The sequence below is a fragment of the Callithrix jacchus genome, chromosome 9, assembly GCF_049354715.1.
Source record: "Callithrix jacchus isolate 240 chromosome 9, calJac240_pri, whole genome shotgun sequence".
NCBI lineage: Eukaryota > Metazoa > Chordata > Mammalia > Primates > Cebidae > Callithrix > Callithrix jacchus.
Window position 1 is genome coordinate 129,486,142 of NC_133510.1, and position 72,089 is coordinate 129,558,230.

At 41.2% G+C, this 72,089-nt stretch overlaps 1 long non-coding RNA gene across 2 annotated transcripts; it reads left to right on the forward strand.

Annotated features, from left to right (window-relative positions):
* The first annotated feature begins 7,684 nt into the window (after nt 1–7,684).
* On the forward strand, nt 7,685–33,315 carry LOC128928649 (uncharacterized). 2 transcript variants are annotated; one of them, XR_013522413.1, is made up of 4 exons: nt 7,685–7,849; nt 19,113–19,235; nt 19,558–19,666; nt 33,075–33,315. It is a non-coding gene; the product is annotated as an uncharacterized LOC128928649 (long non-coding RNA). The 2 variants fall into 2 exon arrangements; XR_008474063.2 differs by lacking the exon at nt 33,075–33,315 and adding an exon at nt 20,283–21,520.
* The last annotated feature ends 38,774 nt before the right edge of the window (nt 33,316–72,089 follow it).

Here is a 72,089-nt window from a genome sequence, read left to right on the forward strand (position 1 = left end):
TGAGACAACCTCCATCCCAGAGACTTATCTGACCCCAAATGTCAATAGCACCAAAGTGGAGAAATCCTGCTCCAAGGAATTTCAAGGCCGGTGTATGTTGTGGTTCCTGGTTCATTTGCAAACGGTGATTTCAGTAAGCATTCATTCATGGCTTTGACGAGAACTTGCTGAAGACAACTGACTCATTGCTTTGGTAAGAGGGAGAGAGTAACCTTTTGGATCATTGCAGTTACGTACTGACCAAAATCAGTGTGTGGACTTCCAATTTGCATTTGTGGCTTTTTGCATTGTATAATACTTCCCCTGTCGGGCTGCATGTCCTGAAGAATCTTCTCCCTTTAGAGAGTCAAGACATTTCTACTGAGCTCCACCATGCATCCCATTCTTCAGGAAAGTGGTCGTCGGTGCCTGGTGTTGGTCTCAGTGGCTGGGTCAGCTCCCATCTAGCTAACACTGTGATAACATTTCTTTCAGCTACTCCAGCTAAAACACAGACCATTTTTCTAGCATAGAAGTCATGAACACAGACCCTAAGATCGAACATCAGACAGCAGCTCAATCACTGTTGAGTGTGAAATGCAGATGCAGAATGCTGTGTATCCTATGATACCAGTGAAAAATGGCTGCATTCATACATGCATTTCACAGCATCTATGTATTGGTCTATCTGCAAACAAATAGAGAGGGGAACCAGAATAATAAAATCAATGACAATGAGATTTTTTTAAAACCAAACACTTCACATGTATATTCCATTTCTTAATCCATGTTGAGAGAACTCAGTGTTGTATCGGACTGAGCACAGAAAGTCAACACCAAGACAAAAGTATGCCAAATTGCAGGGTTTATTGCCGGCGACCACGGAGGACTCAGGTCTCTCCAACCCGTGGCCCTGAAAGAAGAGTGACAAGACACTTTTATACCCACAAAACCACTTTGGGAGTGGGGGTGAGGAGCGGAGATGGGATGAAAGTCTTCAGACATTTCAGGGGGCTGTAAATCACCTCCTGGGCAGAGAGGAGGGTGATGGGCTCCGGACATTCCAAGGGCTAGGAGAGAGATTTACAGAAGTTAAGATAACCATTTGCTTACATATTGTCTGGGTAGGGGTTACTTGGCGCCAGAATGGAATTATTTGGGGGTGCTTACTCTGGCTATTACCGGTAATCAAAGGCCAGCAATTCTGGCAGTTACAGATAAGAGAAAGTATGCAGCTTTACCTTTTGGCATTTTAGCAGTTTTACAGAGACCAAGGTTAGCATTCATTGTGAGGAGAATGGAAACAATTTTGTCTCTTTATATCAAATGGCAGTGTACAGGTTCTGACTCTAGGCGAGCTATATCATAACAGATATTCACTTTGTTGTTACTCCCTCCATTATATGTGAACTTGCCTTTCCTGGGTATCTGTAAGTACTTTCTAAATGTGTTTATCCTGTGCACCTATTATGAAAAGAAAAAAAATGAAACTGAAAACTGAGACATTGATCACCATCTGTGGAGGTCTGTCCTGCAGACCCTGACTTAGCCGCAGATGAATGAAGGCACTCACACACACAGAATACAGTGTCGAGTGGGCTGGGGATGGTTGTCCGCTGCTTTCAGAGGCGATTGCAGCTAACCACAACTCCCTGTTCCTCCTCACATTTATTCAGTACAGAGTTAATAACAGAGGTTCTCAGTCAACATGCTTGTGGATTACTAACATGGTTAAAAGAGTGGTTTTACAAATGATAAAAGCTTTGGTTCCAGGACCTAGAGTAAACATTAATGGGTGATTCCCCTTTGATCTCTGCCCCTCCCAACACACACACACACATGCAGAGGGCAATCCAGCACAAAGTTTACATGAGGAAACGAATTAGAGTAGGGACAAAGGGATGTGGGGCAAACAGATTTAACTGGGGGAGTTTTCATTACGCTAATCTTTACCCTATGCTAATCTTTATCCTATGACCTAATGTTCTAACACAAGAATGGGCTACAGGCAGCCCATTAGGTCAGAGCATTAGGTCATAGGGTAAAGATGTATCTATAACTTTTCCCTAAGATTTTCCTTAATATTTTGCTAGCCATCCCAACTTAATCCCAACAGAAAACAAATCTCCAGATTCATTGAACTAGGCAGGATACATCTTTTGAAACAAAACCAAAAAGAATCCAAATACATACAACTTTCCTGAGACTACAGTGGCAGAAACATAATTTGAATGTGCCTCTCTGGCCCCAGAATCTGCTCTATTTCCAGTCCCCATCTCATTCTCTGAGGATCCTGGGTGCCATGTTTTGCCAGTGGCTTTCAGACCTCCTGGATGAATGCCTTGCTCTTGACATTGGCCCAGGGATTGGCATCTTCATTGGTGAAAAGCCTTGGACAGTCTATGACTTGAGTTTTATGATGTTCATGGTTATGGATTTCTATTGGAATTGTCTTTTTCCAGGTTTTATTTTCAATTCATTTGAGGAAGAAAGAAATTTCAATTCAATTTAACAAAGCACAGAGAGAAAGGGATGGAGCCCTTGCATCCTCAGACCCTAAGAGTGTCATTGAACAGGATGAGTAAGATTTGCCCTGGCCAGTACCTTCCTGGGAAGGTAGGTACTAACAGGAAGGCAGGTGAAGGCAGGAAATGGTACATCAATGCTTTATTTTAGCATGCTTGAGTCAGCTCCCTGGGTTTAATTAAATGTGATTTCTGTATGAAGCACATGCATGTATATAAACCCGAACAGAAATGTCTGCAGGGAAAACAACAGCTTCTACTTAATACTTACCAGGCACATTGCCAGCAGTAGCTGCCGCAAGCTCAGTCATTTTGTCCCTGGCTGTTTTCTTGTGCTGAAGCAGATGAGGCAGTTTAGGCAGCAGATGTTCCTGCCTGGGGCTGCTTAGAACTGGATGGAAACATCTGGTCCAGTTGCCACTTTGGCCATTGTCTGCCTCTGAGCAGAAGTTGAAAAACAGATATGCTGGAGAAGTGGAAGGAGAGGCGTGTAGCACCACAGCTAGGCAAATTGCATCTGGGTTCAGGAAAACCTGGTTCCAAATCCCAGCTTTGCCACTAGCAGACTGTGACCACTGGCCAGGTCTCCTGATGTCCCCCAGCCTCAATATTCGCATCTGCTGATAGGTACAACACTGCCCGTCTCAGAATGGTAGGGCCAAGCACCTGGTGTTCAGGAAACATCATCAGTGAAAGAAGAAAGAGCATCGTTGCCTTCGAGTTGGGCCTGTAGACTACACAACCTGCCTCACCCTGTGATGTGTGCAGTTTTAGATTCTCAGGTAGATACAGTTCCCAGGGGTTTTATTTGGCCCATCCAACATATTCACCATTTCTAAATTTACTTTCAAGATTTAAATGTAGAAAGTTTCCCTTCAACTATGTCAAGTCAGAAGACCTGGCTACTCTGGGCATGTTGACCCCTTTGCTACAGCTAGCTGAGAAGATGCTGCCTGCCTTAAACCCGGGATGTACTCCCTGGTCACAATGACAATGAGGCCAGCTATGACACTTACTGAACATTGACTGTGGACAACATCTCATAGGCAGAGACAAAGAGAATCACTGTTTTCCAGATGAGGCACAGAGAGGTTAAGTTACTTGCCTAAGGTCACCCAGGTAGTATCGATGGAGTTGTAAGTGAAATGCCGACATTTGGCTCCTGGTGTCCCTTCCACAATCCTCTAGGCAGCTTCTCCCCAGCTATACCTGATTCACTCATCAACCTGCCTGGCTCTCATTGGCATTAGAGTATTTGCTGCTGAGTCAGTAGTTCTTCCACTGCTATAATGTCATAAATTTCTCAAAAAACTGAAAATAGAATTACCATTTGATCCAGCAATTCCACAGCTAGGTATCTACCCAAAGGACAAGGAATCAATATATCAAAGTAATATCTGCATTCCCATATTTATAGCAGAACTATTCACAATAGCAAAGATATGGAACCAACCCAAGTGTTCATCAATGGATCAGTGGATAAAGGAAATGTGATATATTTACAAAACGGAACGTTATTCAGACATAAAAAGAATGCAACTATGTCATTTGTGGCAACACGGATAGAATTTGAGGTCATTCTCTTCAGTGAAATAAGCCAGGTGTAGAAAGACAAATACAACATGTTCCCACTTATATGTGGAAGCTAAAAAGAGGGAAACCATGGAGGTAGAGAGTGGAAAGATGAGTCACAGAGCCTGGAAAGGGTGAGTGGGAGGGGAGGGAGACAGATGAAGAGAAGCGGGTTAGAGGACACACATACAGTAAGATGGAAGGAATGAATTCAATGTTTGATCGCACACTAGGTGACTGTGCCTCACAAAAGTGTTTCGTGCTTGGGTAAGGATACTCCATATACTCTAACCTAACTTGATCGCTATGCTTTACGTACATGTAACAAAATTTCTCACTACCCTATACATTCGTATAAATAAAAAACATATAACACAGATTGTATTTGGTTCTGGCAGCAACCTTGGAGCTTATTTCAACAAGCTTATCCTTCCAGGGATGCTCAGTTGTAGATGATCACATTTCTTTGGTCATTTAAATTTCTTGCTCTCTCCCTGGATCACGGAGAATATTTTTCTAATCATCACCTAGGCAGAGGTTGAACTGACCTGACAGCCAATGGCTCTGGAGTTTCAGCTCTTTTTTGTTTTTTTTTTTTCATTTTTGAGACAGAGTCTCGCTCTGTCGCCCAGGCTGGAGTGCAATGACATGATCTTTGCTCACTGCAACTTCCACCTCCTGGGTTCAAGTCATTCTCCTGCCTCAGCCTCCTGGGTAGCTGGGACTTCAGACACAGTCCACTATGCCAGCTAATTTTTGTATTTTTAGTAGAGACGGGACTTCACCATGTTGGCCAGGATGGTCTCGATCTCTTGACCTCATGAGCCATCCTCCTCAGTCTCCCAAAGTGCCGGGATTACAGGCATGAGTCATAATCGTGCCCAGCCGGACTTTCAGCCCTTTACTGGAAAATGTTTGTCTTGGAGTGGTGGAGGGCATGAATGCTGCTCAGAAGTCCTTGCTGGTTGTTGTGAAATGGCCATGGGTTGGCCTTATCTCAGGCAGGACACACAGTCCATCCTTAGTGGTACACCAGAAAAATCGATTGCAATCGATTAACAATTAGTGAGTCATTTCCATGGAAGTCATTTGTGTTTTCAGCAGCAGCTCATCCTCATTTCACTGCCAACTGATTCAGTCTTCTCCTCCCAGTCCACAGCTAATGACAGAGTAATTCCAACAGAAAGTGTGGTTCAAAAGGCATCCTTTGTGATTCTGAGAACAAAACTCTGATACAGTGAAATTCCAGCAAATTCACATTGATGAAGTACGCAGAATAATTTGTTTTAGACTGGGCTGCATCCCTTAACTAGTGACTTAATTGCAAAGGGCTTAATTCCAACATTCAAGGGAGTGCTAAGGAGTCTCCCCTCTCTTGGTTGACAGCACTATGTCTTCATTCATCTCCATCTTGGCAAATGGTGCTACCATCCACAAAATTGCTCTGATCGCATATCTAAGACAAAGGCTGATGCCTTTCTTCTTCTCTACCACCATATCCAGTCCATCTTCAAGCCCTGGTGTCTCTAACCTGCACAATACAAGTAGAAGTCGCCTATTTCTTTTTTTCATCCCTGCTGGCTCCATCCCAGCCAAAATCACGTGGACCTCTCTGCAGGTAAACTTCCTCAACATCTTGCCCAGCTCCTTCTCCCTTCTGGCTTCTAGCTGATTCAGTCTCCACAGTAACCACAGTTACCCTTTTAAGTCATAAAACAGATGATGTGAGTCTCTTGCTTAAAATTCTCCTTTGCCAATTGCAGTTAGTGGTAAATGTAAACTTCTCATCATCAACTAAAGATCTCTGCTCGATTTGACTCTGCATAGCCTGTTCCCTCATTTCTCACTGATCTGCCTCTCCCTCACCACACTCCATCCTCCTTCTTTCCAGGAACAACTTAATTCTGCTCCCACCTCAGGACCTTTGCACATGCCATTGCCGCTGCCAGCAACAGTTGGCCCCTGAAGGACTGGCTCCAGCTTGCTCATGATGGCAAGGTAACACACAGGATTCCTTTTCTTTGGTAGCCCTGCTGTTTCTTGGTCATCCTCTATGATATCAAACTCTTTTCTGTCCTTTTTTATACTCAGCCCTCTTCAAAATAATTTTATTACATATTATTTGCTCACTTGTATCTCTCTTTCTCCTTTAGTGTATACCCCATAGGAATGCAAAGCTTGTATGGATTTATAATTTTCTCTTCACAGAATATGGAGGAGTGCCTGGCATCTGGTGGGTATCCTGTGTTTGTTGGAATGCCACCATACTTTGAGTGCATGTTGTGTCTTTCTTGGCTCTCAGAAGTTTCCATTTGGTGTGGTTTGTGACTGGTTGGGCTGCTGGGGGAAGGGGTGAATTGTGGCCTTGGTCTCTGAGAATTGTTGCTCTTCAAGGGGAAGTGGTGACGCCATTGAGTAAGGTCCCACCTCTACAGGCCCTTGCTTCTTGATAACACTGTAACCATTGTGAGGGAATAGCAGGGTCTTCATGATTGTGTGTGATTTGCCTCCTGCATGGCAGACCCTACAGTGGCCATTTGAGGAAAGAAGCAAAAATAAGACAGGATCCTTCTCCTGACAATCTCCAGTTTAGTTCAAGGATAGGCAGGTAAAAAATTGATGATTCCAATCCAGGCTTAGACATGCTGTTCTGTAAGACGGTGCCAAGCTTCAAGGGAGCATAGAGGAACAGCTGGTAATTCTGTGGGGGGAATCGTGAAGGGCTCCTAGAAAAGGGCCAATTGTGTTGGGTCTTGAAGAACAAGTAGGAGTTTACTGGACAAAAGTTGAGACATGATGTTTAAGACATGTTTAAACCCTGAAGCAATAAATCCCTGTGTGCATTTGGAATGCCACTCTGCTCACTGCTTAATTTTCAGGTGAATGTGTGGGAGGGTTTATGGAAATGCCCATCAGGAGGAAGAATGAAAAGTTGTCTCAGATTCCCATCCAGATTTAGTTGCAATTCCTAGTTTTCTAAGCAGACGTCATCTATGGAGGAACAATTCTGCAACCTGATTCCTTTCTACATTTTTGGCTTTTCTGACTTTCTTGTTTCTTGTTTCCTTTACTCTTTTCTATGATGTTTTGTTGTTTAACGAAGAGCATGTTAACTTTTAAAAATTTTACTAGAGGCTGGGCACGGTGGCTCATGCCTGTAATCCCAGCACTTTGGGAGGTAGAGGCAGGCAGATCACGAGGTCAAGAGATCAAGACCATCCTGGTCAACATGGTGAAACCCTGTCTCTACTAAAAAATACAAAAATTAGCTGGGAGTGGTGGCATGCACCTGTAGTGTCAGCTACTTGGGAGGCTGAGGCAGGAGAATCGCTTGAACCCAGGAGGCAGATATTGCAGTGAGCGGAGATTGCACCACTGCACTCCAGCCTGGCGCCTGGCAACAGAGCAAAACTGTCTCAAAAAAACACAAAAATTACCCGAACACTGAATGCATTTTAAATGATGTAGCAGGCTGCCAGTTACCTAGGCAATATTTGACTTCCCTTTCCTCTTCAATAACAGAATTTCATTAGGATTAATGATCAGCTAAAAGTTGATTAATGATTCACCTTCCCTTGTAGCTTAGAGCCCCATGTGATTAAGCCATTGGTGGTGAGATGTTAGTGGAGGTGGTGTGCTGAGCTTCCGTAAAGACCACTTTAAGGGAGCTGCCTCAGCTCGGAGACAAGGACTCTTTTTATTCCTCTGTCTTCTTTTTGCTGCTTTTAACTGAGAGGAGATGATGGAGCTCAGCATTCATCTTGGACCTCAAGGTATCTCTGATGGTGGAAGCCATATGATGGGATGGGAGATCAAAAAGATCCAAGGGCCCATGGAGAGGACATCTTTGGGTTGTTTCTTAACATCAAATTTGCATTTCCTCATTTGTATTACATATTTCTTAACGGTTCTTAACTCTTTATGTCCTTTTAAGATAAAATGATACAATTTAGGTAAAATGTTGAACACAGCACATGTCATCAAATAGGCGTGTTATACACAATTTGACTACTGTTGTGCATTACTTTACATTCTAGTAATCAACAGTAAACACTTCAGTTTGTTTAATTCCTACATTACCTCCCTAAAGTATGGCACCCAGGAAATTCTGCCTGTATTTTACTGATGACAATTCATGCAGCTCATAAAGGGTAGGACAGAAATCAGCTTTGAGATTTAACTGGAAATGTGCAATAACAACAACAACATTATCACACGCACAATTCATTATTTTCTGTAGATTTTTCTCTTTTCATCCTTCGCTCCCCTATGACATAGATGTTGTCTTACATTCTAGAGATGAGGAAACTAAGGCTCCCAGATACGTGGTCTCTTGCTCAAAGTGGCACAGAAAGAAATCAACAAGTGTACTTGATGCCTCTGCTGAGGGGTTGGTTGGGATTGAGGCAAAGGTCTCCAGGAGGTAGGTCCTTTGTTCTTTCTGTAGGGTCACAACTGCCCCTGTTTCTGGGCTGTCTGTGTAAATGAGACCCATTAGTCATGTAGCAGGAACTACAGCTATGGAATTCAAAGCTTTAGTTTCAGTATAGCCTTATATTCAAAAGCCCTGGAGTGAGGACTAATTGGAAACTTTTACTGGTGAAACTTTTAATAATGAAGATGCCATTGTGGCCTCGCCGCCTCTCAATATTCACAGAACAAAGCACGGCCCAATTTTGAAAACATCTGTGCAAAGCCTCTTTTAAAAGCCTGCTGTCTATATCACAGAAGCCACCAGGGTCTGTGCCTGTGGAGCTCATCTGGCCTTAGCGCAGATGGAGCTAGGAGATTCTGGCTTGATGCTGATGACACTGTGCCTGTCCTTTGAAGAATGCCTTTCTCTCCACATGGCCCCGAGTATGCAGACATCTCTACAGGCAATGCCTGACTCTGGGTGACATTAATTCTGTCACTCTGCATCTGAAATGGCAACTGCTTATATTTGCCTCTGAGATTTCTAATTCTCTCATTTGTCTAAATTCTTCCCAGAGAATTTTGTCTCTGTGCCGGCCTGTAATATTTTATCACAGGCTGTATAAGTTCATTCTCATACTGCTATAAGGACATACCCGAGACTGGATAGTTTATAAAGGAAAGAAGTTTAATTGACTCACAGTTCAACAAGTTCAACATGGCTGGGGAGGCCTCGGGAATTCAGAATCGTGGCGGAAGGGGAAGCAGCTATTGTCCTCCATTTGCCTCACATGGCGGCAGCAAGTAGAAGTGCAGGGCGAACGTGGGAACGAGCCCCTTATAAAACCATCGGATCTCGCGAGAACGCACTCACTGTCAACTCACTATGACGAGAGCAGGATGGAGGTAACTGGCCCCATGATTCAATTACCTCCCATAACACGCGGGCATTGTGGGAATTACAGTTCAATATGAGATTTTGTTGTGGACACGACCAAACCATGTCATAAGGGCAGAGTCTAACAGGAGTGTTTGGATCTCAGGTAAAACAGGGTAGGAACCTGGGTTCATAACGTCACTTGGCATTATGCTAATGGTTTGTAATTTACCAAGTGCTTTGTTACGCAGATTCTTATTAGATTCTCCGTGAGGTAAGAAGAGAAGAAACAATGATCTTTATAATTGAATGCTCAACAATTTTTGGTAGAGCTGATTACTTGATTTTTCTTCAAATATTTTGTTCACTTCCTGTCTGATACACAACTCTGTCTGTTCTTTTTCTTTAACCTCACTGCCTTAATGTTCTTTGGCAGACTTGTTAGTCTTTTCTTTTTCCCTTTTTTTTTTTTTGTAGACGGAGTATTGCTCTGTTGCCCAGGATAGAAGGCAGTGGGGCCATCCTGGCTCACTGCAACCTCTGCCTCCCGGGTTCAAGTAATTCTCCTGCCTCAGCCTCCCGAGTGTCTGGGATTACAGATGCCCACGACCACACCCAGCTAACTTTGGTATTTTTAGTAGAGATGGGGGTTCACCATCTTGGCCAGGCTGGTCTCGAACTCCTGAGCTCATGATTCACCCACCTTGGCCTCCCAAAGTGCTGGGATTACAGGCTTGAGACACCGTGCCCAGCCAGCTAACTAGTCTTTCCTTCTCTTCCTGACCTCCGAACATTGGCGTATTCCAGAAATCAAATTGTATAAAACATATTTTCTCTATGCATCATTAGTTTTATACTAAGCGACCTGATCCAGTAGCATGTGTTTAAAAGTCATTTATTTATCCCAGATTAATATCTTTACCCATAATTTCCCTGAAATTCTATCTCAAATGGCCAAATATCTCCCCAAAATTTCCATTCAGGTGCCTAATAGGTCTCCTCAACTCTCGAGGCCCCAAACCGATTTGTTGATCTCTATTCCCCAGCAATTCTTGTCTTCTCAAAACCAGAAAAGGCCCCTCTCATGTGTAGTGGGTTGATTGGTTGCTCCCAAAAGATATATCCAAACTGTGAGTTTCACTTTCCTTGGGAAAAAGATCCCTACAAATGCGATTAAGTTAAGAATCTCAAGATAAGATCATCCTGGATCTCGGTTGGGCCCTAAGTCCTGTTACAGGTGTGTGGATAAGAGAAAGGCAGTGGGAGATTTAAGACACACAGAGACACAAGCGAGAAGGCCACGTGAAGACAGAAGCAGAGATTGGAGCAAATCATCAGCAAGGCAAGGAACGCCGTGGGTCGCCTGCAACACCAGGAGCTGGGAGGGAGACAGGAACAAATTCTCCCTGAGAGACTCCAGTAGGACCTGCCTTTGCTGACTTCATTTTGAACTTCCGGCCTCCGGTTTGTGGCACTTGGTTATAGCAGCCCTAGGAAACTGATGCACCAGTTTTCCAGGTATTCAAGCTCCAGCGGCAAATGTGGATTATCTCTTCTCCTTCTTTCACTCTGACATTCAACCCATCGGAAAACTGGGCTGGCTCTAATTACAAAGTGTCTCCCTTTTCCTAACCTCCTCGACGCTTCTGCTACTGCCACTCATGTCTGCTGCCATTCTTGCCTGGTTAGTGTCATCATTTCTTTGCTGGTAAGATAATGTCCTACCTCTACTCAGGCCCCTCCAATGCCTTCTTATCTCTCTTAGAGCAGCACCCCAAATTCATCCTATGGCCTCCCAGGGCCACCAGCGGGGTCCTGGCCTGCTCTGTGACCCCACCTCCCACCACTCTCTGTGTCCTTTGCTCATTGCGCTGCAGCCACTCTGGCTTCCTTATGACTTCCCAGACCTTCCATACACAGTCCTGCCTCAGAGCCTTTGCACATCCTCTCCCTGTGGCTGGCCCTCGCTTGTCCAGACAGTTACGTGGCTCCCAAGTTACATCAATCAAATCTCTACATGAGTATCATTTTTATCATAGTTGCTGTTCCCAAACAGCCTGCAGGAAACACCAACCCCATCAAGTACTGTCTCTTCTCCGGCTTTACGTTTCTTTATCATACCTATGTCTTCTCAATACATGTTTGTGCATGGTGTCATTTTCCCAGTTGAGTGCAAGCTTCTTGGTTACAAGACATTTTTCCCTCTTCTATTTCTCACTGCTATACCTGGGACTTAGACCAGTGTCTAACTTGTAATAGGTGCTCTGTAAATATCTGCTGAGTGAATAATGAGTCTCGATTTTACTGAAAAATAAATCTGAGTTTCAGAAGGTTATGGGGCCTTAACCTATTAAGAACCCATATATCTTGGGGGTACATGATCCTGGGCCTCCCAACTCTATACAGGCTCTTCAGTGACGCTGTTCAAGGTTTCACAGCATTGGGAGGTCCAGGCGTTCGTTGCTGAGGAGAGTACATTTCCTCAGTGTGCTTCTTCCCACGTGATATTACAGGATATAAACAGATTGCCCATTTAAAACAAATGTCTTGGGGTCCAGTAAAATTGGGAGACAACTAAAGTAATGAACTGTGTTAGTTTCTTGTTGCTGCTGTGACAAATGACTAAAACTTGGTGACTTTAAGCAAGAAAAAATATTCTCTTACCATTCTGGAGGTCAGAAGTCTAAAGTGGGCTTTAAAGGGCTGAAACCAAGGTGTTGGCTGGGCTCTGTTCCTTCTGAAGGCTCAAGGGCACAATGCATTCCTTTCTTTCAGCTTCCCTAGCTGGTGTCTCCTTTACATCTCCAAAGGAAGCCATGGCTGACCGAGTCTTACCCTATATCACTCTGACAGTGATGTTTTTCCCTCCCCACTTATAAAACCCCTGTGGTTACATTGGGCACCTGCAAATAATCTAGGACAATCTTCCCATCTCAAAGTCCTTAAATGAATCATGTCTTTCAAGTCCCTATTACCATATAAAGTAACATAGTCACAGGTTCTGGGAATAGGATGTGAACATCTTTGGAGGGTGGCAAAAACATAATTCTGTTTATTTCATGAATGCATACAGATTTCATACTACTAGTTAGAGCTTTCAATATGCAAAATTCATGCAATAATCCATAAAGATGGGAAGGCCTGGTGGTCCCAGAGCCACAGTTCCTTTGCTCTGCTCCCCTTAAAACGCGGTCTTGTGTCCCATTACATTCCCAAAAAAAATCCAAGTTCCTTCGTGTAGTCCGCATGACCCATCCGGATCAGGCTCTTCCCTCCTACTTCCATGTTGTGTTCAAACCCTCTCCTTGTCCCTCACTAAGGGACAGAAGACCTTAGTGTCCTTTTGTGGTGAGCACCCCAAGCTCACTTCTGCCTCAGGCTATTGAAACCAGCTGTTCCTCTGAGATCCTCATCCCCAAGAGATGTTCATGGTCAACTTGTCTTCTCATTCGGGTCTCACTCAGGTGTCATCTACCCAAAGGCCTTCTCCTGGACCTTCTCCGGTGCGCTGTCTGCTGGGAGAGGTTGGGTGTCGGGCGTGAACTCAGTGGGGCTTGCAACCAGAGCTCCAGACTCATGGATGGCAAGGCTGTTGAGCAGCACTGAGCTGCGTCTCTGCCACTCCAAGCACGTGGATAAGAGAAATTTTGTGAGATACCTCCAGACTCTCTGTCCACGTTTTCATCCTTTCATCCAGCAAATTAAGATCAACTTGGAGTTGTCTTTCTAAAAATGCTTCATACATATGTACTCATTAATTCTTTAAGTGCAGAATGAAACCTATAGAGCAGTCTCACAGGCCATAGATTGACAAGAAAAACTATAACACGGGGTCTCTGGGGACACTCACTGAGAGGTGTGATTTCCTTTGCCTTTGTTTTGTTACATTTCAAAATGGATGTCACTGACCACAGGAGACACACTTTGGGGCTTAATGGGAGACTATCTGTGAAAGAGGCTTATAGATTATGAAGCAGTGAGACACAGTGGGAAATGCTGGTGTTGTGTTTTACAGATGCCCATGGGATCTGTGAGGCTGTCTTTGCTTGGGTTGTGCCCCCAAAGCAGATCTTGAAACAGAGATTTAGGTGTAGGCATATCTTGAGGAACGTGACTCCAGGAAGCATACTGAGGATGCAGAGTGGGAGGGGTAGGGAAGTGAGGCAGGGATAGGCCGATGTCGGAGGCTCAGCCTTCATCTTGATGAGCAGGTTATCAGTGTTGGCTCCATCCTGCAGGACGTACCCTGAGAGGGGACAGAGCTTGGCTCCGCATTGCCTCCCCCATGACAAGGAAGCTGGAGTTTGAATCCACTCATTGTCATTTTTACTGGGTCAGATGCAAGTTGGACTCTGTAGTAGATGCTCAGGCAGAATTTGAGGTTCAAAGTGTAAGGGACCAAGACCCAGGAAAGAGAGAAGTTGGAGTCACACTTAAGTGCAGAATCTAGTTCAGTCAGCCCAGAAGTGAATTCTGGGGCAGGCATTGCTGATCTCATTGTCCAGCATCAGGCCAAAATGGGCCTTTGCACCTCATCTCACTCAGGTGTAACCTCAAGTGAGGGCGCTCTCTACAGCTGGGGAAGACTTCAGGGGAGACCCAGCGGAAGGCTGTCTGATGAGTGCCCCTCCTCTCTTCTTTTCCAAGCTGGGATCTGGGTTACTCCCAGGTTTTTACTTGAATACCTGTGAGGGTAATCCAGAATGATGATTGCTGTCCCTTCATAATTTAGTGTGAAAAACATTCCCACAGAGGAAAAAAGACTTTTCTAAGACCACATGGCCTCCTAGGAGCACAGAGAGTGTCTGGGTCCTCAACAAGTACGATTTCTGGGGATGGCATCTTGCATCTGTCTTCGTCGTCTTACAGATTGTTCTAGGAAAGCATTTGATATCCTGGTTCAATTTTTCTATATTAAAAGATAATGGGATAGCTTTCAGAAGAAAAGCCTGATCTTCTCTAAGACAGCTTCTCTAGAGTCTACTGTAGACCTGGATTTCCTGCAGCCTCAGAGGTGGACACTTCAAACCACCATCAGATGATGTAGCAAAGTCAGTTTCACTGGGATGGGTCCGAAATAGAAACTCATTATTTCCAGGTGGGTGGGAACTCTGCAGCATGGAGCTGCCTAGATTTTGGTGGAGTCTCTTGGTAGATGGAAGGGGGTTTTCTCTGGAGCTGCAGCCCTTCCTGCCGACCAATGCCTTGCAGTACAGTTCACAGCTTTGAAACCATTTCCGCTTTTTTTTGTCTTCAGAAATATTTTTAAAATATGAAACTACCAACGGTGTTACCAAACTGTCATATCATTTAAACGTTTACATTTAACGAACTGACACTTTTAATGCACATATGAAACAACTGTTCTTGTTAAGAATGACTGTTGGTTTTATTAAAATATGCAATTTTCCAACAAGTGTTAGGCTAATATTTCACTCTTCTGAACAGATGTGCCTACACTGCTTGTTTATGCCTGACTCCCTTTTGGGTCTTAAATAGTTTAGGTTGTTACTTTACCAAACATGCAGCTTGCATCTGCTGATGAAACCGAAGGGCGTCACTGTGTGGGCACCACGTTCTTGTTCAGTTCTGTCAGGATATCTGTGTAGCTGCATGTACATAACATAATTCAGAGATAAAATACACAAACGAATGGTGATGGGCTTTGTAAGGGTGAAACTTGGGTTGGAAGCTTTCCTGACTTCAACCACCAAGCACTTCTCCTCAGAGAAGCTCCAAATTATATCAAGTGGTTCATTTCAGCAATGACTATGATAATATTGGCAGTACCTGTGACTGTCCACTCAGGTCAGTAGTAGTATCAACTTCTGATACTGAGTGGAGACCCCACAAGTTAGGAAGAGGCCGAATGGCACAGGTGCTAAGGGACTAGCCTCTGGAGTCAGGCTGCCCAGATCCAAAGCCTGGTTCCTATGTTCCCAGCTATGTGACTCAGGGTAGTTCACCTTATGTTTCTGAGGGTCAGCTTCTCCATCCTAAAACAGGGCTAATAAAGACACATGCACATATATATTTACTGAGGCACTATTCACAATAGCAAAGACTTGGAACCAACCCAAATGCCCATCAGTGATAGACTGAATAAAGAAAATGTGGCACATACACACCATGGAATATTATGCAGCCATAAAAAATGATTAGTTCATGTCTTTTCCATTTTATATGTCATAAAATACTATGCAGCCATAAACAAGGATGAGTTCATGTCCTTTGCAGGGACATGGATGAAGCTGGAAACCATCATTCTCATCAAACTAACACAAGAACAGAAAACCAAACACCTCATTCTGTAGGTTTCCTGTTCACTCTGTTGATAGTTTCTTTTGCTGTGCAGAAGCTCTTTAGTTTAATTAGATCCCATTTGTCAATTTTGGCTTTTGTTGCCATTGCTTTTGCTGTTTTAGTCATGATTTCTTTGCCCATGCCTATGCCCTCAATGGTATTGCTCAGATTTTCTTCTATGGTTTTTATGGTTTTATGTCTTATATTTAAGTCTTTAATTCAGAGTCATTTATGTCTGACTCCCTTTTGAGTCTTAAATAGTTTATGTTGTTACTTTAGCAAACATGCAGTTTGCATCTGCTGATGAAACCCAAGTGCATCACTGTGTGGGCACCACGTTCTTGTTCAGTTCTGTCGGGATATCACCATAGCTGAATTCTTTCCCCATTGCTTGTTTTGTCCTATTTGTCAAAGATCAGATGGTTATACATGTGTGGACTTATTTCTGAGGCTTCTGTTCTGTTCCGTTGGTAAATATATCTGTTTTGGTACAGTGCCATGCAAAAGAAAATGTGGCACATATATGCCATAAAATACTATTCAGCCATAAACAAGGATGAGTTCATGTCCTTTCCAGGGACATGGATGAAGCTCAAAACCATCATTCTCAGCAAACTAACACAGGAACAGAAAACCAAACACCGCATGTTCTCACTCATAAGTGGGAGTTGAAAAGTGAGAACACATGGACACAGGGAGGGGAACATCACACACTGGGGTTCATCAGGGGCTGGAGGCTAGAGAAGGCTGCATTAGGAGAAATACCTAATGTAGATGATGGGGTGATGGATGCAGCAAACCACCATAGCATGTGTATACCTATGTAACAAACCTGCACATTCTGTACACGTACCCCAGAACTTAAAGTATACTTTTTTAAAATGGGGCTAATAATAGAACCTATCTGTGATTGTCATTAGTGTTGCTTACAAATATTTCTACCTGTTGGGTAAAATCAATGTAACTGGCAATGGAAGGTGTGACCAGATGTCAGCCATATCACTTCTGGACTGGAACATGTTGTCCCCATGGCAAGAAACTTCAGAGTGTATTTCCACATGAACATCTGCTTTTCATATAGAGGCTGCTCCATCAGCCTGGTTCTTGGTATATGAACCACGTACGTAATAGGCTTTAGATAATGATGGACACACAGGTGAACAAGAAATAAACCTTTGCGGTTTTAAGTCAAAATGACTTATGATATGCCAGGTATTTTTTGTTACAGCAACCTATCTCATCTATCCTGTCTGATTCACCATCTCACAGGGTCATCATCACATTTAGTCAGTTGATAAGTACGGTAAGTGTTGAACAGTGCCCAGCATGGGGCACCTCTCAAAAACACAACTGTGATTATGGTGCTTGGTCAGTTTGCTGGGACTCAATCCTCAGTTTGCATGGTGATCCTGGCCAGACTGTCCATCCCATCTGAGGATGCTGCCAGCCTCACCGTGCATGAGGGAGAGCTCAGAATGGAGGCAGGAGTGAAAAACAAGGCAAGCCAAGATTGTCATCTGGCAAGACCTCATTGATTGCTCCAGTTACATTGTTCACAGTTGCAATAGAAGGGGGTTAAAGTAGGTGAGGTCTGAGCCCCAGGGGTGTCCAAACTGCAGTTTCAGACTGCCATAAATTTGCTTAACAGAGTTGCTGCCTGGGCATTTATGTACTGGCCTGTCATCAGTTGTTTAAAACCCGGTCATAACTTGTCATCTTTGGCCTCGTCAAAACTTCCCCTCCCCGTGTGCTCTCTGTGACACAGCCAGCTTGTTCCTCATCTCACTGACCCCAAATCCACAAATGTCACAGCTACTGACTGTGCTAGAACCTGCTTGTCAACACCAGAGTGATGTAAATAAATTCCCTGCTTACAAAATGTTTTCTTTAAATACCCAACCCATAACTCCATGGGGAAGCCTAAGGGAGAATGTTCATGAACCTAAATAAAGGTGGAGTCCCACAGGTCCTCTCTGTCTCCCCTCCTGCTGGTCGATGGCTCCTGTGCCTCCAGACCTCCCGTCAGCCTCCCATCAGCACCCCTGACTTCTCTGGGGTCTGTAAGTAATAAATTCATTCTCTTCCATGCATTTTGGCTTCATCTTTTCATTGTGTCTCTGACTGACACATCAGACTCTAACTCCCTTCCTGTCAGAATTCTCCTAAAAAGTGGCTATCTCAGCTCATGACCACTGTCAGTAGAGAGAACTGAAGACAAGCTTGTGAAGACGAAAATCATCACAATGAAAAGCACAACACGGACAGTCCACGCTCTGTCACACAGAACAGCTGCTCTGTCTTCATCAGCTGTACAGAGCATGGCTCTGTGCAAGTTTTATTGGATGAAATGGGAACCGTCCATGTCCAAATGGTGATAGGCAGCATTTGGGGTGTGATGAGGGGGCAGGCAGATGTGTGTTCACATCCTGGTTCTTCCACTTCCCAGCTTCAGAATCCTTGCAAAGTTATCCAAATCCTTTGAGTTTCAGTTCCTTCATTTACAAAATTCATTCCATAAATTGTTGGACCAAACAGTTTTCCATGTTTTATGATATGCCAAACATTGTTCTAGGCACAGGGGAGAAAGCAGTAAACCAAACAAACTTAGTCCCTGTTCTGGAGCTTCTGGTACAGTTCTGCAGTGTCTGAACCTTTCTTTATTCTGTGGATCATTTTGGCAGTCTGAAGAAGCCTGTAGAACCTTCTCACATTATTACTCAAAGTACAGTAAAATGAAGTATAAAGTACTTTACATGCATGACGTAAAATACATAGCATCACAAAGGAGATGAATTATACTGCAGTGTATGTATCACAATCTGTGAAACAGTGATAACATATCCATTTCCTTGTTAGTAACCAGATTGATGGGGTTTGGCTGTATCCCCACCCAAATCTCACCTTGTAGCTCCCATAATTCCCGTATGTCATGGGAGGGACCTGGTAGGAGGTAATTCAATCATGGGCATGGGTGTTTCCCAGCTGCTCTCGTGTTAGTTAATAAATCTCACAAGATCTGATGGCTTTATAAAGGGGAGCTCCCCTGCACAAGCTCTGTCTTGCCTGCTGCCACATAAGACACCCCTTTCCCTTCTGCCATGATTGTGAGACCTCCCCAGCCATGTGAAACTGTGAGTCAATTAAACCATTTTCCTTTATAAATTATCCAGTCCTGGGTATGTCTTAATGAGAACAGACTAATACAAAGATCTAGTGATGGGTAAAATAGCTAGCATAATTTTATAGTGGCGAACATAGTGACATTTTAGAACATCTGCTAGGACTGTAATATGATATGAAAATATGATTTCTGCTATTAACAAAGCCACAGATACTGCTAATATTACTATGGTCATTACTGAAAGGAACCATTTAATGTAATTTGGAGCCTCTAGACTTTGGTTTGAATTCTATTTCTACCATTTTTTTTTTTTTTTTTTGAGACGGAGTTTCACTGTTCTTACCCAGACTGGAGTGCAATGGCACAATGTCGGCTCACTGCAACCTCCGCCTCCTGGGTTCAAGCAATTCTCCTGCCTCAGCCTCCCAAGTAGCTGGGACTACAGGTGCGTACCACCATGCTCAGCTAATTTTTGTATTTTTAGTAGAGACGGGGTTTCACCTTGTTGACCAGGATGGTCTCGATCTCTTGACCTCGTAATCCACCCGCCTCGGCCTCCCAAAGTGCTGGGATTATAGGCGTGAGCCACTGCGCCCGGCTAACCATGGTTTTTAGTAGTGATCTTGGAAAAGACAACTCGCTTCTGGGACACCTATGTCCTCAACCGTAAGATGAACAGAGTAGGAGCTGTGCTAGAACGTGTTGTCTGAAAGAGATACCGTGTCTGAGAAAAGCCTGTGTGCTAAGTAGAATGTTTCTGATTACAGGTGAAAACACCCACTCTGATAGAATGAGTCTTGGCATGTGCCATTTCTTGAACCCATTACAAGGGAAAGAGGAATATCAGATGCTGACTGGCTGCAGGCCTTGGTCAAGGTAGGATTTTTGGAACTGGGGGTGACATCAGCTCAGATAAGGGAAACATAAATAAATGGCTGAGGGAGAGTAATTTTCTCAGGATTGCAGGACAATGAACATAGCAGATTTGGGATGAAGTCCTATGTAATCACAGTTCCAGAATCAGAACCTTGCTTCCTGAGTTAAGTTACTTCGCCTGTTTCTATGGCGTTTTAAGATGCACCAAGATTCAACATTTTAACACTAGTACTGGAAGTTATTTCCAATTTTCACTGTGACGTACAAACATAGAGATTAGTTTAATTCTGGGTGTCAGTAATCTGTCATGATCACGCAATCCCCATCATTGGTTTGGTACCTCTGCCTCTTTGCTTCAGTCATGATTCACCTGCTTCCCAATAGCGAATGCAAGTCCTGAATTTAAAGTGTTAAGAAAGGGCATGCATTCTTTTTCCCTTCCCAGTAACAGCATCAGCTGAAATCAAATAGCTAAAATTATTTCCCTGAGATCTCTCTTTCAAGTGGAATTTATAAGAGGTCATGTCCGTGAGCTACACACTTGACAGAAATCACCAAACTGCTTTGGGCACCCCGATCCCACTTAACTGTAATTCTTCTCATTTTCCTTCTCTAGATGAGGCCCGCGCAACTGACATCCACCAACCACAACATCATAAGCTTTTAGAAAGTGATCACTTGAGCATAGAAATGAACAGTGTTATTATAACACAAAGATCTCTCAAGCTATCAATTCCTATAGACCCCTGGATCCCAGAGGGTGGCATTGTTTGGAGAAGGGCATGCAATTGCCCATATTTAAGAAGAAAATGTCATTTCTTGGAAACTGCTAAATTGATGGTCCATTTTTCTTAGGAAAGAAGATAAGAACTCTGTTTCAAAGCAGATCCTTTGACAGCAATAGTGAAATCTTTAGGATTGTTGAGGGTTTGTAGGTAGCTGAACAGTTCCCATTTATAGAAAAAGAGTTGCCTACATTGGAAAATCTATCATTTTGCACTTAAGAAAACCAAAACATGTAAACAAACAAGGAAAAACATATGGTTTCCTCTTATTGAAAGAAATTTGTTGAAGGATTAAAAAGAGGATTGTTTTGTTTTTCTTTTAATAAGTGACACAACATTTTGGTGTGTTTTTGTGAAGAGGTCAATGTTAGCAACTGGTCATTTTCAGTGTTGTTTTTTGTATTCTTGAGAAATAAATATACTCATCTAAGAATGGAATGTCCAGGACAATGGCCACTGCATGTGGCTATTTAACTTTAATTTCAAAGTTCATTTTGTGGGTTGCACTGGCCTCATGTCAAGGACTCAACAGTCACAGTGGGCACTGCACTGATGAGCACAGGGTATAAAATACCTTCACTGCAGAAAGTCCCATTGCACAGTGCTGCCAAGGCTTATGTGAGGAAATGGTGGAGATGGATTTGACATGATACAGGAAAACAGAAACAGCTTTGCAGCAAGCAGTTCCATTAATATGTATGCATGTCCTGAAATATTATGTGTATGTATTGGAAAACACATCACATCATGATTGGTTTGAATTATAATAATTTAGCAAAGCATCTTATTTGTACATTCAACTGGCTTAATAGGTTAATATGGCTTTGCTTTTGTATTTGAAGGAGAGCATGGGGAATGATTTATCAAACAGAAAAGCAGTATTTGTCATAATCGGCCTTCTAGTTTTCATTTTTTAAGTGAGGCATCGGAAGAACGCTTTCAGATTCCTTCTGACCTTCTGATGTGGATTCTCTCCCGTTCCTCCTGACATCATCTGTTTCTTTTTGGTGAATCTAATGTGGAAGAAATAGATATATAATTTATAATATAAAATAATATTTAATTTATGTATAGAAATATGCTTTTTAAAAATCCTATGACTTGCTATTTTCTTTTTTTTTGAGACGGAGTTTCACTCTTGTTACCCAGGCTGGAGTGCAATGGCACAATCTCAGCGCACCGCAACCTCCGCCTCCTGGGTTCAGCTAATTCTCCTGCCTCAGCCTCCTGAGTAGCTGGGTTTACAGGCACGCACCACCATGCCCAGCTAATTTTTTTGTATTTTTAGTAGAGACGGGGTTGCACCATGTTGACCAGGATGGTCTCGATCTCTTGATCCACCCGCCTCGGCCTCTCAAAATGCTGGGATTATAGGCTTGAGCCACCGCGCCCGGCCTTACGACTTGATATTTTCTTATTGAAAAATATAAAATTGATTTGAAAGGATGGAAGGGATGACAGTTCTCTGCCAATTTTCCTTAAAAACCATTGTTTCCTCTCCTCCTCTTTTTCTAAAATACCTGTAGGGGATTTTGTAAATATGTCTTAACTAGACATACTCCTCTGAGATGCATCTTAGATCTTGAGTTTTGGGTTACCATGTCAGGTCCAGGGTTTAAAAAGGGGCTCACACATTTTGCCCTTCCCCAAGTCACCTGCCCTTAACAGTATCAGATGGTGGAGTCTGTGAGAGATGACAGTTGCTGTGCTATTCTGTGTTTTGTTTTGTTTTGATGTCCCCTCTGTTTCAGGTCCCTATGCTGCACTTTAACATACAAAATTAGTTTAGACCTGTTCTCTTCCCTGAAGCTCCCAGTACACCCAAGAGGCAAAGATGGGGTGTGTATGAGGGACAGAGAGTGTAGCTCAAGACTCTAGCCATCGGAACCTATGTGGCACCTACCAGCTTACACTTTCCACTGAACAGGGTTCATTCATGTTTAAGTAAAACCTTCATTTCAGACTCAATTTTTAACCATTTCATGTCTTTCCTCTGGAGTTTTCCTCCCTGTGGTGCCATGTAATCAAGATTAGGTTTTGATTAAACAGCTGCTACTCGCTTGTTAGTCCTGTGGCAACCTGATGTTTCTCAAATTTTACTTTAGTCCATGCTGGATAAGAAAATTTCTTCAGACCAAAAAGAAATGTGATTAATGAGGTAGAGTGGAGATGAGGCAGGAAGTACTGAAGCATGGATAGATTCAGGTGCAGGAGGGATAAACACTTAGGTAATTGTTTTCAGGCGTTGGAGCTGGGGCATTTACAGACCAAACTGCGTAGGTAGAAGTCACTCGCCATCTTTCTCTATGTCTCTAATCATGTTCACTCCCTAATTGCTAATCTCTAGCTACCTGTCTCTGTTTAAGGTTATCTTTCTTTATCTCTGTTAAATATTCTATTTCTTTGGTTTCTGTCTCTCTTTTGCTTCTCTCTTTGCTTAGGCTCGTGTGCGCTCTTAATGTGCTTTCTTGTTTCTCCATCTTACCATCAATACTCTTTTTTGTAGCTCTCTGTTTGCCTCTACATTTCTCATTGTTTTTCTTCCTCTTTTCCTGAGAAGGGATCTCCTTAGCCTGTCCCTCATGGCTCAGAACGAAGTAGCTATGGATGCCTCTAATACATACAGATAGGGACCTGTCTCTCAAACAGCATCCTCTATTCAGCCCAGAACATAAATGCCATGGGTGCTGAGAACATCATTGCTTCACTCACCTTGTCCTTGTCTTCATGGAAAGCGGACTCTTTATGATAGAATGATTTATAATCCTTTGGGTATCTACTCAGTAATGGGATTGCTGGGTCAAATGGCATTTCTGGTTCTGGATCCTTGAGGAATGGCCACACTGTTTTTCACAATTGTTGAACTAGTTTACAGCCCACAAGCAGTGTAAATGCATTCCTATTTCTCCACACCCTCTCCAGCGTCTGTTGTCCCCTGACTTTTCAATGATTGCCATTCTAACTGGCATGAGATGGTATCTCATTGTGGTTTTAATTTGCATTTCTCTAATTGACCAGTGATGGTGAGGATTTTTGTTGTTGTTGTTGTTGTTGTTGTTTTGAGATGGAGTTTCGCTCTTGTTACCCAGGCTAGAGTGCAATGGCACAATCTCGGCTCACCGCAACCTCCGCCTCCTGGGTTCAGGCAATTCTCCTGCCTCAGCCTCCCGAGTAGCTGGGATTACAGGCACGCACCACCATGCCCAGCTAATTTTTTGTATTTTTAGTAGAGACGGGGTCTCACCATGCTGACCAGGATGGTCTCGATCTCTTGACCTCGTGATCCACCTGCCTCGGCCTCCCAAAGTGCTGGGATTACAGGTGTGAGCCACCACACCCGGCCCCGTGATGGTGAATTTTTTTTTTTTTGCATACATTTCTGGACTACATAAACGTCTTCTTTTAAGAAGTGGCTCTTCATATCCTTTGCCCACTTTTTGATGGTGTTGCTTGTTTCTTTTTTGTGAATTTGTTTAAGTTCCTTGTAGATTCTGGATATTAGCCCTTTGTCAGATGGATAGATTGCAAAGTCTCCTATTCTGTAGGTTGCCCGTTCACTATGATGATAGTTTCTTTTGCTGTGCAGAAGCTCTTTAGTTTAATTAGATCCCATTTGTCAATTTTGGCTTCTGTTGCCATTGCTTTTGGTGTTTTAGTCATGAAGCCTTTGCCCATGCCTATGTCCTGAGTGGTTATGCTTAGGTTTTCTTCTAGGGTTTTTATGGTTTTAGGTCTTTCATTTAAGTCTTTAAATCAGCTTGAGTTTATTTTTGTATAAGGGGCAAGGAAAGGGTCCAGTTTCAGTTTTCTGCATATGACTAGCCAGTTTTCCCAACATCATTTTTTAAAACGGAAATCCTTTCCCTATTGCTTGTTTTTGTCAGGTTTGTCAGAGATCAGATGGTTATATATGTATCGCATTATTTCTGAGGCCTCTGTTCTATTTCATTGGTCTATGTATCTGTTTTGGTACAGTACCATGCTAAAGAAAATGTGACACATATACACCTTGGAATACTATGTAGCCATAAAAAGGATGAGTTCACATCCTTTGCAGGGACATGGATGAAGCTGGAAACCATCATTCTCAGCAAACTAACACAGGAACAGAAAACCAAACACCGCATGTTCTCATTCATAAGTGGGATTTGAAAAATGAGAACACATAGACACAGGAAGGGGAACATCACACACCAGGGCCTGTCAAGGGGTGGAGGCTAGAGGAGGGATAGCATTAGGAAAAATACCTAATGTAGATGATGGGGTGATGGATGCAGCAAACCGCATGGCACATGCGTACCTATGTAACAAACCTGTAATTCTGCATGTGTATCCCAGAACTTAAAGTATAATTCAAAAAAAGAAAGAAAAGAACAAAAGTAGTTGAGCCTTGGCCATAAAAAGAGTTTGTTCAAATTCTCATACTTTTCTATTTATTTTTAAACAATATGAGCCTGCACAGATACCAACACAGCAAAAGCCACTCATAGCTCATCTCTACAATTGCATCCTAATTGAAAACAATTTCCCTTAAGGAATTAAGGGCACTGATTAGGAGTGTGTGTTTCAGAAGTGGGCATCCATGGGTGTGATTCAACCTCTGGTACTGACTAGATGTGTGGCTTTCAGTGAGTGACTTCACACCTCTGTGTCCTTTCCTGAAAAGTTGGTTTAATGACAGTAGTTCCTTCTCAGGGTGTCTGCTCTTGCCTCGGTATCCACTTGGACTGCTCTGGTCTTAATCTTTACCTGCTCGGCTCATGCCTACATTGTTTTGCCGAAGCCTACTTTCCGTAGGCTTTCCAAACCAGCTTTTTTACTCCCATTTATGTAGATCATAATTTTTTAAAGAATTCTTCATCACTGAACATTTGCAAAGATCTTTTTATTTTTGCAAAGCTGGCAGACGGGGTATTATTACATCTACCTTTATGAAAGGGAAATGAAGATCGGAGAGATTATTGCTGGGTCTAAGTCACCAGGAAGTTGGTGGCAGAACCGGGACTTGAACCCATGTCTCCTGATTCTCCTCATAGCCATTCATCTTGCTTGCGTAAGTTGTTGGTGTAATGATCAGTGTCTGTAGTTGAAAAAGCAAAGCATGTGTACAAGTGAGGGAATCATTGGTACTCCTGAGTTCCTGTGTAGGACATGATACTTTTAGATCACAAATCCCTCAGTGAGGTCAGATTGCGAAAGACATTGATTTATTTTTTATTAGAACACTTTGGTTGGGACTTTTCTGATTACAAATAAGAGAAACTCGCTGGAGCTAGCTGGAGCACAGATAGAGATTTGTTATGCTAACAGCACATCTCACTGACCCCAAAGACAGAGAAGGAGCCCCTCCTCAGGAATGAGCTGGAACTAAGGCTCCAGGCTTATACAAAGTTTCTTCCACTTTGCAGCTCTGCTTCTGTGAGTACCTCTGCTTCATGCTTCCCTGCCTTCTCCACTTCCCAGCCCATATGGCAGGAAGTAGCTACCAATCATTCTTAAGTTAACATCTCTTTCTTTCCAAAGGAGAGGCAAACCAAGGCTGGATTCCATGATTTCTTCGAATTTCCCAAGGGAATGGTGCATTGGCCCAATGTGTGTCATCTTTGGACCAATCCACAGCAGCCAGGTGGGCAGAGGTATATTGACAGGATGGCTGCCAGGCAACGCTGTGATGTTTCTGTGACAGTGGGGTCAACAAAAGGAACATTCTCAACAGCTGCTTGTGGCAGCATTGGTTAATGGCTTCAGTCATATTCAACAAACATTATTTGAATGCTATGCCAAACAGGTGGCACTGTGCTAGACACTGGCTCAAAGAAATGCATTCCTTGGGCCAGACGCGGTGGCTCACGCCTGTAATCCCAGCACTTTGGGAGACCAAGGCGGGTGGATCACGAGGTTAAGAGATCGAGACCATCCTGATCAACAAGGTGAAACCCCGTCTCTACTAAAAATACAAAAATTAGCTGGGCATGGTGGTGTGTGCCTGTAATCCCAGCTACTCGGGAGGCTGAGGCAGGAGAATTGCCTGAACCCAGGAGGCGGAGGTTGCGGTGAGCTGAGATCGCACCATCGCACTCCAGTCTGGGTAACAAGAGCAAAACTCCATCTCAAAAAATAAATAAATAAATAAATTTCTTTGGTTCCGTTCCCATTATCTACAGGGAAAACATTCATCCTCAATGTCAATTTATCAGCTTTCAGCTTGCCAATAGAGAGGTTAAAGGTGCACCTATTCTTTATTCTGTAGGGCTGGTGGTGAATATTATTCTTCATCAAGTAAATATGTTAATGATATGCATAAGGCCTATTTCCCAACCGTTCTCCTTGTTAGTGACTTCTAGTATGCTCAGATAGTAGGAATTTACCATGGGGTTATCATTAAAACGTGCTGCTCCAACATTTTCCCCTCCTTACCTCTAATAATTACTATTCCAAAAATGTAAAGACAACACTTTGAGCTTAGCTGATGTCTTAGTCTATTTTGTGTTGCTATAAAGGCATACCTGAGGCTAGGTAACGAGATTTATTTGGCTTATAGTTCTGAAGACTGTACAAGAAACATGGAGCTGTCATCTGCATCTGGTGAGGACTCAGGGAGCTGCCACTCATAGCAGAAGGCAAAGGGAAGCTGACATCACATGGCGAGAGGAAGGAAGGAAGAGAAGACTAAGGTTCCAGTCTATTTTTAACAACTACATCTTGCAGGAAGTAAGAATGAAGGTGCATTCACTTCCATGAGAATGACACCAAGCAATTAATGAGGAATCTGCTTCCATAACTCAAGCACCTCCCACGGGGCCCATCTACAACACTGGGGAACCAAATTTCAGCAGGATTTGGAGGGAACAAATATTCAAACTATATTAGCTTATTTTAAAACTTATTCTCACTAGGTACTACCATATTTAAGATGCCTTTCATGTCCAGAAACTAATAGGTAGTGGAATTTGAAATTACATACTGTCTTAGATTAACTTAAACTTGCTACTTAACTTTCAGCAAATGCCACTATCCATATATAGTTAGTGTTTTGGGGCCTCAATTTCCCCACCTTCAAGCAGAAATTACTGCCTCACTCCCTTCTCGAGAGATAGTATCTATAATTAGTACTCTCTTACAGCTCTTTCCAGCTTTGAGATTATGCAGAGAAGCCAATAGATATGTTATTATTTTAAAACTGAAACTAATTTGCGCAAAATGAAGAGAAAAAGAGGAGTGCCATTGTGAAGTTAGAAAACAATGTCCACAAGACCACTCTCACTTCTGACACCAGCTGCAAGTTCATAGATCCTCAAAATCTTTGTTTTGATAATTTGCTAGAGGGACTCACAAGATTGAAATTAAGCTGTTATACTCATGGTTACATTGTATCACAGCAGCAAAACTGTGAATTAACAGCAGGAAGTGAATGAGGAAATAGAGCCAAATTCAGGAAAGTTACAAACATGGACCTTCCAGTGGCCCTCTTCTCATTAAGTCATAACCAGTGTTACTTTTTGGCAATGATGCATGGCAATACACGCTGAAGAGAGCCAGTCAAGGGAGCTCATTTGAGCCATGGTGTCCAGAGTTTTTGCTGGGGCTCAAACAAATAATGTTGCTAGATCATTTCATGTGGTTGGTCTCCATCTTCAGTCCTTTCAGAGGTCAAGCTGACACTGTGTTAACCAAAGCCCCTACCCTAAATTACTTGATTTTGTATGGCCAAAGAATCCCAGAAAAACAAAGATACTTTTATTACGCCAGACACTTCAAGGGCTTAGAGGTTACCTCCCAGGACCCAAACAGAGCAGATCTCGCTTTGACAAAGCTGAATTCTTTACTACACTGTCATTTACTCTCAGGGTTGCTAGAGGTTGAATTTAAGTCTTCTTTTTATGTTCATAAAGGAGGAGGTTGACGTCTTCACTGGTAAAATTTTAGCTGCTCATAATGTTGCTAAAGTTCTAATACTAGATAGCTCCATGAAGATTCTGATCCTGAAAAAATAAATCCCTTTATTTCAGTTCATGTCTTATGCTGCTCACTTTCTACTGCTTACATAGCAGAACTTCCTGCTAATACTGAGGGGTGAGCTTCACGGCTTCCGCTTGCATGTGTGCTCGGCGTGCTTTCGAGGATCAAAGACACCCTGCGTCCCACTGTTTGACCAACATGAAAATGGAATGGCAAGCAGTCCCTGTACATAAACATAAATATACTTTTAAAGCATAAAACTCAAAGCTGATTCACAATAGACAGCTAAATGAAAGGCTCATCCATCGATGTATCAAGAGTCTTTGGGAGCTTCTGCTACTAGTGAATTATTTAAATGAAGCTTTACCTCAGAGAAATAACTCTCTCCTTGTGCCAGAGGTGCATAGGAGCTGCCCTAGGGATTTGAGGACGTTATTAATGGAAGCTACAATAGGCAGCTGCAAATACAATGGAAAAGCTTGAAGAATAGTCTTGGATAAATGTATATACATATATGAAAAAAGCACAAGTTTTGATCAGATTTGATTTATTTGTCGCAAAATAAAATCACTCTACTTTTGAGACTCCCTTTAAGAAAATCAGTGCAGTGTCTTCATCGTGGCAGTTGTACAGGGAGGCTCTATGGTTGACGTGTGGGAGTTTGTGGAATGCACATGTACAGATGAAGATGTCATTAAAATATGCTGGAGCTTTATCTTCAGATCTCTTAAGTGTTCAGTCTTTCTTTTATTTTTTGTTTTTGAGACGGAGTTTCGCTCTTGTTACCCAGGCTGGAGTGCAATGGCACGATCTCAGCTCACCTCAATCTCCACCTCCTGGGTTCAGGCAATTCTCCTGCCTCAGCCTCCTGAGCAGCTGGGATTACAGGCACGCACCACCGTGCCCAGCTAATTTTTTTGTATCTTTAGTAGAGACGGGGTTTCACCATGTTGACCAGGATGGTCTCGATTTCTTGACCTTGTGATCCACCCGCCTCGGCCTCCCAAAGTGCTGGGATTACAGGCTTGAGCCACCGCGCCCGGCCATGTTCAGTCTTTCTTTCTCATCCCTTCTTTATTGCCCAGGGTCTTATTCTGATTAAGCTTCCCCTGCTCTGAAAGGCTGCAGGCCAGAATGACCTCACTGAGGAGTGAATGACTGAAAGACACTCTGGGATCAGCTGGATGTTCTGGGAAGCAACATGACCTCTTTCTGGAGTAGATATCCTGTTCACAGTCTTAGCAGAAATCACCCTTTTATGGGGCCATATTTCCTAAAGCGCACTTACACACCACATTCACAGTTTTTGGCAAATGACCTTAACATTTGTATCTTTATATGCTTAATATTTTTCTTTAAGTTAATTTACTTTTTAGACTTAAAAAGAAAAACTAAATTTAAAAGTAAAAACACACATCAAGTATGCAGTTCATGAAACTATGAGTTTTGTGTGTGTTACCTTTCTTAATACACTTTAAGATGTTAATTTTTTTTCAAAGACCTTACAAATGTATCCAAGAACCAGCTATAATAATCTTAAATAATGCCTGTATTATAAATTCTGCAGTGAAATACTTTCTGTGGAGCGTTTTCCCTGTATTTTGTTTGTTTTGACTTCTGTTTTCTCTCTAATGGTATTCTACTGGGTCTACAAATCCACCAGGATCCAGTGCCTGGCTCCGCTGTGCTCTTTGCAGAAGCCTGAACTACAGATCTACTGTTTCTTCATTTCCTTTTCAACATAGTACAGCTACGTTTTTGTAACAGAGACCTTAAAACATCTGGAAGAAAACACTGATCCTCCAATTCCACCTGTCCTTTTCTAAGTTTCTGAGATCCACTAGAGTCCAATTTACTGTTTGTTGTAGGAAAAGAATAATAACAATGCTGATTTCTGCTACTGTACGTGTTCCACCTGTCCCTTTACAGAGGCTGAATTCTGCTACTGTACATGTCCCACCTGTCCCTTTACAGAGGCTGAATTCTGCTACTGTACATGTTCCAACTGTCCCTTTACAGAGGCTGAATTCTGCTACTGTACGTGTTTCACCCGTCCCTTTACAGAGGGCTGAATTCTGCTAGTGTACATGTCCCACCTGTCCCTTTACAGAGGCTGAATTCTGCTAGTGTACATGTCCCACCTGTCCCTTTACAGAGGCTGAATTCTGCTAGTGTACATGTCCCACCTGTCCCTTTACAGAGGCTCATTTCTGCTACTGTCCATGTTCCACCTGTCCCTATACAGAGGCTGAATTCTGCCACTGTACGTGTCCCACCTGTCCCTTTACAGAGGCTGAATTCTGCTACTGTACATGTCCCACCTGTCCCTTTACAGAGGCTGAATTCTGCTACTGTACGTGTCCCACCTGTTCGTTTGCAGAGGGCTGAATTCTGCTACTGTCCATGTTCCACCTGTCCCTATACAGAGGCTGAATTCTGCTACTGTACGTGTTCCAACTGTCCCTTTACAGAGGCTGAATTCTGCTACTGTACGTGTTCCAACTGTCCCTTTACAGAGGCTGAATTCTGCTACTGTACGTGTTCCAACTGTCCCTTTACAGAGGCTCAATTCTGCTACTGTACGTGTTCCAACTGTCCCTTTACAGAGGCTGAATTCTGCTACTGTACGTGTTCCAACTGTCCCTTTACAGAGGCTCAATTCTGCTACTGTACGTGTTCCAACTGTCCCTTTACAGAGGCTGAATTCTGCTACTGTACGTGTTCCAACTGTCCCTTTACAGAGGCTCAATTCTGCTACTGTACGTGTTCCAACTGTCCCTTTACAGAGGCTGAATTCTGCTACTGTACGTGTTCCAACTGTCCCTTTACAGAGGCTCAATTCTGCTACTGTACGTGTCCCACCTGTCCCTTTACAGAGGCTGAATTCTGCTACTGTACATGTCCCACCTGTCCCTTAAAAAGGCTGAATTCTGCTAGTGTACGTGTCCCACCTGTCCCTTAAAAAGGCTGAATTCTGCTAGTGTACGTGTCCCACCTGTCCCTTTACAGAGGCTGAATTCTGCTAGTGTACATGTTCCACCTGTCCATTTACAGAGGCTGAATTCTGCTACTGTACATGTTCCACCTGTCCATTTACAGAGGCTTAATTCTGCTACTGTACGTGTCCCACCTGTTCATTTGCAGAGGGCTGAATTCTGCTACTGTATGTGTTCCACCTGTCCCTTTACAGAGGCTGAGCACAGGTTTATCTCAATCATAAAATCTTTAAGACGAAAATAGAATAATGTAAGTATTTCCTAATGGTAGAAAAGGCCTTGGAAGAATTAGTTTCTTGTTGAAGGCTACTATTCAGGGTGAAGATTTTTGAAGGTGGCTGCACCTTAAACAATGGCAGCTTTGATTTTTTAAAAATGATGTTTTTGAGTGGCCTAACTTTAAAAAAGTCATCCTTAGCAAAACTCAAATTTCTTATTATTTATTTCCTGGCCTTAGAAAATACAATTTTACTAAAAACAAAAGGTAAATTAGCATACAACCTGCATAAATATCCCCGTGTGAAGATTTCCTGCATTTGGAATTTAAATAAAATATAGGACTTCCAATGCCCACTTACATTTGAATTTCAGACAAACTGTGTGTACTTTTTTAGTCATAAATATTTTATGAGACATACTTACAATAAAAATTATTCGTGGCTTGTCTGAAATTCAAATATAGCTGGAAATCCTGTATTTTTATTTTCTAAATGTGACTGACCTACTTGTTATCTATGTATTGTATGGGCAGGTTTTAGTTGAATAAACTGAAATTCTTTAAATATTAAGTGTTTTAAAATATCTGAACCAAATTTCAGAAGATCATCACAAAAGAAGTAAAAATGGTGATGACGCTATGGGCAGGTTTTAGTGTTCTATGTATGTATATATTCTATGGGCAGGTTTTAGTTGAATTTATGTATGTATGTATGTATATAATCTATGGGCCGGTTTTAGGTGAATTTATGTATGTATGTATGTATTCTATGGGCTGGTTTTAGTTGAATTTATGTATGTATGTATGTATGTATGTATGTATTCTATGGGCAGGTTTTAGTTGAATTTATGTATGTATGTATGTATGTATGTATGTATGTATGTATGTATGTATATATTCTATGGGCTGGTTTTAGTTGAATTTATGTATGTATGCATGTATTCTATGGGCCGGTTTTAGTTGAATTTATGTATGTATGCATGTATGTATGTATTCTATGGGCTGGTTTTTGTTGAATTTATGTATGTATGTATGTATGTATATATTCTATGGGCAGGTTTTAGTTGAATTTATGTATGTATGTATGTATGTATGTATGTATGTATTCTATGGGCTGGTTTTAGTTGAATTTATGTATGTATGTATGTATTCTATGGGCCGGTTTTAGTTGAATTTATGTATGTATGTATACATTCTATGGGTCGGTTTTAGTTAAATTTATGTATGTATGTATGTATGTATGTATTCTATGGGCAGGTTTTAGTTGAATTTATGTATGTATGTATGTATTCCATGGGCAGGTTTTAGTTCAAATATTAAGTGTTTTGAAATATCTGAACCAAATTTCAGAAGCTCATCTGCAGAGGAACTAAACATGGTGATGATGCATTTTTTTTCCTGGATGACCTTCATAATAGGCATCATTTATCATTCTCTCATCATTATTACAGATGGAAGACAGCATTCCAGGGAGACAGTATCTGCGTGCTTATGATGAGCCTAAACCAATCACTCTACAGTTCCCTAAGCCTTCTGCTCCCCACTCAAGAGCCTGGTGTGGAGTCCCCCATCTCTTCCCTTGAAGAACTCCACTTCAGGGAAGCAAATCAAAGCCCATGAAGGGCTGTGTTTTAGTTCATTTTCACACTGCTAATAAAGTCATACCCAAGACTGGGTAATTTAGGAAGGAAAGAGGTTTAATGAACTCACAGTCTCACATGGCTGGGGAGGCCTCACAATCATGGTGGAAGGTAAAAGGCACATCTTACATGGTGACAGACAAGAAAGAATGAGAGCCAAGAGAAAGGGGAAACCCCTTGTAAAATCGTCAGATCTTGTGAGACTTATTCACTACCATGAGAACAGTATGGGGGAACTGCCCCCATGATTCTATTGTCTCCTACAGGGTCCCTCCTATAACACATGGGAGCTATGAAAGCTAAAATTCAAGATGAGATTTGGGTGGGGACACAGCCAAACCATATCATTCCACCACTGGCCCCTCCCAAATATCATGTGTTCACATTTCAAAACCAGTCATGCCTTCCCAACAGTACCCCAAAGTCTTAACTCATTTCAGCATTAACCAAAAATTCCACCGTCCAAAGTCTCACCTGAGACAAGGCAAGTCCCTTCTGCCTATGAGTCGGTAAAATCAAAAGCAAGTTAGTAACTTCCTAGATACAATGGCAGGCATTGGGTAAATACATCCATTCTGTATGGGAGAAATTAGCCAAAACAAAGGGGCTAACGGCCCTATGCAACTCCAAAATCCAGTGGAGTGGTCAAATCTTAAAGTTTCCAAATGATCTCCTTTGACTCTATGTCTCACATCAAGGTCACGCTGATGCAAAGAGGTGGATTTCCATGGTCTTGAGCAGCTCTGCTTCCGTGGCTTTGCAGCATACAACCCCCCTTCTGGCAGCTCTCACAGGCTGGTGTTTGAGTGTCTGCAGCTTTTCCAGGCTCACAATCCAAGCTGTCAGTGGATCTACCATTCTGAGATCTGGAAGGCAGTGGCCCTCTTCTCACAGCTCCACTAGGCGGGCCGCAGTGGGGAATCTCTGTGGGGGCTTCAACCCCATATTTCCCTTCCTCAGTGCCCTAGCAGAGGTTCTCTCCATGAGAGCCCCACCTCTGCAAAAAGCTTCTGTCTGGACATCCAGGCATTTCCATATATCCTTGGAAATATAGGTGGAGTTTCCCAAACATCAATTCTTGACTTCTGTGCATCTGCAAGCTCAATACCATGTGGAAGCTGCAAAGGCTTGGGGCTTACACCCTCTAAAGCCATGACCAGAGCCACACCTTGTCCCCTTTTAGCCATGGCTAGAGTGGCTGGGACTCAGGATGCCAAATTGCTAGGATGCACACAGTGGGGGGCCCTGGGCCTGGCCCACAAAACTGTTTTTTCCTCCTAGGCCTCCAGGCCTGTGATGGGAGGGGCTGCTGCAAAGGTGTCTGACATTCCCTGGATACATTTTCCTCATTGCCTTGTGATTAGCATTTGGCTCCTTCTTACTTAGACTGATTTCTGCAGCCAGCTTGAATTTCACCTCAGAAAGTGGGTTTTTCTCTTCTACCACAACATTAGCCTGCAAATTTTCCAAACTTGTATATTTCCCTTTTAATATTGAAGGATTTCAGCAGCATTTATGTCACCTCTTGAATACTTCGCTGCCTGGAAATTTCTTTCACCAGATTTAGATACCCTAAATTATCTCTCTGAAGTTCAAGAGTCCACAAATCTCCAGGGTGAGGGAAAAATGCTGCCAGTCTCTTTGCTAAAACATAGCAACAGTCACCTTTACTCCAGTTCCCAAGACATTTCTCATCTCCACCTGAGACCACCTCAGCCTGGATTTCATTGTCCATGTTATCATATCATTTTTGTTAAAGCCATTCAACAGGCTTTAGGAAGTTCCAAAGTTACCCACATTTTCCTGTCTTCTCCTGAGCCCCTCAAACTGTACCAACCCCTGCCTATTACCCAGTTCCAAAGTCACTTCCACATTTTTTGATATCTTTACAGCAGTGCCCCACTCTTTTGCTATCAATTTACGGTATTAATCCATTTTCACACTGCAAATAAAGACATACCTGAGACTGGGTAATTTATAAAGAAAAAGAGTTTTAATGGACTCACAGTTTCACATGGCTGGAGAGGCCTCCCCCACAATCTTGGGGGGAGGTTAAAGGCACATCTTACATGGCAGCAGGCAAGAGAGAATAAGAGTCAAGCAATAGGGGGAATCCCTTATAAAATCATCAGATTGCATGGGACTTATTCACTACCATGAGAACAATATGGGGGTAACCGCCCCCATGATTCATTTATCTCCCACCAGGTATCTCCCATAACATGTAGAAATCATGGGAGCTAAAATTCAAGATGAGACTTGGGTGGGGACACAGCCAAACCATATCAGACTGGATCCCATTACCGCATTATACTACCTTGTCTCTCCACAGAAACGTACCGAAGCCATCCTGTGACCAGCGCCATAGAAAAATAGCTTAGAAAGTTGGTAGTTATATGCTTCACAGTTACTCTTGTAACTGAATGAAGATGGAACATTCGTCCTAGCCAGCCATGATCAATGATTACAGGTGGAATCTCAGACGACTATGCTCACAGCTGCTCTAATACTTTTCTGGGAAAAGCCAAGTTCTGTAGGGGGCTTGTGTAAAATGCAGGAATATAATCAACTAGCTGAAATGCACTATTCACATTCATGATAATCTGTATGACTCTGAGATGAACAGTCTGAACTGTTCATCTTCATAGCAACCTCTGCATTCATCCCAAGGACACCTCCAAAGGTGCACAGCACTCATGAGCACCCTGCAGAAAGATGCCAGTCTGTGAACACTTTATTTCCATGAAAGTCCAGAAAACTCTGTGAGCCACAGTGATGGATTTGCAAGGAACGGTCAAAACCCTTATGAAACATCTGCATAATATTTATACTTTGGGGAAACTCTGTATTGAGACCCTGACTTACCCAAAAAGGAAAGTGTAACCTGGAGAAAGTGTAACCTGGAAGGCAGGAAGGGAGGGAGGGAGGGAGGGAGGGAGGGAGGGAGGAAGGGAGGGAGGGAGGAAGGCAGGAAGGGAGGGAGGGAGGCAGGAAGGGAGGGAGGAAAGAAGAAGGAAGGAAAAAGGAAGGGAGGAAGTGCGGGAAGAGAGAAAGAGGTAGGGAAGTGGGAAGGAGGGAGGAAAGGGAGGAGGAAGGAAAGAAAGAGGGAAGGAAGGGAGAAGGAAGGGAGGGAGAGATGGAGGGAGGGAAGGTAGGAAGTTGGTTCAATAATGGAACATGTGGCTGTCTAAATTGTTCAGTAACTTTATGGAGCAGCCCCTGGGATGGAGGTAATCAAAGAAAGAAGGAGCTCTCTACAGTCAAAGGGTTTTTATTGGGCAGAGACTTGAAATTGCTTACTTAGATCTAAGGGCTTTTTGTTGTTGTTGTCCCCATGGAAAGCATTTTTTTCCCAAAAACATTCACTGACCGTATATTGTGTGCAGTGTAGTGCTTATAGGGCTTAGGATGCTACAAAAATGGAATGCATATGGCTTCTGCTCTTAGCCATTTACTTAGTAGTTGGAGATAAGGGAGCTAACTTTTATTATTGGCCAAGCACATTAGTAGCATTGACAAATGTCTGCCTCATGTAAGACTTTAATTTTTATCTAAATTTTATACGTGAAAAATCAGAGGCATTAGAGGGCAAGTAACTTCCTCAAGGTCACGCAGCTGGTGGGTGGTGGAGCTCAGATTTCCTACCAACCTGCTGGCTCCGAGCCTAGATTCATATCCCACGTGCATAATGGTTTTGTCTGCCTTTGAGTTTGTGTCCAGCAGGGTGGGAGGAATGTCTCACGAGCAGTAACAAAATGCCATTCCTATTGCTTCCCCACTGGAGGGGTCAGTTGGTTGATAATGAGCTTTTCTGGTATTTATAACACACTATTGTTTTCCACCACATCACCTGAAAGGCATGTTTTCTTCTCATTGTCAAGTTTCGTTGAAGGTCATCACAGGAAGGATAAAAACATGGATTTCAAGAGTGGTCATCTTTGCCTGTCTCTTTTTTTGATGAAATGATGGGCTTGTGCATTTGTGGGTCGGTAATTATATTGTTTGTCAATAGACTGTGGCTTTCAGGACCACAGAAGCCTGTCATGCATCATTAGCAAGTACTGAATTCTTCTCATTGTTGAAAAAGAAACATAAATGGATCTATGCCAGCACAGAGAGAGTGCCCACCAACTTATGTATGTGATAATTAAATGCCCAGGCCTCTGGCTTCAGCTGGACTAGGCAATTATGAAATGCTAAAGACTTAATAAACACATTAATGTGCTTAAGTCTTCCTTGCCCCAGGAAAGCACTTTGTTTGTGGACCTGGCTTATGAGTACGTAAGGCAATGTGTGCTGGATGAGCTGTCATATGGAAATTTAAAGTTATCCTGCTGCTTGCTTAGAAATGGGTAGCAAACCGGCGCCTAATGGGAGCGAAGAAACGGCATCTGCATACCCCAGGTTAGAACACAGCAACTAGAAAAAAAGCCCGCTGCCCAAGATTCCCCAAAGGGTTGGGCTTACGGAAAGGGTAAGATGGCAGTTGGCGTTTTCGGAATGGGGTGCTCTAAAGAGGACATTTTGAGTGACCTTAAATGAGTTGAAGGCATCCTTGAAGATTTAAGTAGAGATGTAGACAGTTGTATAAGTAGCAGGGCCTGGCAGGTCTAGAACGCAACCCTGTATTAGTTAAACACTTTTGGTCACAAATGAGGAAAGAACAAATCAAATTTTCTTAAGCCAGAAATGGTTGGCTCATGCACCTGAAGAGGGCTATTAAAGTTCATTGCGAAGTTGGACTGCAGCCTGCTCTGGGACCTGTTTTCTCTGTTTCTCAACTCCGATGCCGTTTGCGTAGTCTTTACTCCCAGTCAGGCTCCTCCTGTATGGAGGGCTCCAAAAGGTTCAGGGTTCATATTCTTCTGGCTCCTAGTCCAGTGAGAAGACAGTGTTTGTTGCCTGTCAATGCACCAAGAATCACCTGATTAAAGAGACTTGTGTGTAGTGCCCATTTCTGAACCAGTAAAACTGTGGCTATAACATGAAATACATCTGCTGGCCAGACGTGCTGCTTATCCATATGAGGAGCCGAGCGTTCAACTTGAACCACTCCATCTCAGGAAAAGCTGAGAAAATTGACAGGCCGAGCATGGCAGCTATCCATTCAGTTTCTCATGAAGATTCCCTAGACTGTTTTAGGAAGATCACAATCAGTCAGCAAATCCTAATAGAAAACCTATTGGGGGCACCATGGCAAACCTCCAGAGGCATTTGCAAAGTATTTGAGGCATACTTTATCTGATCCAATGCCTACTGAGTGTCTAATTCTGCCAGTTATTTGTCGCTATATAAAAATCACCCTACGACTTAGCAATGTAGAAAAATAAGAATTTATTAGAATAGAGTTTCTGTGGGTCAGGAATCTGGGGAAGGTTCAACTGTCTGACTCAGGCTCAGGTTATGTAATGTTGCTGCAGTGAAGATGTTTACAAAGCTGCAGTCCTCTCCAGTCCTGCCTGGGGCTAAAATATCCGCTTCCAATGTGACTCACCCACACAGAAATTCATGCTGGATGTTAACATGAAGTCTCAGTTCCTCTCCCCTTTGGTCTCTTCATAGGATCACTTAAAACTTTTCACAGCATGGCCGCTGGCTGCCTGCAATGTGAAGGATTTAAAAGAAAGAGGAAGAAGTCATAGTGATGTGTATCTCTGAATCCCAAGGACACTGTAACTTTTGACACATTGTATTTGTGACAAGCTGGTCACTAAATGCAGCCCACACTCAATGAGTTCCTCCTGGCCAAAGATGATTTATCCTCCTCCTTGATGCAAAATATACTCACTTCCTCCCAAGATCTCCAGAAAACCTGGTTCTTTTTGATTGTCAATTAAAATTCAGGATTTTGGGACCGAAATCAGGTTCAGGTACAGATGAGATTTCTGATTCTAAAGAGGTCCATGTTTGCCATTAGGGAAGCATATTTACCCTAGAAAATGATATCCCTAGATATGGAGAAAAGAAAGGTTTTAGAGTTAAGTTGGCTTCAGCTCTTCAGTACAACTTCAGGTTTTGCGAGACGATGTCAACCTGCAGAACGGTGAGCTGTGTACAACCTTCTTTCTTTAAAAATTAACCAGCCTCAGGTATTCTACATCTACATCTGGTGAGGGCCTCAGGAAGCTCCCACTCGTATCTGAGGGTGAGGGGCATCCAGAGTGTGCAGAGATCACATGGTGAAAAAGGGAGGAAGATAAGGGAGGTTCCAGGCTTCCTTTAACAAGCAGCTCTTATGGGAACTAATAGAGTGAGAACTCACTCAACCCCAAATCCCCATGGACACGGCCTTAATCTATTCAGAAAAGATCCACCCCCATGACCCAAACACATCCCATTAGGCCCTATCTCCAACACTGGGATCAAATTTCCGCATGAGGTTTGGGTAAATGAATATCCAAACCATACATCACCTTTGCACTTAATATCAGTGATGCTTTATACTGATTGGGCACTTATGTGCTAATATGCCAGGCACTGTTGTCAGTGATTCCTATGTTTTAACTTGCTGAATCCTCACAACACCTTGAGTTAACTACTGCTGTGAATCCTGTTTATAGATGGGAAACTACATATGCAGTATAGTTGGAATGAACAACCACGTTAAGTCATTTATCTTGTGATTAACACAAGCGGTAAGGAATAGAATCATGGTTTGAACTCCAGTGCATATTCTTTTACCTACCACATAAATAGAACACTACGATTGTCCACTCAACACAGCTCCTGGTGAAGAGCGAGGTTATTTCAGTTACTTTTTGTTTAACTTTTCTGCTCTTGAATTGCCCACAAAATCACTTGTTTTAAGTAAGATCTGAATTTAAAAATATTGTTAAAGATAAAAATGTGTCCTCTGTTTTTTCTAAATATTTTCTAAAACATGGCAAATAATGGAATATAAATCTACTTACATTAGGAATTAAGGGAGAAATATTACAAATAAAAACTCGCAATTTATTTTAGCAAAAAAAAAAAAAAAAAAAGCACCAGTAGAGGCAAAGAGGAGAGATAACTCCTCTGATTAAGTCATGTTGTTCCCTAAATATGCAGGGGATTTGGTAATTTAATGGCTTTTCACTGATGCATATCACTCAGAGAATATGAATGCTTAAAGGTATTCTTACCTGTAGAAACAGGAGGAAATATAAATCATAGTAAGCTGAGAACGCCGCAGGGTTATGAAGCAAAGGAAATGTTCAGATTACAAAGCACTCAGCAAAAGAGAAAGTCTCTCTTCTAGTTCTATTGTCAAGTGGACAGGCAGCTAGCAGAAAATGATCATGTCTATTCATATTCTTTATTCATTCTTTTCTAATTACATCTTCCAAACTGCTGTTTGGATTTAATTTGCAATTGAAATAGCACTGCCACTTATGGACAAAGCTACAATGATGAGAAAGTAACACAGATTCCAACAGTCTTCTTCATTTTCTTTTTCTTTCTTTTTTTTTTTTTTGAGACGGAGTTTCGCTCTTGTTACCCAGGCTGGAGTGCAATGGCGCGATCTCGGCTCACTGCAACCTCCGCCTCCTGGGTTCAAGCAATTCTCCTGCCTCAGCCTCCTGAGTAGCTGGGATTACAGGCACGTGCCACCGTGCCCAGCTAATTTTTTGTATTTTTAGTAGAGACGGGGTTTCACCATGTTGACCAGGATGGTCTTGATCTCTTGACCTCATGATCCACCCGCCTCAGCCTCCCAAAGTGCTGGGATTACAGGCTTGAGCCACCACGCCCGGCCCGAGTTCTCTTAATTTTCTTTACCTAGCTGAAAGATTGTGCTAACTTTCTTGAAGACCACTTCTCCCAAATAAATAAATAAATAAATAAATAAATATGTTAAGTAACATACGGTCTTCATCAAAGCCAATGTGAAGAAGGGTATTTCCTAGGTTTTCTTCTAGGATTTTTATAATTTGAGGTCTTACATTTAAATCTTTAGTCTACCTTGGGTTAATTTTTGTATATGGTGAAAGGTAGGGGTCCAGTTTTATCTTTCTGCATACGCCTAGCCAGTCATCCTATCCCTATTTATTGAATAAGGAATCTTTTCCTATTGCTTATTTTTGTTAACTTTGTTGAAGGTCAGCTGTAGGTATTCAACTTTATTTCTGAGTTCTCTATTCCATTCCATTGGTCCGTGTGTCTGTTTTTGTACCAGTACCATGCTGTTTTGGTTATTGTCGCCTTATAGTATTGTCTGAAGTTGGGTGATGGGACGCTTACTGCTTTGTTCCTTTTGTTTAGGATGCTTTTGCTATTCTGGCTTTTTTAGTTCAATATAAATTTTAAGATTTTTTTTTCAAATTCTATGAAAAATGGCATTGATATTTTGATAGAAATAGCATTAAATCTGCAAATTACTTTGGGAAGTATGTCCATTTAAATAATGTTGATTTCTCCAATCCTTGAATATGAGATATTTTTCCATTTCTTTGTGTCATCTCTGATTTCTTTCAGGAGCATTTTGTTGTTCTTCTTATAGAGATCTTTCACCTCCTTGGTTAGATAAATACCTAGGCGCTTCACTTTTTTGTGGCTATTTTAAATATGATTGTGTTCTCGAACATCATTATAGAAATGCCACAGATTTTTGTATGTTGGCTTTGTATCTTGACACCTTACTGAATTTGCGTATCAGTTGTAGAAGCCTTTTGGGGGAGACTTTAGGGATTTTTAGGTATAGAATCATGTCATTAGTGAAGAGAGATAATTTTACTTCTTCTTTTCCTATTTGGATAAATTTTGTTTATTTCTCTTGCCTGATTGCTCTGGCTATGACTTCCTGTACTATGTTGAATAGGAGTGGTGAGAGTTGGCATCCTTGTCTTATTTCAGTTCCCAAGTGGATGGTTATAGTTTTTACCTGTTCAGTATGATATTGGCTGTGGGTTTGTCATAGATGGTTCTTATTATTTTGATTTATGTTCCTTTGACACCTACCCTGTTGAGAGTTTTTGTCATGAAGAGATGTTGGATTTTATTAAAGGCTTTTTCTGCATCTATTAAGATGATCATTTGTTTTTGTTTTTTATTCTGTTCATGTGATGATTCACATTTATTGATATGTGTGTGTTGAACAAACCTTACATCCCATGAGAAAAGCCTACTTTATTGTGGTGAATTAACTTTTTGATATGTTGCTGGATTTGGCTTGCTGGTATTTTGTTGAAGATTTTTGCATCTATGTTCATTAGGGATATTGGCTTGAATTTTTCTTCTTTTTGTTGCTGTGTTTCTGCCAGAATAAGTTAAGGAGGAGCCCCTTCTTGATTTTTTGGAATAGTTTAAAAATTTGTGGCTCAGTGAATTGCATAAAGCTATTGCAACGAAAAGAAAAATTGCAACAAAATAAAAAATTGACAAGTGGGACCTAATTATATTAAAGAGCCCCTTCACAGCAAAAGAAATTATCAACAGAGTAAACAGACAATCTACAATATTGGAGAAAATATTTGAAAACTATGCACTCGATAAAGGTCTAATATCCAGAATGTATAAGGAACTTAAACGAATTAATAAGCTAAAACCAAATAATCAAATTTTTAAAATGGGCAACAGACATGAATAAACACTTCTCAAAAGAAGACATAGAAGAGGTCAAAAAATATGTTAAAAAATGCTCACCTTCACTAAATATCAGAGAAAGGCAAATCAAATCTACAATGAAAGACCATCTCAGAGCAGTCAGGATGGTGATTTTTAAAAAGTTAAAAAAATACCATATGCTTGCCAGGCTATAGAGAAAAGAGAACGCTTATACACTGCTGGCAAGAATGCAAATTAGTTCAGCCACTGTAGAAAGCAGTGCTGAGATTTCTCAAATAACCTGTGACAAAACTACCATTCAACCCAGCAGTCCCATTACTGGGTGTATACCAAAAAGACATATGCACTTGGATGTTTATTTCTTCACTATTTACCGTAGCAAAGACTTGGAATCAAGTCTGTTAGATGCCCATCAACAGTGGATCTTATAAAGAAAATGTGGTACGTGTGCACAATGGAACTCTAGGTAGTCATTACAAGGAATAAAATCATGTCCTTTGCAGCAACATGGAAGCTGCCTGAAGGCCATTATCCTCAGTGAATTAATGCAGGAACATACAACCAAATGCCACATATTCTCATTTATAAGTGGGAGCTAAGCATTGAATACACATGATCGTAAATACGGGAACAATAGACACTTAGGACTACTAGAGGGGAGAGGAAAGGAGAGGCATGTGGGCTGAAAAACTACCTGTGGAGTACTCTGTTCACTACCTGGGTGATGGGAACATCCGTAAACCAAACCTCAGCAACATGCAATTTACGAATGTAACAAGCCTTCACATAAACCTACCTCCTAAATCCAAATAAAAGTAGAAAAGACAAAAACAAAAACAAAACTAAGTGTCTTCATGTTATTGATCACTTCTCAAGCCAAGTTTTCCAAATCTCACATGATTTTTATCTCCTTTTTTTTTTGAAACAGAGTTTCCCTCTTGTTACCCAGGTTGGAGTGCAATGGCGTGATCTCGGCTCACCGCAACCTCCGCCTCCTGGGTTCAGGCAATTCTCCTGCCTCAGCCTCCTGAGTAGCTGGGATTACAGGTATGCGCCACCATGCCCGGCTAATTTTTGTATTTTTAGTAGAGATGGGGTTTCACCTTGTTGACCAGGATGGTCTCAATCTCTTGACCTCATGATCCACCCACCTCGGCCTCCCAAAGTGCTGGGATTACAGGCTTGAGCCACTGCACCCGGCCCTATCTCATTTTTTAAATTAAAGCATTGGTTCCAAAGTACTGCCCAGTAAAGTCAACTTGTAATGCTCTGGGCTGCCAACAGCCATTCTTATTAACCAAGGCTTTCAACCTTATAATTTCCCAGTAGATATGTTACCAAGCACAGAATGACAAATAAATTAAATATTGTCATTATATTCAGCTTGTATCATTGAATGAATATACAGATTGCAGTCTTGATTTATTTTCTTTTTAATATAATTGTGCACAAACATACTAGTTATCCATTTCCCGAGCTTTCCCTTTGTCTGAAAACCAACTTGTTTGGACTGTGCATTTTTCATACTCCTTATTGAAAGCCTGGTGAGGTGATATTATCAATGTTAAGAAAATCTGCAGATTTGCTGGCCATGGCTCCCCAGTTATTCTGCCATAGCTAATACTGGGGCTTAAAGAACTCTTCTCTACTGTACGGGGTCTGTAGCAGAGAGTATTGACTATATAAACAGGATAGCTGAAGCAGGACAGCAAATTGAAAACACTGTTACAAGGTCTGACATAAGGTGAGCCATGAATAAATGCCAACAGTTATTATGATTCAACATTGTTTTTGTTTGGATGTATTTTATTTGTAAAGGATTGGTAAGAAAAAATAAAACTGTGGATTACGGTGTTAGTGGATGATGGTTTGCCATTTTGATGCTTGATGTTATTGAACTACTTACCATCTCTGGCTTCAGTTTACTCTTCTGGTTCAAGTAACTCACATAAATAAGTTCTCATGACCCCTAGGAACTTCAAGGAGGATTCTTCTCACAGTGTACAAATATATACTATTATGTAAGTGCAAAGAGAGGCCATTACAATTTTACATCCTCATCCTACGATCAGAGTACCCAACACTATTCTACCTTCTATAGCGAGGTACTAGGACCATACTATATACTCAGAAACGTTCAATCCAAGCGAACATGTGTCTAATCTTTCATTAAGAATTACTTGTTAAAAAGCTACCGACCTCCACCCACCCCCACCCTCTTCACCTCTCTCAAAACATAATTTTGGAGGGAATGGAGACTCAAATTTTTTAAATGACTTGTAGGTGCTTGACAATCTCCTAAAATATCTTCTAGGTTGGTTACTTTATGTAAAGGTCGTGTTAATCCTTTGCAATGAATAATATTATCTCACTTTTATGGATAAGTAGATTAAGGCTCAAACAGGTTTAGTGTCCAGCAGAAATGGGTGTTGAGTTTGTGTGTACCTTACTCCAGGACATATGTTCTGTCAGGTGTGCACTGCCAGCCATGATATTTCCTATAAAATTTATAAAAGACTTAACGGATCTCAAGACCCTTAACAGGAGTAGGGAAGGAGGACTCTAGCATTTAGATGTTGATAGACACGCAGCGATTTGACTGAACAACAGTTTTACAATGAAGGCTGAGGAATTGTGGTATGCATGCATGTTGAAGGAGAAAGCATTAAGAGAGTTCAGTTCTCTAAAAAACAGTGGAGAAGGGCAAATACTTATGTGTTGCTCCACACCAACACATTAGAGCTATTCTCTTTATGGAGCAATTGCCTTTTGCTGTTTTGCTGAAAATGAAGCACATGGACAAAAATCTAGATACAGGCCTTACTTGTTGAAGAAGACATCCCTTCAGGTTGATGCAATGGGAATCTATGTGTGCTCTTCATCGTTCACTAGTCTACTGAAAAATCGGTGATTTGCATCAATCCATAGGACTTTAGTAACCAAGGCCAGTTAGACACACAGCCTGCAAATTACAGAAAAGCAAACATCTACTCTAATGGAACAATGTGCTATTGAAAGTTAAATCAATAGGCCTACATTTCTAGTCTGAATAAAACATGAAACCTTAATGGAGTTATATCAGAAAGTCAGGTCTAATGGGCCCTGTAGTTCCAAGATTTAACTATAAAGATGAAGCTGTAACGATTACAAGAATAAGAACAAAATAAAAGGAAGGCAGAAATGCATTTGACATTTGCTTCAGTGTAGGCAATGTGCAAATAAAAATCAATTTACTTAAAGCTAATCTTCCCCTTTTCTAGTATAGATACTGTGTGGTGTCAACATTTATTTCTTTCAATATTTATTTGCCTCAAGGAGAAGAGCAGAGTATTTAGCCTCAGGGTATGGCCTTCACAATTAGACATAAAAGTGAATTAATACAGTTTCCTGGTAAGAAGTGGCAAGATCAATCTAAGTCTGCTCTCAAAATAAATGGGCAAAAAGGAATTTATTCACTCTGAAAGCAGATTGCAAAAGATTGGAGTGTTCATGGTGAGAATGACAAGAAAAGGTTCTATGTAGAAGACGTCACTTCTGTTTTTGTTTTAAGAATGAACTTTATTTCTCCAGAGGAACTTCTCCATTAGGCAGGGATCAATGCCAAGTTCAGATCTAAGTTTATATTTGTACAGTCTTGCAATGAGAGAAGAGAATTATTTTTCTTATCAGAATCAGTTCAAAACTTCCTAGGACAGAGAACTGGCTCAGTGTATTAGCCCATTCTCATGCTGTTATGAAGAACTGCCTGAGTATGGGTAATTTATAAAGAAAAGAGGTTTAATTGACTCACAGATCTGCAAGGCTGCAGGGGGCCTCAGGAAACTTATAATCATGGCAGAAACAGGAGCAAACATGTCCTTCTTCACATGGTGGCAGGAGAGAGAAGAATGATGAGCGAAGGGGGAAGTCCCTTGTAAAACAATCAGATCTTGTGAGAACTTACTCACTGTCATGAGAACAGCATAGGGAAATCACCCCCATGATTCAGTTGCCTCCCACCAGGTACCTTCCATGGCAAGTGAGGATTATGGGAACTACAAGTCAAGATGAAATTTGGGTGGAGACACAGCCAAACCATACCACTCAGCCTGAGTTTCCAGCCCTGGCCTAATGGCTACAGAAGGCGAAGGGGGCTGTACTAAAGGGGCTGGCATGTTCTGATGGGTTCTGGGCCCACTCCTGTGTATAACCGTCCCTGATTAGAAGTAAACAAGAGGAATGCCACGCAGTCACAAAAAATGAGATCGATTCTGCAAAGACTTTTGGTTCAGGGAAGCAAGGTAAAGACTACATTGTTTCCAAACTTATCCATTGAGTCTCGCATATCTTAAAAACAGACCTTTTTTTTTTCTTTTTTCTTTTCTTTTTTTTTTTTTTTAATACCTAGGCCTTTCAGAATTTAGGTGTGAAAGAAAAGAAAAGTTAGCACGGGCCGTTACTAAACTCTATTTTGGTGACTTGGGCAAAGGTTGAACTTGTTCTTGACAGTTACATAAGAGTGAATCAGCTAGTTAACAAAGCAACCAAAAAAAGATAGACAATGGGTGAAGATGAGAGACTGGAAGTACATGTAGAAGCTAAATTGCGACTGTCACTTTAGCTAAACCAAGGGGTTTGGATGGTATCCTATTGTCACTGAAAAACTACTGGAGGATTTTAATTAAGACAGAATTTTAAGAAAATTCTTGAAAATAAATAAAATGTTTGGCAGGATGTGGATTAGCAAGTTGATAATTATTTTAGAAGGTACTGAGATCAGCTTCTTAAAAAATTCCAATACTTGGGTAATTTTTTAATATATACAGATGCATATATACACACATATATACATATTTATATGAAAACCATAAAGCTATCATATATAACATGCATATTCATAATGAATTCCCTAGAGTTTTGTTAAGCAGAAAAGAGCAACGTCAATTTAAATAAAATTCTTAAAATAATTTAGATAAAAATAATATATGAATACAGCAGAAATCTTTGCTGCAATACACAAATGGCTAAAGTTTAGAAGTCACCAAAGAAACAATTTTGAAATGAGATTGTTTATATCAAAGATGGTATTTCCCTTTAATTTTAATTATAATTATTATTGAGTTAAGGGAGAGATCAAAGAAGCAAAACAGATGAGATTTTAGTGTAAGGCAGGAATCTTGGGGCTTAGGTGTGAAATCAAGTTTTGGACTGCAGTAAACTCTATACAGTTGCAGGATGATGCCATTTCCTTGTTGAGTTTTCTTTGGCTCTTTTAGGAACAGCTAGGTGTGTTCTTTCTGTGTCAAGGAAATGGCACTAGGATGACACACAGATTCTGTGTGCATAAAATCCAGGCCAGGTACTAGCCCCTGGCTTCCAAGCAACATTCTGCCTCTGTGTACTCTTCTAGGTCTGGAAGACACCCAGTTTACCTCTCTGCTCTGGTATGTAATGGGGTAAATGACCACTTTGTGGCAGGGGACACTGGGCATAGGTGTCTGTTTATTAAAAATTATTGCTATGATTTTGAGTTGCACTTCTCTGTGAGAAACGAGAGAATCAATAATTAATGCCATTTGTAAAGGACAAAGGGAGACTGTGATCTGGTTAAAATAAATCTGATGTGCACAGAGTGTTGGTGACTGGCACTTAGGATATAAGAATTGTGTGTCACCGCCTCTGTTAGAGCTACTATCCTGACGCCCACTAAGAGGAAATGCTGTATTCCTAGGGCTTCTTTTTAATCATCCATAAAATAGATATCCTCAAGTCAGTGTCATCTTCAACATGATTAATGGATTATTCCTGTGATGTGCCAAGAAGCCTTGGAAATAGACACATTGTGTGCTTTCACGAAACAAATCACTGAAACCATTGTTTCCTCAAACATGGCTAGGGTGCCTCTGTAGGTCAATAAAACGTTTTCTGGTGGTAAAGGGAAATTTTAAAAATTATATCAGTATTTCTATTTTTATTTTAATGTTTGTTGGAAAATAATATAATATGAAGCCAATGCAAGATATACTGTTGTTTGTAGTATAGGTATGTGGTCAGTTGTGTTCATATGCATAGTATTTTAGTGAGTGAAGATTCCCTTCTGCCACAGTAGTTGGAAGGAAATATCAGATCATATTAATCATCAGTAGGGTTTCCCAGTTTCTAATTTTAAAGCTAATATCCTGTGTTCTTTTTGGTGACACTAAAAATTTTGAGTAATTTTTGGAATGGAGACATGGGAGACATTGTGAAAATACCACATGACTAATTGAAGTTTGGGACAATTTGACCTAAGATGCAATTGTTAAAATATTTTGTATGTAAGAAGATATAATTGCTTTATTCACCCATTCATTTATTTAACTAACACTGAATCTGTTATTGGCTAGATACTAGGCATGCTCACATAATTAAGACATGATTTATGACCTTGAATAGTTCATGCTATATTAAGGAAGACATAATGCAATTTCAAAATTGTTGTTATGGCAATAAAGTATAATGGAAACATGTAGGAATTAAGACCAAAGATTCAGGACAGACATACAGAGGAGGTGCTATCTGAGTAGGGGTTCACCCGGCAAACAAGGGCAAAGATGGTATGTCAGGCAGTTGGAGTCATATCAGAAGTTTGGAGGATTATGGGAACAAGATGCATGATTCATCTCTTCCTGTACATTTGTGTAGGGAAAGAGTCTTTTTGATAAGGTGTATTCTGGGGAAAGGGAGTGCCAGTGTGTGAAACTATTAATGTAAGCAGTCTTCAAATACTTTGAAATATATGTTGAAATTTGGACTTAATTTAGGAAACCGGAATGGCAGAGCCAAGAAGTGCATGTTACCATCCACCAGCATGTGTTCATGGCAGACATCACTAATCAATCCCAGCACTCCTTCCAGCTAGAGCCCATTTCTTCTGCAGGCAGAAGTCTGCAGCTGCCTCTCTGATTGACTGGAAATGAGAACTGAGATGAAACCTATTTTTAATTTTGGCAGAGCCTATGGAGCAAGAAAGAGCTTTTTTTTATTTTATTATTTTTTGTATTACATTTTAGGTTTTGGGGTACATGTGCAGAACATGCAAGATAGTTGCATAGGTACACACATGACAGTGTGTTTTGCTGCCTTCCTCCCCTTCACCCACATTTGGCATATCTCCCCATGCTATTCCTCCCTGTCTCCCCCTCCACTGTCCCTCCCCTATTCCCCCCAATAGACCCTAGTATGTAGTGCTCCCTTCCCTGTGTCCATGTGTTCTCATTGTTTATCACCCGCCTATGAGTGAGAATATGTGGTATTTCATTTTCTGCTCTTGTGTCAGTTTGCTGAGAATGATGTTCTCCAGATTCATCCATGTCCCTACAAAGGACATGAACTCATCATTTTTGATTGCTGCATGATATTCCATGGTGTATATGTGCCACATTTTCCCAGTCCAGTCTATCATCAATGGGCATTTGGGTTGATTCCAGGTCTTTGCTATTGTAAACAGTGCTGCAATGAACATTCATGTGCATGTGTCCTTATAGTAGAACAATTTATAGTCCTTTGGATATATACCCAGTAATGGGATTGCTGGGTCAAATGGAATTTCTATTTCTAGGTCCTTGAGGAATCGCCACACTGTCTTCCACAATGGTTGAACTAATTTACACTCCCACCAGCAGTGTAAAAGTGTTCCTGTTTCTCCACATCCTCTCCAGCATCTGTTGTCCCCAGATTTTTTAATGATCACCATTCTAACTGGCATGAGATGGTACCTCAATGTGGTTTTGATTTGCATCTTTCTAATGACCAGTGATGATGAGCATTTTTTCATATATTTGTTGGCCTCATGTATGTCTTCTTTTGTAAAGTGTCTGTTCATATCCTTTGCCCATTTTTGAATGGGCTTGTTTGTTTTTTTCTTGTAAATCTGTTTGAGTTCTTTGTAAATTCTGGATATCAGCCCTTTGTCAGATGGGTAAACTGCAAATTTTTTTTCCCATTCTGTTGGTTGCCGATTCACTCTAATGACTGTTTCTTTTGCCGTGCAGAAGCTGTGGAGTTTGATTAGGTTCCATTTGTCTATTTTGGCTTTTGTTCCCAATGCTTTTGGTGTTTCGGTCATGAAGTCCTTGCCTACTCCTATGTCCTAAATGGTTTTGCCTAGATTTTCTTCTAGGGTTTTTATGGTGCCAGGTCTTATGTTTAAGTCTTTAATCCATCTGGAGTTAATTTTAGTGTAAGGTGTCAGGAAGGGGTCCAGTTTCTGCTTTCTGCACATGGCTAGCCAGTTTTCCCAACACCATTTATTAAACAGGGAATCCTTTCCTCATTGCTTGTTTTTGTCAGGTTTATCAAAGATTGTATGGTTGTAGATATGTTGTTTTGCCTCCAATGCCTCTGTTCTGTTCCATTGGTCTATATCTCTGTTTTGGTACCAGTACCATACTGTTTTGATTACTGTAGCCTTGTAGTATAGTTTGAAGTCTGGTAGTGTGATGCCTCCTGCTGTGTCCTTTTTGCTTAGAATTGACTTGGCTATGCAGACTCTCTTTTGGTTCCATATAAAGTTCAAGCTTGTTTTTTCCAGTTCTGTGAAGAAAGTTAATGGTAGCTTGATGGGGATAGCAATGAGTCTGTAAATTACTTTGGGCAGTATGTCCATTTTCACCATACTGATTCCTTCTAACCATGAACATGGAATGTTTCTCCATCTGTTTGTGTCCTCTCTTATTTTGTTGAGCAGTGGTTTGTAGTTTTCCTTGAAGAGGTACCTTACGTTCCTTGTTAATTGTATTCCTAGGTATTTTATTCTCTTTGTAGCAGTTGTGAATGGCAGTTTGTTCTTGATTTTGCTCTCTTTAAGTCTGTTATTGGTGTATAGGAATGCTTGTGATTTTTGCACATTGATTTTATATCCTGAGACTTTGCTGAAGTTGCTTATCAGTTTCAGGAGATTTTGGGCTGATTCGATGGGGTCCTCTAGATATACTATCATGTCATCTGAAAATAGAGACAATTTGGCTTCCTCCTTTCCTATTTGAATACCCTTTATTTCTTTTTCTTGCCTGATTGCTCTGGCTAGAACTTCCAGTACTATATTGAATACGAGTGGTGAGAGAGGGCATCCTTGTCTAGTGCCAGATTTCAAAGGGAATGCTTCCAGTTTTTGCCCATTCAGTATGATATTGGCTGTTGGTTTGTCGTAAATAGCTTTTATTATTTTGTGATACGTTCCATCAATACCGAGTTTATTGAGGGTTTTTAGCATAAAGGGCTGTTGAATTTTGTCAAAGGCCTTCTCTGCGTCAATTGAGATAATCACGTGGTTTTTGTTTTTGGTTCTGTTTATGTGGTGAATTACCTTTATAGACTTGTATATGTTGAACCAGCCTTGCATCCCCGGGATGAATCCTGCTTGATCATGGTGGATAAGCTTTTTGATGTGCTGTTGCAATCAGTTTGCCAGTATTTTATTGAACATTTTTGCATCTATGTTCATCATGGATATTGGCCTGAAGTTTTCTTTTCTTGTTGAGTCTCTGCCGGGTTTTGGTATCAGGATGATTTTGGTCTCATAAAATGATTTGGGAAGGATTTCCTCTTTTTGGATTATTTGGAATAGTTTCAGAAGGAATGGTAGCAGTTTCTCTTTGTGTGTCTGGTAGAATTCAGCTGTGAACCCATCTAGACCTGGGCTTTTTTGTGTGTGGTAGGCTCTTAATTGCTGCCTCAACTTCAGACCTTGTTATTGGTCTATTCATAGTTTCAGCTTCCTCCTGGTTTAGGCTTGGGAGGACACAAGCGTCCAGGAATTTATCCATTTCTTCCAGGTTTGCTAGTTTATGTGCATAGAGTTGTTTGTAATATTCTCTGATGATGGTTTGAATTTCTGTGGAATCTGTGGTGATTTCCCCTTTATCATTTTTTATATGATCTATTTGGTTATTCTCTCTTTTCTTTTTTATCAGTCTGGCTAGGGGTCTATTTTGTTGATCTTTTCCAAAAACCAGCTCTTGGATTTATTGATTTTTTGAAGGGTTTTTCGTGTCTCTATCTCCTTCAGTTCTGCTTTGATCTTAGTTATTTTTTTGTCTTCTGCTAGGTTTTGAGTTTCTTTGATCTTGCTCCTCTAGCTCTTTCAATTTTGCTGATAGGTTGTCAGTTTTGAATCTCTCCACTCTTCTCATGTGGGCACTTATTGGTATATATTTTCCTCTAGAGACTCCTTTAAATGTGTCCCAGAGATTCTGGTATGTTGTGTCTTCATTCTCGTTGGTTTCAAAGAACTTCTTTATTTCTGCCTTCATTTCATTGTTTATCCAATCAACATTCAAGAGCCAGTTGTTCAGTTTCCATGAAGCTGTGCGGTTCTGAGTTAGTTTCTGAATTCTGAGTTCTAACTTGATTGCACTATGGTCTAAGAGACTGTTTGTTATGATTTCAGTTGTTTTGCATTTGCTGAGGAGTGATTTACTTCCAATTATGTGGTCAATTTTAGAGTAGGTGTGATGTGGTGCTGAGAAGAATGTATATTCTGTGGATTTGGGGTGGAGAGTTCTGTAAATGTCTATCAGGTTTGCTTGTTCCAGGTCTGAGTTGAAGCCCTGGATATCCTTGTTAATTTTCTGTCTCATTGATCTGTCTAATATTGACAGTGGAGTGTTAAAGTCTTCCACTATTATTGTGTGGGAGTCTATGTCCCTTTGTAAGAGACATAGACTTATATATCTGGGTGGTCCTGTATTGGGTCCATATATATTTAGGATTATTAGCTCTTCTTGTTGTATCAATCCTTTTCCCATTATATAATGCCCTTCTTTATCTCTTTTTATCTTTGTTTCTTTAAAGTCTGTTTTATCAGAGATGAGAATTGCAACTCCTGCTTTTTTTGCTCTCCATTTGCTTGGTAAATCTTCCTCCATCCCTTTATTTTGAGCCTTTGTGTATCCTTGCATGTGAGATGCTTTTCTGGATACAGCACACCGATGGGTTTTGGCTTTTTATCCAATTTGCCAGTCTGTGTCTTTTGATTAGTGCGTTTAGTCCATTTACATTTAGGGTTAATATTGTTATGTGTGAATTTGATACTGCCGTTTTGGTGCTAGCTGGCTGTTTTGCCCATTAGTTGATGCAGACTCTTCATTTTGTTCATGCTTTTTAGCATTTGGTATGTTTTTAGAATGGCTGGTACTGGTTGTTCCCTTCTATGTGTAGTGCCTCTTTCAGGAGCTCTTGTAAAGCAGGCCTGGTGGTGACAGAATCTCTGAGTACTTGCTTGTTTGCAAAGGATTTTATTTTTCCTTCACTTATGAAGCTCAGTTTGGCTGGATTTGAAATTCTGGGTTGAAAGTTCTTTTCTTTCATGATGTTGAATATTGGCCCACACTCTCTTCTGGCTTGTAGGGTTTCTGCCAAGAGATCTGCTGTGAGTCTGATGGGCTTCCCTTTGTGGGTGACCCAACCTTTCTCTCTGGCTACCCTTAGCATTTTCTCCTTCATTTCAACCCTGATGAATCTGACGATTACATGCCTTGGGGTTGCTGTTCTTGCGGAATATCTTTGTGGTGTTTTCTGTATTTCCTAGACTTGACTGTTGGCCTGCCTTGTTAGGTTGGGGAAATTTTCCTGGATAATACCCTGAAGAGTATTTTCCAGCTTGGATTCATTCTCTTCGTCACATTCAGGTACACCTATCAAACGTAGATTAGGTCTCTTCACATAGTCCCACATTTCTTGGAGAGTTTGTTCTTTCCTTTTTGTGCTTTTGTCTTTAATCTTGGCTTCTCATTTTATTTCATTGAGTTGATCTTCGACTTCTGATATACTTTCCTCTGCTTGGTCAATTCAGCTCTTGAAACTTGTGCATGCTTCACGAAGTTCTCGTGTTGTGTTTTTCAGCTCCTTCAATTCACTCATATTCCTCTCTAAGTTGTCCACTCTTGTTATCATTTCCTCAAATCTTTTTTCAAGGTTCTTAGTTTCTTTGCATTGATTTAGAACATGTTCTTATAACTCACGGAAGTTTCTCATTACCCACCTTCTTAAGTCTGATTCTGTCATTTCATCACACTCATTCTCCATCCAGCTTTGTTCCCTTGCTCGTGAGGAGTTGTGGTCCCTTGTAAGAGGCGAGGTGTTCTGGTTTCGGGTGTGTTTTCCTCCTTTTTGCACTGGTTTCTTCCCATCTTTGTGGATTTATCCACCTGTCTTCTGAGTGGTTGCTGATTTTCCGATTGGGTCTCTGAGTGGTCATCCAGATTGTTGATGATGAAGTATTTCTGTTACTTAGTTTACCTTCTAACAGTCTGGCCCCACTGCTGTAGGACTGCTGAGGTCCACTCCAGGCCCTGCTTGCCTGGGAACACCTGAAGCAGCTGCGGAACCATGAGGGTTGCTACCAGTTTCTTCTTCTGCTGTCTTTGTCCCTGAATGTTGCCCGCCAAATGTCAGTCTGATCAGTCCTTTGTGAGGTGACTCTTTGGATATATGGGGGTCAGAGAGCTGCTTGAGGAGACAGTCTGTACTTTATAGGAGCTCTAGTGCTGAGCTATGAGCTCCGTTGTTCATTCAGGGTTGCTAGGCAGGTACGTTTAAGTCTGCTGCAGCAGAACTCATAAAGCCCCCCTTTTTTTTCTTCAGGTGCTCTGTCCCGGGGAGTTAGGGCTTTATTTATGAGTATACATTGCACTTTCCTGCCCAGCAAGGAGGCAGTCTATTCAGTGCCTCCCTGTAGTGGCTATGATGAGCTGCCGTGGGCTCTGCCCCTGTTGCTGTGGGCTCTGCTCTGCTGCCGTGGGCTCTGCCCTGCTGTTGTGGGCTCTGCCCTGCTGCCATGTGTAATTCCCTGTAGTCCTGTTTATATTGGCGTGGTTAGAACTACAGTGGCAATGGTGGCCCGCGTCTGTAGTGGCGGGCTCTCTCTGTTACGGCAAGTTGCCTCAGTAATGGCAGTGTACCTCCATAGGGGTCGCGTGCCTCAGTAGTGGTGGATGCCCCTCCCCCACCGAGCTGCACTCTCCTGGGTTCAGCTGTGCTTGCCGTGAAACTCTCAACCCCGAGTGTTTCCAATTGCTGTTTTGTTTGTTTTTGTGGGGGTGGGACCCGCCGAGCCTGATCACCCTGCCTCAGAGCCCTTTTTTTTTCTTTAAGTTGAATGGTTGACTCTCTTCCAGGTGTTCCAGTCACCTGCTGCAAGGGCGCTGGGATCTGTGTGATTTCCTGTGCAGCGACCCACTGCGCCGATCAAACCACGTTGCTGCCTGGGAATCTCCTGGCCTGGCTTTCTGTTTAAGTCTCATTTAATCAGATGAATGTGCTAATCTGCCTTCCGAAATCTCCAATTGCCTGTTTAACAGTGCAACCAAACCAGCGTATTTTGTACAGAGTGTTGCTGTGCTGCAGCCTCAGCCCAAACAGCCGCGGCAGCTGAAACAGCCACGCTGGCCCAAACTGCCATGCTGGCAGCCCGTGGGGCTCTTACACCTGGGAATCTCCTAGTCTGTGGACAATACAGATCTGTATGGAAATGCGGTGTCCACTCACCCCCTGCAGATTCACTGGGAGCTGCAATCCTGAGTTGGTCCTACAACACCATCTTCCCAGTCCCCTCAAGAAAGAGCTTTTAATAAGAATTAGAACATGATGCAAAACAGGCCAACATCTGTATCCTAAAGTTCCGTATACTTAAAACATTTAAACAAATAAAAAGCGATACAGTCCAACTTCAGTGCCTTTCCAGTGGAATCAAAGTCACATAATCAAGATCTTCTTTGTTTGTTTTAAACATGTTTAATTAGTTACTAATATTGCAAAGTTAGGAGATTCAAACTATGTTTTTTCTCTTAAACCATTTGAAAATTCAAATACTGTATCAGTGTTCCCACCTGGCAACAGTCACGTCCATCTGATCAGGAGCTGTGGATATAGCTGGACAGGATTCAGTCTGATCAGGAGCTGTGGATATAGCTGGACAGGATTCAGTCTGATCAGGAGCTGTGGATATAGCTGGACAGGATTCAGTCCCATTTGCGGCGGTTGATGGCACTCCCCATCGTTTACCTTGAAGCTGCTTCAGTTATTTGTGCTACCTGCCTGGGTGCTGGAGGGAGTTTATTTTCACTTTCTGCTTATCCATCCTAACAGATATTCCTAGGTAGTTATTCTGATAAAAATCATGAATAAATGACATTTTTGTATATTGAACGATGCTATGCATGTATCAGACAAAACTATGAGATTTATTTCCTCATTAAAATCCAGGTTTTCCCATATCAGAACTCTTTTGAATTGAGAAATTCTTAAGTTTTGTTATGGAAGGGTAACTTCTCAGTCTGTGCAGAACAAGACGTTTTAGAGTCTGGGACTCTACTCAGTATTTCTCACAACAAAAGTGTTAAACATGGGATTTTATAATAAGTTTTTCAATTCCTTTCCATAAAAAGAGCCTTAAGATTTCCAAAGCTTGTTCTGATCATGGGGGTGAGAAACTGAAATTAAACTGTCTTCAATCAGAAATATGGGGGGAAGTGAATTCCTTGGGAGTGAACTTGGATGTGAACAAGAGTTAGAAATGTCCTCAAATGAAGAAGTGTTGAGAGTATTATTGTGGGTTGTGGGAAGGATAAAGTCCATGAAACAGAGAATGAAAATCTGGAATGGAGAGAATGGTGATGGGCAGAGCTTCTGTGATACCTTTTATTTCAGTCTTTTCATTAAACAAAAGTTTTCTGACTTGTAGGTGAATATGTCCACTACTGACAAGATCCATATTTGAGTCCTGGCATCTAGTCCAGGCTGTCATTCCCGCTGACTACTCCCAGGGCAGAGTTCTGGGGAGGGGTGAGCAGTCTCTCTAATGGGATGTCCACAATCTCTCTATCATACCCAAAGCAGTGGCATTTGGGTTTGCCATTGTGTCAGCATCCCACATTTTCAATGTAATGAGAAAATGGTCTACTATTCCACTTTCAGCTCATATTGAAACTCCTGTTATCATTTTCTCTTTACAACCTGGACACAGTAATGAGGTTTTAAATCCTTCCAACGTGCTTTCAAAGGCAGTCACCAGCTCTGTTACTGTCACCTTTTCAACACTGCATGATTTACGTGGCTGGTCATTTGTCTCTCCTTTTAAATAACAGCAAAGAGAGGGGCAGGGGAGTCAGAGGGGCATGTTAGCAAGGGTGTGAAAGCCTCATGGATGCCCTTTAGCTCCCACCAACAGACTTGGTGTTGGAATGACTGGACTAGCTTTGATCTGGCTGTTGATTGTTTCTTGAAAACCCGTATAATTGTGAAAATGGAAAAACATACACATCCATGCTTCTATCTTGCCTTATTAACCTCAGCATTTCTTCATCATTTATCCCCTTTCTCTAAGAGGGAATGTTGATTTCTTTCTCAGGTAGCTTCTGAAAATATTCTTAGGAGACACTGAATCCTTAAGTGATTTTCGTTTTTTGAGGCAGGGTCTTGCTTTGTTGCCCAGTCTGTAGTACAGTGGTGTGATCTCTACTAACTGCAACCTTTGCCTCCCAGACCCAAGTAATTGCCCCACCCCAGCCTCCCAAGTAGCTGGGACTATAGACATGCACCAGCATATCTGGCTAATTAGTTGTTGTTTTTTGAGACAGAATGTCACTCTGTCACCCAGGCTGGAGTGCAGTGGCACGATCTCGGCTCACTGTAACATCTGCCTCCTGGGTTCAAATGATTCGCCTGCCTCAGCTTCCCAAGTAGCTGGGACTACAGGCATGTGCCACCACGCCCAGCTAATTTTTTATATTTTTAGTAGAGATGGGGTTTCACTGTCTTAGCCAGGATGTTCTCAATCTCCTGACCTCATGATCCACCCACCTTGGCCTCCCAAAGTGCTGGGACTACAGGTGTGAGCCACCATGCCCGGCCCTATATATATATATATTTTAGAGACAGGTTCTCAGGATGTTGCCCAGGCTGGTCTTGAACTCCTGGGCTCAAGGGATCCTCCAGCCTCGGTCTTCCAAATGCTAAGATTACAGAAGTGAGCCATTGTGCCCAGCCTACAAAGCAGCTTTTTGAACAACTTTATTGATGTATGATTGTCCTACAAAAAGCTGTACATATTTAGTGTATACAACAGGATGAGTTTGGAGATAAACTCATCGCCATTGATGAAACCACCACCACAATCAAGACCATAAACCATCTTCTCCAAAGGTGTCATACTGCTCTCTTTATTGCATTTATTTTTGTTACAGCACATTTGAAAAATTCTAGAGCCTATTGATTCAATGACTAATACTCTCAGGGGCTGTGTGATACATAACATAATGAATTGACAACTGGCTTCTGATAGAGCTATTTGGATATTGGAGGAATTCTTTGATTTTTTTACCTTTTTTTTTTTGAGACAAGGGCTTGCTCTGTCACCCAGGCTGGAGCTCAGTGGTGTGATCACAGCTCACTGCAGCCTCCACTTCCCTGAACTCAATCAATCCTCCTGCCTAGGCCTCCTGATGTTTATCTTTCTTTAATAAAAATGGGATTCTTTTAAGTCTCAGGAAGCCTCAGCCAATTTGTATGACCCGTAGATTTTAGCGCCTGCACCGTGTAATTATATTAATTTACCATCTTATTATATTCTCCAGTTCTTCCACACATCTCTCTCTCTCTCTCTCTTTTTCTTTTTTAAAAAGACGGGGTTTCAGCATGTTGGTCAGGCTGGTCTTGAACTTCTGACCTCAAGTGATCTGCCTGCCTTGGCCTCCAAAGTGCTTGGATTACAGGCATGAGCCAACACGCCTAGCCCCTTCCACACATCTCTATCATAAGCGCCTGAAGGAGAGGAGCCTGATGTTTGCAGTTCTTCAGTACCTGGGCAACCGACCTGGTTCAGGTGATTTAGTGTTGTGTAGAGACTGCAAAACTGGATGCCTGCAGGACCTAGGCAGGTAGCATGTGCGGTGGGAAGGCTCTTTTTGTTTTGCTTTTGTATATTAAAGTTATAGACATATTGTTTGCTTTTAGAAAGTGCTGTGTTGACCCTACGTTTTTTCTTCTAAACATATTCCTGTATGGTTCCCTTTCATGTCTGCGCTTGAGGGAGGTGCAGGCAGGAAGCAAGCATGAAGATGAGCCACAGCTGACAGTCAGCTCAGTGGTGGAGCCCCACCTGGGCCAGTGGCCCTGATGTGTAAGACATCGTTACTCAGTTCCAGCCAGCTGCTGCCGTGCGGGGTTGCTGATTTACTGTTTCCGCTTAATCTACTTTTTTGCAAAAGAGACTAACATTCTTAACTTTTAAGTGAAAGCTGCCAATTAAAAAAAATTGTTGGCTCATACTCTTTTGAATTTCCTGGAGTAAACAAAATAAAATTCCAGGCAAGATAAATCCACAGACCCACCTATTAGCAACTTCTGGTGCAGATGAATGACTCGACCTAATATTAAATATAGCTACTCTCCTGTGATTATGGAAGCATATAGATGCATAGAATTGCATTTCGAACAGATTTCAGTTACTTTTCTTTTTCTTTGCTTAAAATATATCAAGGGTTAATGCATCAAAAGTATTTCATATATTTGTCTAATGTGTAGAAGACATATTGAAAACTATATATTCAAGTATGTGTTTCAAGACATATACATGTATATTTCCTTATATAAGTGTATATATAGCTATATTTTATTATATATTCTGTTTTAATGTAGAATTGGAGTTATATTTGGCTCTGAAGAATATATATTAATTGGATAGTTTAATTAGATTTGATGAGGATCTAAAATGAAAGGTGTATGATCTATTATTCAAGGTACATTCTATACCCCTTGCTGATTTACTTTTTCTCATTAGCAGTTGTCATTGTCACATTTATTTAGCTCATTTGTTATCTGTCTTCCTCACTGGAACATAAGCCCCGCGAGGCAGGTTCTCTCTGCATCATTCACCCATGTCCCCAGTGCTCAGAGTAGAATCTGTCACAATCTAGGATCTCATTAAATGATGGTTGTATAATTGAATGAAGGAACATTTTGTTTTTGGAGACCATTTTTTAGAAAGCCGAGGAAGGCTAATTATTGCTCTCTTGCATTGACCACATATAACCTTGGTTTGTTTAATTCATGTGTCTGTAGTAACAAGGACAATTCCTGGTGAATTTATTCCAGCGTGGGAATAAGGCAGGCAGGGTTGGGTGTCAAGGGCCACACAGCCCAATCTCCTCTCTTGAGGTGAGTTGGACTCAGGCGTCTGCAACACGCTTAGGATACAAAGCACTCACTTCTGGGTTGCCCCCAGCCCCAGGAGGGTCAAGACGAGTTTTCCTGGTGACAGGGAGAATGAGGTCTTCCAGGTCAAGCTCTGTTATGACCACAGATGGACTTATTGATGCCGGTTCATCTCACTTTATATTTGACAAACATCATTGAGCATCTATATTATTCCAGGATCTGTGAAAGTGTGTAATAGAAGTAAGACATTTCAGTCCACACCTTGTGATACATTTTCTGATCTGTCCTAGAGCTCAGTCTTTGGGGAAGAAGCAGGGGCAATAATTACTCTCAAAACTATGTTAGAGGGTCAGAAAGTTAAACAAATAAAGGCAATATAGTGGGGAAAAAAGCTATAATAGAGAGTATCACAGGCACACAAATGAGGAAGAGATCCTGCTATTTGAAAGTTGGACAAAACTTCACAGGGGAAACAGTGAATGGCTTCTTTTTTAAAAAGTGGTCCATATTTATAATAACACCACCTAGAATCCTACCATGAAGAAAGAACCACTTTTAACATCAGGTAGCAATATTTCTACGCCTCCTCTGTATATATAGTGTGTAGAGCATATTATTTGCCTCGCTTTTTACTTAATGGTATGCATGAACATATTTCTGTGGCTTTTGTATGGTGTCCCATTATTTCTAATTTATGCAATTGCTCTCATCATTTCTCAATAAGCTACGTATTTAGGTTAATTTTAGTTTTATTTTTTTCCCACTGAAAACAATACTATGATAAACATCCTTCTTGCTAAATTTTGTATAAATCCATTTGTTTCTTTAGGCTATGTTCTTTGCTTCTCAAGATGATTTTGTTACACTCTTTGGAAAGTGCAAAAATTTTAAGGATAAAACTTGATAAATTATCTCAAAATATTAACAAGCTTTCACACATATCTCTGAAATCAAGACTTAAAACATTACCAGCGTGCCAGAGGCTACCCTGTGCCCCTCTCAATTATACTGACTTTCTTTTTTTCCAAAGGAAATCTTATGCTCAATTTTTGGATGTGAAGTTATGTTTAAAGGGTAAGTTCAATTATTAGGCTTTTGAAACATACTGCCAAATTTTCTCCAGGAAAGTGTTATCTGTCCATCTCATTTCTCTTCACTTTCTTAAACCTCTTGTAAATACACATATAGTGAATACATATATGTATTGTGGAGATACAGTAAATACATCTGTATCGTGAATAGATAGTAAATAGATGTATATATCTTGTATATGTATATACAGCACTGTCATTTTGATAAATTGTATCTCAATAATGTCTACTGTGTATTCCTTTGACTACTAATGAGATTACATGGTTTTCCATATTATTTAACGTGCCTCACATTTCCTGTTTGTGAACTTCAAATGCCTATCATGTGTCTTTGTGTGTACCTGTACGTGTTTCTGTATCTATGTGTATCTGTGTATGTATCTGTGTGTCCGTGTGCATCTGTGTATGTCTCTGTGTATGTCTGTATGTGTGTATGTGTCTCTGTGTGTATCTGTGTATGTTCATATGTGTATATTTCTCTCTGTGTATGTCTGTGTGTATTTATGTGTGTCTATATCTGTATATGTGTATGTGTGTGTATGTGTATGTGTGTGTCTGTGTATATGTATTTGCATATGTGTGTGTTTGTGTATGTGCATTTGTGTGTGTAGCTGTAATATATGTCTCTGTGTGTATGTGTGTGTCTGCTGTGTGTGTGTATATATATGTATCTGTATGTGTGCATCTATGTGTGTGTCTATGTGTGTGTATCTGTATGTGTCTCTGTGTGTATGTGTGTGTATGTTTGTATGTGTATATTTCTCTGTGCATGTCCATTTGTGTGTCTATATCTGTATATGTGTACGTATGTGTGTATCTGTATGTGTGTGTCTGTTTATATGTGTGTCTGTATATGTGTGTGTGTGCATGTGTCTCTGTGTATCTGTGTGTCTGTGTGTGTGTCTGTATATGTCTCTGTGTGTATCTGTGTGTGTGTCTGTGTATGCCTGTATGTGTGCATCTGAGTGTGTGTCTGTGTGTGTGCATTTGTGTGTTTTTCTTTCTGTGTCTTCTATTGGGGCTTGCCCTCTTGGGTACATCTGTAATGAGTTGGATATAAATTTTATGAGGACTTAGACATTATCTATCACTTTCCATTAACATCTTGCAATAAATTTTCTGATCAGCTGCCAAGGGCCTAGACTGTGGGGAGGAAGCAGGGGAAACAACTTAGCACCAAAAATTAACTAGGCCTGCCTGAAATTATTGTTCAGACAAGCCTTGGGTTGTGGCTTTGCATAGCAAAGTTCTAAATTTAATATTATTCTGACTTAAAACTTTATCTGGTCTTCTGGCTATGACCTTGATTAATTGTGCTTAAAGATTTCTGAAGACACATGTAACATTTTGAATTGAATATGACAGGGGTTTTAATATATTCAACCTCCTGCATTTCATTTTGTGACTGAGGAGACAGGGTCAGGTTTTAGCATCCTATAAATTATCTCTTCCTTCCTCCATTTCTTTTTTTTTAAATAATAGCTTTATTGATATATAATTCACATGCCATGTACTTCATCAGTTTAAAGTATATGATTCACTGTTCTTCATATATTTCCAGAGTTGTGCAGCCACCTCCACAGTAAATTTTAGAAAATTGCCATCTTCCCAAAAGCAACTCCTTCCCAAAGCAGCCCTTCCCTATCTCTTTAATCTGCCCTCTCCTTTAGATCCTGGCAACCACTATTTTTTTTTTCTCTGCCTATGAATTTGTCTATTCTGGACATTTCGTTTAAATAGAATGATATAATACATAGGCTTTTGTGACTAGCTTCTTTCACTTAGTGTATTTCTTTAGGTTTCTTCATATTGTATTAGGTAACAGTACTTCATTCCTGGTTTTTTCCTCTTAATAATACTCCATATATGTGTATGCCACGTTTTGTTTATCCATTCATCAGTTGATGGACATTTGAGTTGTTTTTAATTTGGGCTATTATGAGTAATGGTGCTATAAACATTCTTGCATACGTTTTTGTATGGACATATGTTTTTAATTTTCTTAAGTATGTAACTAGGAGTGGAAATGCTGTGTGATGAAGCTGCCAGACTGTTTTCCAAAGGGGCCAAAGCATTGAACCATTTTACTTTCTCACTATCAGTGGGCGAGGTTTCCAATTTCTCCACATCTTTGCTGGTATTTGTCTATATATATCTATATATGGATACACACACACATACACATGTATATATATATATACACACACACATCACACACACACATATATATATACACACACATATATATATTATACAGCCAACCTAATGAGTGTAAAATAGCATTTCATTTTCATTTATTGCATTTCCTTCATGGCTAATAATTCCGGGCATCTTTTCCTGTGCTTATTGGCCAGTTGTATATCTTCCTTAGAGAGATGACTCTTCAGATCCTTTCCCCATTTAAACATTGTTTTTCTTTTTATTATTGAATTGTACCTCCTTGGTCTCTGACTTCACTTGAGGGTGAGCTGAGGGTGTGAAGGCAGAGCTACTGGGCAGTGCACATGCTCAACTTTTGCTTCCTCCATGACATAAAGAGGATTCTGGGTCTGAATTGCACCTAAGAGCAAATCAAAGGACCGGGGATGTCACCCCCTGTGGAAACCTCTCCAGCTCACTCCATTCCCCACTCAGCCTGCTTCCTGTATCAGTACGACATGCCTGGCCCTGTAGGCATCAGAGGTTAGTATCCTTGATAAAGAATGTAGGGACATTTAGGATGGTAAACATTGCATCTTCTTATAGGAAGAAAAGATAAATGAGCTCAAGTCTTGAATGTAGTGGTCAGAGATGGACTAGCCATCTGCATCTAGAGCTTGTAGAGTTAAATCTTCCAGTGATGTTCATCAGAGTAGGCTTCCCATGGGCTAGCTTTCTCTGATGAGCATCACTAGAAGAGTTTACTCTACAAGCTCTAGAGCCATAATCTCATTTATTTGAAGTACAGGAAATTTCTCATATAGCTGCTTGTGACTGTCTGTGAATTTGGGCATGGAAATGCATTGTAGTATTATAAATTTGGTCAACTGCTAAATATCAATATAGGCAGGTGAGATCTATCTATCTATCTATCCACATCTATATAGATAAAGCATATTTCTTTAAGTTTACTCTTTATATCTAACTCTATCTAGATAGATAGAGATAGAGAGATAGATAGATAGGGATATGGCTTTTCTTCGAAACATGTTTTGCTGAATTATATGCCTGGATTTTATAGATGATCATCATAAAGGTGACTCATTTTTCATAATGTGAATATTCCATGAAAACATTTTTAGCCTAACTTGCCTATATAAGTGTCTAGAGAACTATATTAAGCATTCAGGTGTTTACTTATGCTATTTAAATTATTAATTTAATTGAACATATGTGTGGTGTTAAAAATCATATCTACAAAATACATTAATTCTAAAATGCCATTTATTGTTAACCATTTCACATTTCTTAAATAATGTTAACTGCCCTTGTTACTGGCACCTTTAACATTAGTGTTCTCATTGCTAGAGGCACACTTGCAATCTCCTTGTTATTTTCCTGAGCAAAGCAACTTCCCTTCAGTTGAAGTAATTTGAGACAGCATTGTTTTAAAACAATGTGCAGTGTCAGTGTGGCCACTGGAAATTCCCACACATAAATTGTTCACGTTTTGTCATCCTCTAGGTGGATATTTACTATCACCACAACATAATTGCTTTCCTTGTTGCTTCTTAAAGCAATATTTAATTGACTTTTTAAAATAACTTTTAAAAAATAACCTTTGCATTAATATTCAACACTTGTGATTATGAAACTACATCCCAAGGGGAGAAATACAAAGCCCGTGTTAATTATTTTTGCCTTTTTTCCTCAAACTGTGTATGGCAGTTGACCTCTGTAAGTATCTGTATTAGTCTGCTCTCACACTACTATGAAGAAATATCCATGACTGGGTAATTTATTAAAATAAAAAGAGTTTTAATTGGCTCACAGTTTTCACATTGCTGGGGAGGCCTCAGGAGACTTACAATCATGGCAGAAGGCAAAGGAGAAGCAGGCACCTTCTTCACAGGTGGCAAGAGATAGTGAATCCCAGCAGGGGAAATGCCAGAAGCTTATAAAACCATCAAATCTCATGAGACTTACTCACTATCGAACAACAGCATGGGGGAACCATCCCATGAACCACCTACCTCCACCTGGTCCCCACCTTGACAATTCAAGGTGAGATTTGGGTGGGGACACAGCCAAAACAAGTCAATATCCAAAGCAGTGTTGGGTAAGAGTGTTTCACACATTAGTCTCCCCAGGCATTACTTGTTTTGTATACAGATCAAAACAAATGAGAGGGTGCTGTATCATTTGAGAGATTTTGTGAGGATTTGAATGTAAGAAAACTTGAATTTTTTTTCCTCAGGGACCTTTTAGGAAACATACCTTGCCTTGTATTCAACAGTATCCAACACTCTCTTGTCCAGCATTTTGTATTGGAAAAGTTCTGTGATGCATTACTAATTCAAATGTAGATGTTTCATACATTTTTCTCCCTTCTAAATAACTCTACCTCTGCCCTGCCACTCTTTTTGTGTGAAATGTGTGCCAATAGAAAGGACTGGAGGTCACGATTTGGATGGTCTGTCTTCCCGCCTGGGCTTCAAAAGCAATTCTCAACAAAGAAAGCCTGCATGTGCTGGGTCCTCTACTGATTTCTGTGAACAGGTGGTCTAGGCCTTCAAGGAGCTTACAGCAAGGCAAGGGAGAAAGGCAATGAGTTGATAGTAACATTAAAAAGAACTAGAGTGATGTGTAATAACAGAGATCAGACATGCCTCATGTGGAAATCTTTGAGCAAAAAAAGACTTGGACTGAGATAAAAAGGATGAGTAGTTTAACTGTGTGAAAACTGAGGAGAAGAGGTAAGGAAGATATTGTTCTATGCAGAAGGAACTGAGAGCTAAAGGCTCTGAGATGGGAAAACCACAGCACAATCATTGTGGGTGGTCAGTGGAGCACCATGAGGTTGGAGCATTGAACAACAGAAAGAGTGGTGTGAGATGAACCTGCAGAAGTAAGTGGTGGAAACAATGAACAAAATAGTTACTTCTTAATATGAAGAATTTAGGAAACCATTGATGTGTCTAAACAAGGGCAAAACAATATATTTTCATTTATAAAAGTGCTCTCTGGCTACAGTATAGAAATGAGGGGGGTTAGAAGTCACTTGGAATTGTCTAAGTGAGAGATGATAGAAGCTTGAATTAGGGTAGATACCAGTGGAGAGAGAAACTGCCATATTCAAGACATATTGAAGAGTAAAATCAAGAGAACTGGTGGATATGGAAGATGAGGAAGAAGGAGAGATTGGGGAAGAAAGACTGGTTTCTGGCTTCTACAATTGCTGGTTACTGTATCTGAAAATGATGGCTGGGTCTCGAACTTGAAGTTGGACATGCTGAGTTTGGAATACTGCTGATCTACTCATGTGAAGATGTCAAGGAACCCAATGGACATGAAGACCTCATCTGCAAGTATAAATTGGGGTAGACAAAAGAGCAATGCCCTGAAGTTTATATCTTGCAAAATGTGCTGTGGTGGCACCACTCACTGAGGTGGGGAGTCCTTCAACAGCCCCAGCCTGATCTTGCACCCCTACAAGTAGTATGTATCTCTGAGCTAGTCACCTTGATGGCCTTAGTTTCTTCATCTATAAAATAAGATTGTAGGAACCTTGAAGTTTTATGATTCTGTACCGGGTGGATTATTAATTTTGTCTTCTGCACATGAAGAAATACTTGCCCCACCTTCTTTTCCCCACCTAGACACACAAATGACAGTCTCCTGAATTTTCTTTTTCTTAGACAGATTCTCACTTGTTACCCAGGCTGGAGTGCAGTGGTGTGATCTTGGCTCACCACATCCTCTGCCTCTGGGTTCAAGCAATTCTCCTCCCTTAGACTTCCGAGTAGCTGGGACTACCAGTGCTGACCACTATGCCCAATTATGTTTTGTGTTTTTAGTAGAAATGGGGTTTCACCATGTTGGTCAGGTTGGTCTGAAACTCCCGACCTCAAGTGATCCACCCGCCTCAGCCTCCCAAACTGCTGGGATTACAGGCATGAGCCACTGCACCTGGCCAAATATTTTATTTAGTCATGAAGATGATATGGTTTTAAAAAGAGAGGCTTGCATTGAGCAAACATTAAACTCCTAACCTTTATATCTTAGAGAGTTGATTCAAAAGATCATAATGAACATGATAGACTCTCATTGCCATTTTGCAAAGTTTTGTTCCAAGGGCATCAATATAATTATACCCATGCTTCACTGCAGCTCTAAGCATTTTGCCTACCTGTCCTTTAACCTGAGAAAATGGGTGCTGTGATTTCAACACATACCTTTTGGGAGACACAATTCAGTCTGTAGCACTCATGGTATCAGGGTCCCCAATAGACACTGAGAAACCAAAGATGGGAATGACTTTCACATTCACATGGGAATGTGAGTCTGATGCTCTTGAGGCCCAGATCTTAGTGGGAAGCAAACCTGGCCCTTAGGAACGCAGACCCTGGGGAAGCAACAGCCACAGTAGTTGGAAATGGGCTGGGCTTGGGCCTCAGATGGGGTTGACTCTGCTGCTTATTAATACAAAGGAAAGTTCAGAGGGTTGTGAAGAGCTCAGACTCAGAGCCAGAGGCTGATCATTAATAGAAGTTTCATGAGAGAAAATTACATAAATTTTTGAGACTCAATTATTTCATCCAAAATGTGAATAGTAATAGTACTTGCCTCACAGGATGGCTGTAAAGCAGGGGTCCTGAACCCGCCTGCCACAGGTCCATGGCCGTTAGGAACCAGGCTGCACAGCAGGAGGAGAACAGCAGGTGAGGGAGCAAAGCTTCATCTGTGTTGACAGCCGCTCCCCATCGCTCACATTACCACCTGAGCTCTGCGTCCTGTCAGACCAGTTGCAGCATAAGATTTTCATAGAAGTGTGAGTCACATTCTCCCAGCTCATGGTGCTTCAGTGTAGGGTGTATCAGAGTTGGCTGTCAGGTTTTATTTTTTTAATACCTTTGTGTTAATAAAATCTATTTGCTGTATTCACTGCTCCAAGTGGAATGTGGCCTGATATTTGTCCAATCAGTCACCATTTTCAAAGTCCCTCTAACTTGGAGCTTACAACAGCTTTGTAAAGATAATGCTAATACCCATTTTCACAGTTGTAACTGGGGCCACACACCCACCAAGCAACATCAACTCAACCACATTATTACCCGTAGAGCGTCGCTGCGTCCTCTGCTCCTGTGGCCATGGTCGGAGGGGTTCCCACAGCTGGCACTCCTCTCTAGGGACAGCTTTCTTCCCTCATCCCCTACCAATGAAACATGGTTTGAGATCTCCAACTCCCATGAAATTGATTTTGGTCTTTTGAGAGTGGAGTTTGCAGAGTGAGTATGAAGCCATACTGTTCAAACAAATTATCAACTTAGTAACAGTGAATCTGAAAAATGGCTTCAAGCCCTCTAAGAAGGGGAGATTGAAAGAAGGAAGAAAGCCATAATGGCTCCACTTTTAAATTAAATATATCTGAAATTGTATATACCTATAAAAACAGTTATCTCCCCATACAAATCTGTCACCCAATAAGATCTGGGGTTGAGTCAAATTTACTCCCACACCCACAAACTCTCCACACAAAACTTAAGACAAATCCTAATACTCAAAAGGTGTCTGAGTGGATTAATCAAATCCACATGGCTGGACTCAGCATGAGGTAGGGAAGAACCTGGGCCCTAGTCCTGGCTTGACAACATTCCCAAGAAGCTCAGATCTCCAGGTGGAACCACGGCACAGGCATGTTCTTCCTGGGTTGGTCCCGTGCAGTTCAGTAAGGGACAACTGATTTGTTTGTTTTTGCACATGTGTGTCAATCTGCATCTTTAGCTAATGCCCGATACTTGCAAAAGAAAGTGGCTGTCCTATGTTAGAACCTAATAATAAATAATGCCTCACGATGGACCTTTAAGCAGGGAGATTGGTCACTGAGTCCACAGATGAAACAGAGAGAGGGAAGCCAGACATCCACTGAAGAGTCCAATTCAAAGTTAAAGGAACCCCTACAAATGTTTCTCTTTCTACAGTGCTGCCGTGCAAAAATGGTCACAGCCATATGTTAAATTATAAATTAAATTTGTTTCTGAGCACCTATTAGATATAAGACACCGTTTATTCTGGATTTGCAGACATGAATAAAAGAGGTGCAGTTTTCTGTAACTGGTGGAGTTATCAGTATCAAAAAATACAAAAATGAATAAAACATTCTTTCAGTCCTAAACCAACTAATATCATATTTCCAAATATTCATGGATTTGCTTTCTGAGGATATCACTGTTACTGATTTCATCTGTGTTGTTGCATACCTAGTATGTTCTATTTTTCTTATTTTATTTTATTTTTGAGACAGAGTCTTGCTGTTGCCCAGTCTGGAGTGCAGTGGCATAATCTTGATTCAGTGTAACCTCCATCTCCAGGGTGCAAGGGATTTTCATGTCTTAGCCTCCCAAGTAGTTGGGACTACAGCCGAGTGCAGCCATGCCCAGCTAATTGTTTTATTTCTAGAAGAGACAGGGTTTTGCCATGTTGGGCAGGCTGGTCTCAAACTCCTGGCCTCAAGTGATCCGACTGCCTTGCCCTCCCAAAGTACTGGGATTACAGATGGTGAGCTACCATGCCCATCCCTATTTTTCTAATTTTAATCAATTTATTTAAATAAAATGTTTAATCACTACCATAGACAACTGCTCTTATTTTTTTATAAATTAAATATAAAAATTAAAGCAAAGAAATAAACTCATGTTATTAAATTTTCTCTTCACATGGTATGTGCAGATACAGTGTACAGATGCAGTGTGGGCTTTGGGAATCTGAATCTGCTAAGTAAAAGGGGTTAGCAAGGGTCTGCAAGACATTAAAGTATCCTAGAACCCAAGGAAGTTCTTTGCCTTGTCATCATGATCCAATGGACTGAAATAAAATAGAAAAGGGAGCAACTTAACACTGCAAAATCAACGTTACTCAATTCTGGTCTGTGTGACACCTAACATCACCCCCCTAGGAACGTGGCCCTGGGGATGCTCACTGTGCTTGCCAAGTTCGCATGTGAATGTTTAGTGGTCGTGAGGCTTTCCAGGAGCCTTGTGGTGTGTTATAAAGACTGTTGGCCTGAGAGTCAGATGAAATTACACCCAAAACTGCTGTTCACGTGCCAGGTGGTTCACGCCATTTCCCAGTTTGAGTATGCATTTCATCATGCATAAATAACATGATATTAACTTCAGGTATATTTATATAATTAATACAAATAAGCAAAACAAACAAACAAAAAACAACACAAAAGGTGGGGGTGTGACCTTAACAAAGGAGGGAAGCTGGTCTGGGCCTGGATTCCACCTCTGCAGATCACCAGCTATGTGATCCTTGAGAAGTTACTCAACCTTGCTGTGTCTTGAATGCCTCGTCTGTATAAGCAGAATAATAATACCTACTTTATCAGGTCTTTGGCAAATATTATGTGAGTTAACTACATGCAGCTTGATGCATAGCAGATGGTGAATTGGAGTTAGTTCTCGTTATTATATAAAGCATAGAATGGCAGTTAGCACAAAGTAGGAATTAGTGCAATGTGAAGCTGCTACCGACCCTTTCTCTCAGACATGACTCTGCATCCACTGATGGTTATGGGATTAGTCAGCCAGGAAGAAGGAGCGATGGCTCTCCAAAGACTGGAGAAGGTAGGTGGGGAAGGACAGGGCATGAACAGGTTAAAGATATTTTATGGTTTCCTGTTGCATCAACTCTACTAGTTGGAATTTTTAGATGGCCAGGAGGAGATGGGCTTCATGATCCCAAACACCACAAATGTCAGAGGAGACTATTTCTGCAGAGCTGAAAAAAAAAAATGGCTGAATGGAATCAGACTGCAGCAGCCCTGGGCAATGATGAATGATTCAGGCAGATCTAAAATAGCAGACAAGAG